Source organism: Solanum pennellii, chromosome 1 (genome assembly GCF_001406875.1).
Source record: "Solanum pennellii chromosome 1, SPENNV200".
Taxonomy (NCBI): domain Eukaryota; kingdom Viridiplantae; phylum Streptophyta; class Magnoliopsida; order Solanales; family Solanaceae; genus Solanum; species Solanum pennellii.
The window spans coordinates 71,967,612-72,039,700 of NC_028637.1; the positions used below are offsets into that span (position 1 = coordinate 71,967,612).

At 33.5% G+C, this 72,089-nt stretch overlaps 3 protein-coding genes and 1 long non-coding RNA gene across 4 annotated transcripts; 2 read left to right on the forward strand and 2 right to left on the reverse strand.

Moving 5' to 3' along the window:
• The first annotated feature begins 14,188 nt into the window (after positions 1 to 14,188).
• On the forward strand, positions 14,189 to 18,025 carry LOC107011277. Its single transcript, XM_015210698.2, has 4 exons — positions 14,189 to 14,922; positions 16,029 to 16,508; positions 16,614 to 17,108; positions 17,216 to 18,025. The coding sequence occupies exons 1-4, from the start codon at positions 14,464 to 14,466 to the stop codon at positions 17,696 to 17,698; spliced, it is 1,917 nt and encodes a 638-aa protein (XP_015066184.1). The 5' UTR covers positions 14,189 to 14,463; the 3' UTR covers positions 17,699 to 18,025.
• A 37,697-nt stretch (positions 18,026 to 55,722) lies between these two features.
• On the reverse strand, positions 55,723 to 58,252 carry LOC107013176. The gene is made up of 4 exons (XR_001456129.2): positions 57,664 to 58,252; positions 57,472 to 57,575; positions 57,120 to 57,197; positions 55,723 to 55,973 (listed from the first exon to the last, which is right to left on the reverse strand). It is a non-coding gene; the product is annotated as an uncharacterized LOC107013176 (long non-coding RNA).
• Positions 58,253 to 62,422: 4,170 nt separating this feature from the next.
• Positions 62,423 to 65,181, forward strand: LOC107009871 (30S ribosomal protein S6). Its single transcript, XM_015209203.2, has 5 exons — positions 62,423 to 62,758; positions 62,927 to 62,981; positions 63,069 to 63,125; positions 63,970 to 64,047; positions 64,567 to 65,181. Exons 1-5 carry the CDS (start codon positions 62,495 to 62,497, stop codon positions 65,028 to 65,030), a joined length of 918 nt encoding a protein of 305 aa, XP_015064689.1. The 5' UTR covers positions 62,423 to 62,494; the 3' UTR covers positions 65,031 to 65,181.
• A 452-nt stretch (positions 65,182 to 65,633) lies between these two features.
• On the reverse strand, positions 65,634 to 69,226 carry LOC107008995 (pentatricopeptide repeat-containing protein At3g48810). Its single transcript, XM_015208235.2, has 3 exons — positions 66,679 to 69,226; positions 66,476 to 66,548; positions 65,634 to 66,057 (listed from the first exon to the last, which is right to left on the reverse strand). Exon 1 carries the CDS (start codon positions 68,836 to 68,838, stop codon positions 66,847 to 66,849), a length of 1,992 nt encoding a protein of 663 aa, XP_015063721.1. The 5' UTR covers positions 68,839 to 69,226; the 3' UTR covers positions 65,634 to 66,057; positions 66,476 to 66,548; positions 66,679 to 66,846.
• Positions 69,227 to 72,089: the final 2,863 nt, after the last annotated feature.

Genomic DNA, 72,089 nt, shown 5'->3' on the forward strand with positions numbered 1-72,089 from the left:
TCAATTATGCTTATGTTGAGCAATTGGCTTATCATGATTATGACTTATCTCCTATGCTCATTATATATGTCTTATGTTAAAATATGATCATATGATGCTGTCTTATGTTAAATTATGATCATATGATGCTTAGATTAATAGGACCAAAAAGGGATACTTGGCTTGGGTGGTATTATGGGATGTTTTTCATGCTTTGCACTTGTATGCTTTTGAGGTTACTTGAGAATGGTTCTACTATGGTAGAGATTTGGCTTATTATGATGGCATAATACATAAATATACCCTTTAACTTGGCTTCAAATTACATTTATACCCTTCAACTTTGGATATGCACAAGTAGACATTTAAACTTGTGTATAGTTGAACAAATAGACACACATGTCCTACATGACATCCTACATGTAATTTTTTGTCCTACGCAGTGTCCTATGTATACTGTGCCACGTAGAACTCATGTGTTTACTTGTTCAAGTTTATACAAATTTACGTGTCTACTTGTGCATATCCAAAGTTGAAGGGCATAAATGTGTAATGAAGCCTAGTTAAAGGGCACATTTATGTATTATTCCTATTATGATTATGACGTATTTTTAATGCTCATTACCTATGTCTTATGTTTATTTATGATCATATGATTCTTATATTGGGATTATGATATTATTATGTTATTATCTCTTATCCTTATGTCTTATGTTGAATAATCATTTTGGGATGCTCTTATGATGTCGTGCTAGCTTTCATACTTGGTACATTTTTTACTAACTCATACTTTGCCTACATTCTAATCAAATGTAGGATTTTGAGACTGAGTGCTACTATTGGAGATTGCTTTCTAGAAGTTGCAAGAAGAGTTGATGATCTTGGTGAGTCCTCGTAGATCCAAGGACAAACCCATTATTTGTTTTATGTCATTTCTTTATATTTTAAGACTACTGTATGGGTTGTGTCCCAAGAGTTTATTCTAAAAATGTATTTAGATGGTTTGAGACAAAGTATAGAACAAAGACTTCCGCTTTCTAGTTAATAGTATGACTTCGATTGTAAAAGTTCTAAATTTTCCCTACTTTTGTATGATCGTATGTTGTGATATGCTAAGGTATTGTATAAGACCCCTTCGCGGTAAAGTATTTCATGTTACATCTAGGGGGTACCCCTGGGTTGTAATACAGTTACTGTGTTGGAGCGTAACATCCAATCCATTCAACAACCCACAATCACAATCGCAAGTATATTCTCAAATCAGAAAATCAAGTCATGATTCATGGCCTTCATCATTCATTTATCCTAATTTACAATTAGTGTGATCAATAATGAATTTGCATACACACATGTATTATAATGAGGCAAGAATAAATTACATCGCACAACCCTAACTCACGAAAACACGGTCTTTTTGTCTACGGTGTACGACTAATACACATTTAGGAATATACGCATAATCAACCATTTTTCGGTGCACAAAAATCCTACAGATAAATTCTATCATCAAATTCAACATACTACTTGGTGAATAACAGATTTATAACTACTCAATAAATAAACCTAGCTTACCTGTGCGCCAAGCTACTGCACGGAATTAAAACTCCTATTCCGGTTTCCGAATGACAAGACGATGAAATTGGACAAGAATCCACAACGTTTCAATCCCTTTACGCTAGGAATCTCCTCCTCTTTTTTCCCCGCCTAGAGAAGCTTTTGGTGGTTTTTAGGGTGTTTTACGTATAATTTAGGTGTTTTTGGAAGAAGGAGAAAATAAGGTTTCACCTTATTTACATTCTGTCTCGCCTATCCCGTTGTGGCGCCGCCGCCCTGGTGGAACAGTGGGCCCAGTACTTTTCTGAAGTTTTGTTTTTCCAAAATAACAACGGTTGGGTCGTTACAAGGATCAGAATACATCATATCGGCCTCGGCCTCCCAAGCAAAATCCTCAACTAACTGATTCCTCCAAAGAACCTTTACGGATACAACTTCTTCTTCCAAACTTGTAAACTTGCCTATCTAAAATTGCAACTGGAACTTTTTCATAAGAAAAACTATCTTTTATACCAAGTCTCTCCAATACTACTATAGACGTCAGATCACCAACACATTTCTTCAAGAAGGAGACATGGAAAATCAGATGCACTGATGCCAAGTCATTAGGTATATCAAGTTCATAAACAACTTTACCCATACACCTCAAAATTTGATATAGGACGACATAACGGGGACTAAGTTTCCCTTTATTTAAAAATCTCATCACACCATTCATGGGTGAAATTTTCAGATAGACTTAATCATCTACAATCAAACTCAAAATCTCTTCTTCTAACATAGCTATAGGATTTTTGTCGACTTTAAGTTGTTTCAACCTTTCTCTATTAAGTCAAACTTTATCTATAGCCTCATGTACCAACTCAAAACCTATCAAAGCAACTTCACCAACTTCAAACCAACGTATAGGAAATCTACGCTCCTACCACATAGAGACTCAAATGGAGTCATACCAATGCTTGAGTGACAGCTATTATATGTCAATTCAATTAAAGAAAAATAATCATCCCAATAACCTTGAAGTTTTACAAAACTCTCAACATATCTTCTGAATTCTGGATAATATGGTACGCTTTCCCATCAGTTTAATGATGAAAGATCATACTAAGCTTAACACGGGTATCAAGCCCTTTTTAGAAAGATCTCCAAAATTGAGAAGTGAATTGGGTACCACAATCAGAGATAATGGATAGGGGAACTCTATCCAACCTAATCATATCCCCTAGATACAACTTAGCATAGTATTCCGTTGAATAAGAAACCTAGATTGGAATAAAATGAGTCGATTTCATCAAACGGTCTGCTATAACCTAAATTGGGTCATGTTATCGCCGGTGCGGAATAAACCAATTATGAAGTTAATATTCAAATCTTCCCACTTCCAAGTAGGAATACTGATATCTTGGGACAAATCTCCTTCGATACTCAACTTTCACTTGTTGATAATTTGGACACTTAGCACAATTTCTATAGTATCCTTCTTTATCCCATTTCACAAATAGACCTCTCGCAAGTTACAGTATATTTTGGGGGCTCTAGGTTGAATGGAATATCAAAAACTATTGCATTATGATAATATTCTCTATCAAATCATCTATATTGGGAACACACAAATGACCTTGATATCTAACAACTCCATCTCCCCCTTGGCAGGAAGCCTCAACTGACTTCTTAAGCAACACTGCCTTAAACTCAATCAAGATCGGGTCAAGGCCTTGCTTCGCTTTCACTTCCGACACCAAGGGCGAGTCTAAACCATTGTGAACCATAACACCACATTTGGTGGTGTCAACCAACCGAACACGCAACTGGGACAATCTATGAACATCACAAATCAACTCTATCTTATCTTTCTTAACATGAGCAACACTACCTATTGATAGTAGACTAAGAGCATCCTCTACTACGTTCACTTTGTGGGGGTGCTAGAGGACACTCATATCGTAAACTCTTATTAACTCTAGCCATCTTTTTTGGCAAAACTTTATATCTTTCTGTTTAAACACATATTGAAAAACTTGTGGTCGGTAAAGACATTAACATGAACACCATGTAAGTAATGCCTCCAAATCTTTAAGGCAAAATCAACTGCCGCTAATTGTAGATCATGGGTAGGATAGTTCTTTTCGTGATCTTAAGTTGCGTTTAAGCATAGGCAATGACTTCCATTTTTCATAAGGACACATCCTGACCCAGTTCTTGAAGCATCACAATAAACAACAAACCCATTGATTCCTTCCGGTAAAGTCAGCACAAGAGTGGAGGATAGTCTATCCTTCAACTCCTGAAAACTCTTTTTACGAGCTTCCGACCATAAGAATTTAACTTTTTTTGGTCAATGCTATCAACGGAGAGGCAATCGGAAAAACCCCTTCCACAAATAAACCCAAGAAACTTCTAATGTCCAAAGGGATAAAGGTATAGGACAACTCTTAATCACATCTGTCTTCTCATGATCTACCTCAATACCCTTTCTAGAAACAATGTGACCAAGAAAAACCACAAATCTTAACCAAAACTCGCACTTACTAAACTTTGCAAAAATTGTTGGTTCTTCAAGACTTACAACACAATTCTTAAATGATAGGTATGTTCATCTTCACTCCTTGAATAGATCAGGTATTATCAATAAACACGATCATGAACAAGTCAAGGTATTGTTTAAACACAATATACATCAAATCCATGAATACAGCCAGAGCATTAGTGAACCCGAATAACATCACCAAAAACTAATAGCGACCATATTGAATCCGAAAAGCCAACTTTGGAATGTCGTCTTCCTTCACCCTCAATTGGTGATAACTCGAGCAGAGGTTGATCATAGAAAAATAATTTGCTCCTTGAAGTTGATCAAACAAGTTATCTATCCTTGGTAGAGGATACTTATTGTTAATAGTAACTTTGTTCAACTGACAATAGTCGATGTACATGTAAAGTGAACCATCTTCTAACAAACAAATAATATTGGAGCACCCATTGAGAGATACTCGGTTGGATGAAACCATTATCCAACAAATCTTTCAACTACTCCTTCAACTTCTTAAGTTCTACCACAGTCATTCCGTAATGGGGAATAAAGATATGTTGCACATTGGGTGAAGGTCAATGCCAAAGTCTATTTTCCTTTCAGGAGGAAAATAGGGTAGATTACTGGGAAGTACTTCTGTAAACTCATTAACAATGGGACCGACTCAAGAGTAGGAGTTTTGAAATATATATCTCTCACCTTAACTAGATCGTACATGCAACCGTTAGAAATCATTTTTATGGCTGTAAGACGAGAAAAACTGACCCTTTGGCATAGATTTTCCCTTTCTCACTCTAGGATGGGTTCACTTGGAAATTGAAATTTGATTACTCGGGTTCTACAGTTAATAGAAGCATAACAAGAATGCACACAATTCTTACCAAGAATAACATCAAATCTAATATATGAAGCTCTACAAGATCAAATGTCGTTGCACCCACATTTGGGTTTATAGGGACCACATCCTCCGTATTAGCTTGAGCCTTCATGGCTTTGGAATACTTGAAAAGTAGCCCTAAACACCGCATTAGTGACTTGTTGGACCAAAGGGTTTTCCCGAACTTGGGGAGCTTAAGGAAAAGCTTCTCATTCCACATTCTCATTTACATTCCTCCTATCATGTTTTTTCTCGAGGTGCCATATCCTTAAAAGTATCAGATAGGGATTAAAAGAAAGATATATAAAGTTATATCGTATCAAATGACTTAAGAGTAATGAAATAAGTAGAGTTTATTGATCAACTTATAACTTATTACTCATAAAAGTGGTGTGCTTCACACTCACTAACCAAGACTCTACTTGATGTGACTTAGAGACTCCCTAGGACATTTCTAATTGTAGTGCTTTGGATATCAAGTTTGTCATGACCCAAAGTATACCTTACTCGTAAAAAGGCGTATAGGACCCCGAATCACCCTATACAAGCCACTTAACATACATCATACAAGATACAAGAATTTAAAGAGTTCATAAAAGGCATTTTTGAAAAATAAAGAGTTCGATAACAGAAAAATACAAAAGTTTAACATAAGTCTCAAAGCCATGGATTACATCATAAGAAAGTGATTGGGACGTAATTCATTCATCCCATACAAAATCTAAAATCTAAAGAGATGAAAGCAATAAAAGAGTCTCGATTTTTCGAACACGAGTACTCACAAATCTTTAATGCATATATGGGATCACTAGCCACGAGTATGCGGAATGGAAGCGTCTAACCCTACATTGGTAAAACAGTGTAGGCACAACTATGCATTAGTACATGAATATACTGGTATGATAGCAGTGCATAAGAGTTATGAAATCATGCTAAACGAGATTTTATATAACATGCAATGACAAAGGTTTATCATAAAATAACATGTTAGAAGACATAAGTCAAAATTATGGTCAATGCAAGCTAAACATCTTTAATATATATTTGAGATATTTCTAGAAGTAATCGTAGTTCATTATTGTGGGAAGTTTGCCTTTAACCGATATAGACCATGTGAGCTCTAACATGGAATTCATTGTCTATCACACACTGAAAAGATATGTCCTTACTTTCCAAGATACGAACCATAAACTTCTAGCTTAGGTGGATCCACTAGTTAATATCTATCTAAGACAAACGTATGGTGCCACATAGTTATGAGATAGGGAGATTAGTACTAGAAACTAGGCCTCAACTACATGAAGAGATTCCATCTCGATATCCTCTTGCTGCAAAGCCAAAATCACACAACATAGTCATTAATATTATTCTTCTCATCATCCATGGAAAGTCACAATCAAGTAGTTGATCTAAGCTTACAATAGTTCCTTAATCTTGATTCATATTAGTTGAGAAAACCTTTCGACCTTATGAATCTTCTATGTGAGAAAATCCTTTCACATTCATGTTTGAATATTATAGGAGAAATCCTTTCACATGCATGTTTGAATATTATGTGAAAAATCATTTCACAACAATAAAATTGATGCCTTACTCTCAAAGATATCTTAAATTATTTTCATCAATTTCATAAAGAAGTAGGCATATCTTCATAAATTCATCTTTCGTAGTTCAGAAGCTTCATCATTTGATCAAAATCTAGAAATCATAGTTCATGCTTGATTAAAGTGAATTCAACTTAAAAACATGCAACTATCTCACTTTGTGTATAAAAATACATAAAACAATCAATTGAATCATGATTGAAAGGAACCCATGAGAAAGAAGAAAACTCTAACTTCAATCAAAGAATTCTAACACATAAAAATGGAGAATTTAGAAACCCAATGAAGGCAGGAACTCCGTAGGTGAATACTATCATATCATAATGTCAAAAGCCTACAATTAATGGTGATTGGAGATTTGATATTGAACCCCTAGATTGTTTCTACAAGATTTAGAGAGAGAAATGTTGGGAAGAACTTCGATAAAATTTTGAGAATTTAGGAGAATGAGTTTAATTGGTGAATTTAAGGCTTAACAATGTTTATATAAGGTCTGGTATAAAGGGTAAAATGACTTAGTATTGGATTAAATTTTGTAGGAAAAGATCCAGAATCCTTAAAATAAAATTATCGAACCTCCACTAATGGTTCAGGCCTACGCTCCATAGGTCCTACTACGAACCGTCCCGGTCGACCGTAGGCGGGGTTCAAGGACTTGAATTCGGACCTTCAAAAGAAGGGGCTCATGTTCGATTTGTAGGTCTACCTACTGCTCATACATGGTAGTCGTAGGTCCTAAAAAATTTACTTCATTTTCCTTCTCACCTACGGACGTCACCTATGGTATGTATGTTCACTTATAAACCGTAGGTGGGAGACGTTGGTCACACTTTCAACCTAAAACTGGATTTTTTTCATTTTTCTCATATTTGAGATGTTGTAACTGTGGTACGGGTTATGTATGAAAACTAATATTTGAATACGATACGTTATACATGATAAGATTGTAATGTATCATAAAGTTGAAATGAAGGAATTATACATCAATTTAGGAATAAAAAAAAAACAACTAAATACATTAAAAATATGAACCTTGGGTAAAGAAGGGTGTCTAGTAATATGTTTTACTCACCTTTTTTGGAAGCTTTCTCAATGGGTAATTTAGAATTTGAAATGCATCCATCATCGATTTTGAATCGCAAACACGAGGGACAAGATCTTCTGTTTGTTAAACTAATTGGGTAAGACCAATATTAAATGATAGACCAGAATCCATATTTATCTGAAAAATAAAGCAACAAAAAAAATTTAAAAAATAAAAAATTTGATATGTTGAAAGCAAAAAAAATGACGAAGAAATCATTCTACACTTTGTCCTTTACTTTGTATCAACACTCGAGCTTTTTTCCACATTCAATAATGGTGTCACCCATGGATCTCAATCCAAATCCCTTACCACACCATCAACTTGATCTTTTTCTCTTTTTTTTAGAATTTTTCACAGTCGATTTCAAAATCTTCATCGTCAGAATTAAGAACATGGTCTACATTAGATGAGACTAATTGAATATATTTCAATACTAAAAAATGGATCATCATTCATATGTATCAGAAATTTGCAAATGAAAATAACAAAATTAAAAAAAAATGACGAACTGAAAATTGGAGAAGAAGAAGAGAGAAAATGACCAAACAAACCCCCAATCTATTAATCAATTCTCAACTAAACACTTATACTTTAGGAGAGTCCTATTATACCCTTGAACTATTTTGTAGTAGAATTATTTGCTCTCTAATGTTAAGTTGGCAAAGAAAGTGTAATTCACTTTCTCAAAGAGAGTGAGAGGCAAACTTTCTTACTTTTCTTTTTTCATATCATTTTCTGATCTTTTAATGTTATTTATGCTACAATTTACTTTTACTCTATTTTTCTTTTTTATTTTATTTTCTTTCTCTATTTCTTCAACACTCCACTAGATTTAGGTTGCCTAAAAAAAGGTGTGAAAATATCACACTAATAGTAATTATTACCAGTGACACAATCTCCTCGTGATTTTTCTCAAAAAATTAACTTTTTGCAACAAAAAAAGAATAGAAGAACACAAGATTAAATTAAAAATCAACCCTTCCCCATAGCTAAGTATTCATAAGTTGAAGCACAAGAACATGGAATTAAACAATATAGAGAAACCTAATTAAGCAAATAAAACTAACAGAGCATCAAGGTCAAAAATAGTATCTTTTATAACTAAATTTTTATTACTTCAACTACAACAAGACACAAATTGAAGAAACTCAAATTCGAATTAGATCCAAAAGTTGATTACTATACAAGTATATCAACACAAATTTTTTTACATGAACTCAGTCAAGTCACTTTACTCAAGCTTTGAAGGTTCGAACTATCAAGGATTTCACCAATTAAATTCAGATCTCATTCAAATTTTTTTAGTCTTCTCAAACTCTGACAATATTTTCACTAGAGAAAATCCATTAAATACCAAACCTAGATATTCAAGATTGGCTATGTAATTATTTTTACCGGAAAAATATTTTAATTATTCATATATAAGATCTACAACTCCGTCAAATTTTCTATTGCCGATGGATATCTATGATAAAATTGTTTCTCCAAATAAAGATATTGAAGTTTTTGAAGCCGATGAATATTCGATGGTATGAAATCCAAAAATAATTTTTAAAAATGCTCCAAGTATTACATGTTGAAATAAATGTATAAGAAAATAGGCAGCTTAGATTAAGAAATTAAATTTTTTGAGGTTACAACTGAAACTTGGAATTTGATCTTCAATGAAAGAAAATTTTTAGTAGAAGAAAAGAAAAGAGAAAGGAAAAAGGAAAGAAGAAACCGGCTGAGAGTAAAAGAAAAATATAGAAGGGAAATCGAATAAATAAAAAGAATAACAACATTTTTATATGGAAAAAGTACCGAATAAATAAAAAGAATAATAATATTTTTATATGGAAAAAGTACCATATAATTGCGTGGCATCGCGCGTTCAACACACCACCACAAATCTGGGTATAGTCTTTTAAGGGGCAATATATTCCATTTTAAAAATGTCTAGGGGGGTAATAGGGCCCCTGTTAAATATAAGAGTGTGGTTGAGAACTGACTAATAGATTAGAGGATCTTTTAACTATTTTCTCAAGAAGAAGAAGAAGTACTTATTAAGCAAGTTGAAATTGATTGACTAGAGAGAGAAGATATTTGAAACTCAAAAATGAATCGATGGAGGTGATTTATGTGATTGTTTGAGTTAAAATAGGAAGAGAAATTGTGGATTTAGATTGGAAAACTAATGTATCCAAAAAAAAGATAAGTTTTGAGAAAAAGAGGAATTTTAATAAGTTTTCAGAATAGTAGGGAATAATAGAAAATAGGATTAAAAAGAATGTGTAGTAAGGTAATTTGCGCTCTTACATCATATTTCAGTTTATTGCTTCCCTGAATAGGTTGTCAAACTAACCAACTCACATTTTAAAATTTATTGAACAACATATATAATTGTTGTCGTAACAACTCTCTCATTGACTTTTGATGTTATTTTGCTATTTCATTTGGTAAAATACAAAAATATATGTTTTTAGTATTAATTATCTATACAAACTAATCATATATCAACTTTAAGTATATTTATTATTTGAGAAAAATAATACTACAAAATTACTTACTTCAAAATACGATTTTTAATCAAGTATGTATTATATATCATTTTGTCAACTCAAGGTCATTAACAATTTATTTACTGTTATTAGTCTATTTTATTAATAAATTAAATGACTAGTTGATGTTACTATGATTACTTTATTTTATTCATAAATGATTACTTTGACATTTTTTTATTCAATCAAATTTATCAAAGAACATTTATATATCTAACTTATGTTGCTCTTTTGTTTAGAAAGTCACATCAGTCTAGTATGGACAGTCCTAAATTTTATGTTGCACATACAAAATTGGCTAATTTGCTAATGCAACAAACATTGCTTGTTTTGTTTGTTTTGTCCTCATTTTGAAGCCCTTAACAGATACTTTTTGAACACTTAGATGTGTGAGCAGTGGCGGAGCCAAAAATTTTTATGCAAAGAGTTAGAAAAACAGGACGCAAGAGGAGGAGCAGTGTTACATCACTTCCAGACTCTTGTATCTTCAAAAATTGTGCCCAATTGTGTCATGATAGTTCCATCAGTAGATATGGAACATGTTTTCACTCAAGCGAGAGCTCCAAATAGTAATATCGCGGATAGTTATGTTTTCTAATGGGGTAAATCGACATCTCTTCTAAGAAATAAAGAAGTGAAAGTACAAAAATAAAAAACAAAAGTAATGATAGACATCATAGTTATGATGATACAGTGTTTGAGGAGTTCGCCCCAAAACAAATAGAAATGAGAGTCAACAAAGTAGTGTATGAGCATAAGTCATGAACAAAATTTTGATATTAGAGGCATCAACCTGATGTTGTAACAACTGAATTTTGAGGAATACACTTGAGTATGAATGGATCGATATATCACTTTAACTCTTTCTGGCACATCACTTTCTAATTCTCAATACTTGACTTGGTTTCTTATCTTATCATCTCCCATTTAGGTCTGAAGTTGTTACTTTAAAGCTTTGGATGACAATGACCGGAACGGGACCACCGGACCGGAACGAACCGGTATCCGATCGGAACGGGACGAGTTGATCGGTTCATTAACCGGTACCGGGATGAACCGGATCGGAATTACCGGGATGGATACTCGATTCCGTCTGGTCCCACTATATACCGGGATGGAACCGAAACGGATCAGAATGAAACTGGATGAGATAAACGGGATGACACATCTAGTTATTTCAAAAAATAATTTTTTTGGATTACGAAAATATAAATATTTTTTTATCTTTCTAAGTTTAATTTAATAGTTTTTTAAATTTATAATGTAATTGTTTACTTAAGTTATTTTTAAGATATTTTTTATAAAAATTTTACTTATTAAGTTTGCAAGTTAAGTCTACTTAAGTTTTCAAGATTTAAATCTTTTGAAGTTTATAAGTTTTTACTTATTATTTATTAATATGTTATAATTTATAAGTAATACTTATAATTTGTAATTTAAATAATTAAATTTATAATTTTAAAAAATTAAATAAAAATAAGGATAAAATAATTACACAAATTAAAAGAATATCAATTTAATTTATTTAAATTTGTATCATAAATTACAATTTCAATTCACAACTACTAGTAGAGTGCATAGTTTACACAACCACCTTCTACAAAGGGTTCTGTTTCAACTAAGTCACGAATGTAATACTAATAGGGGATAGTTGAGTTACTTGGGTAGTATTTATTATTTACTATAAAAATTAAATTATAATTTATAAATATATGATATAAATTAATTAATAAATATATAATATAAATTAATTAATCAAAATTGGACCGGACAGGATCGAAATCAAAATAAATGGGAATAAATCGGTACCGGTACACCGATATAAAACATCGGTTTCATTCCGTTTCATGTTCCGATTCGGGATGTCCCGTTCCATCCCGTAGGCAACCGAACCGGGACGAACTGGAATGGTACATGCACATCCCGTTCCGTTGCCCACCCTTAGGATCTATCCTTCATCACTAAGCTAGCCTATATTTGTTTTACTTACTCGAAAAATGTTAATCTTATGGTTACTGAACTCTCCAAGCGCATGCACAAATATTCCTTCTAAGTCTTCTTTCTGAGATACTTTTCATAACATCTTTCGACTTCTATAAAAGACTTTCTATAACTGGTATCCACCTTTCTTATAAAGCCGCTTAATCTAACTATTAAGGGAAAAATAACGCTTGCGTCAGCCTATTCCATATTGAAAGCTCAAATATACTGTGTCGGCATACTTGAAAAATCATAAACTTAATTAGAACCTCATCTGATTATATACAATTTTGTGCACACCTCTCAATGCTCTTGCTAAGACTTAGTCACACTTTATTGCTCTCACCTAAGAGTAATAATACAACACTTGTACCACTCATATTTATCAAAAAGTCGCAACTTATCATGACACTCATCTCTTACTAGGAAATTTTCATTCTTAGAAAAAATAAAAATAACGATCTCAGACTAGGAAGTGTTTATCCTAGAAGAAAAATAAAAAAACATCTCTAACTAGGAACTGACTATCCTAGGAGAAAATAAAAAATAGCATCTCAAACTAGTAAATGTTTATTCGAGAAGAAAATAAAAAATAATGTCTCAGACTAGAAAGTGTTTATCCTAACAGAAAATAACTAAATCTCATTATGCAAGAGGGTCTTGTTAATCCCATTATATATTTATATAAATTTAACTTGATTTAGTTATATTAATAATTTCTATAACCTGCTTAAAATAATTTTAATCGATGATAAAATAATAGTAATAAATAAATATATTCTTCTCAATAAATTATCTAATAACATATATGTTACATGAAGTTTTAGAATTATACATAAAAAGAGAAATAAGTAAATTAGACAATTCAAAAATATTTTTAGAATCCAGAAACAAAAACCAACATCATGAAATTGAAAAGTCTAAAGAACCAAATGAAATGAAATGAAATAACATGCTTCGAAATTGTTGAAAATTCTGTTCTTAAAAAGTTTGCTCACTAGTTGCATTCCTTATGAATGAGGCCTTTTGAGAAAAATAAGTGTGATTGATATTGAATTTAACATGTTAACTGGTCCATTAATATATTCATTAGGGTGTTTAAAAAGTGCGAAAAATTGAATTATGTTGAAAATATGCTATATGAACACATCCCAGAAGTGATGCGTTCACTAAGTAATAATGAATTTAACTTTTGTCTTATAATTAGTTTACAAAAGTAAGGTTATTATGTAGGGAATTAATGAAAAATAAAGTTCTTAATGTTGAAAGAAACCACATTGTTGGCCTTCCTAGTTAGAGATTTATACCGGAGTGTGTAGCATTTAGGATACAAATTAGAAATAAAAGAGTGAGAAATTCATTGATACAATACATGAGAGGAGAGAGAATTGAGAATTGAATGAAATGAAGAATGATTAGTGTTTATTTATTTGTGTCATAAACTTAGTTCTAGAAGAATCTTATAATTTATTATTACTAGAAAAATGATGTAACTTGTGGAGGAAATTTAGCCATTTGAAAAAATATTTTTGATAAATTTTAAAATAGAATTTGTAAAATTTTAAATGAAATATATATGAATTGACTATAAAAACATAAAATAATAATAGAATAGAAAAATATACTTGTGTAGTATCATTGACTAATAAGTAGAGTATGAACAAGAAAACTTAACGATATTACACCCACGCCCACAAGTATCAATGTAACGACTATATGTTATAATTAATTTATATGTATAAGATATTTGCTTATTTCTTCAAAATTCTATAAAGAATTGAGATCATTTTGATAATTTGTGATGTATTTATATTTATGAGAAAAAAATATAAATTAAAATCTAAATTATATATCCAAATAAAAGTTCAACTTTATATAATATGATTTCAAATCATTATTTCAGCTATACAACCAAATAACCTTATCAGTTATTTTGTAACGACTCATTACACTTAGTGTGTTTAATGAAAAGTTGAATTTCATCAAATATAATTTCATAAATCATAATTTCATGTCCCATGTTCGAAATGAGAGTAGCTACACATGACATTTGGTGTGGTTAACAAACAACCCCCACCAGATCCCATCCCAAAAGAAAAAAAGATGAAAAAAGATCCATAAAGTATATGTGTCAGACCTCCACATTTTTCAATTTGAAGCATTCTCATGAAAAGTGTACCTACACCATAAAGCACCAACACAGCTCTCTCTCCTATTCCTATTCCTTATCCCTCTCCCTCTGCTTACTACAATTTCGACTCTCACAGTAAATAACCCCTTCTCATTCTCACTCTCACTCTAGGGTTTTCCACATGCCACTGCATACAGCCCAACAATGCTTCAACAAAGGAGACGACGTAGAAGTGCTAAAAACCAACCCTTTTACCATCTGGTTACCCTCTACCGTAATACGATCAACCCCATGTAAGAAAACCAGAAATGGTCAAATTTACGTTGAGTTCCAGACCCTTTCCGCCGAGGAACCTTCTGGAAGCCGGAGGGAGTACGTAAACGCCGGTGATGTACGTCCTGCACCTCCACCTGAGCTTCACAGGTACTTCAAGGTTGGTGACAATGTCGAAGTTCTTTACGAACAAAAAGGGTGGAGAAAAGGGAAGGTGGCTGATATATTGGAGAATTCTATGTATTTCGTTTCACTTGATGGTGTAGAGGAAGAAATTGTTAAAGTGGAACAATGGGGTTTAAGGGTTTATCGAGTCTGGGATGATGGTTCTTGGCTTCCTCCTCTTGACTTCCAACAAATGCCCCAGGTAAAATATACATTACTTTAGTCCAATTTGGTCGAATTTAAGAGTAGCATGCAAATTTGGGGAGAAAAAGTACTATATAGACTTCATTGCATGTTGGTTTTAGGAGTTTATATACATATATTGAAATCAAAATGGGGATTAATAGACTGCTTTATGTTTAAGTTGGCTGCTTACCTTCTTTTTCTCCCAAAGTTTTATCTTTTATAAAATGGGAGCTGTGGATGGTCTAAGCTAACAAATGTGTATATTCCAGATGAATGTGTGGTAGATAAATTGATTCTTATCGGTTTACTAAAATCCCTTGTTGGGCTGTTATTACTGTTTTATTCCTTGATGCATGAATTTCCCAAGGATTATGTTGTACGAACTCGAGAGAGATGTGTAGCTGACAATTCTACTGGTGTTTTTGTTTTCAATTGAATTTGGAAAGCCTTGCATTTTGATCCAAATTTTAATTGATAGTTCAATGACAATCTCTTGATTGTTTGACAGTATAGCAAGAGGAAAAATTGTCAATTTGGCAGAAATATTGCGATTCCAATGGCTGTAGTAAAGGCATGGCAGTTTTTTTTTCTCTTACATTCCTTAACTATTCTTTGTTCCGAGGACGATGCTATTGGTGAAATATATATGAGATGAATCAAATCATTCACTTTTGTTATTTGATTATGCATATGTTAGTGAATCTTTAACCATCAAATATAGTTGATATTTCTTTCAAGATTTATGTGCCAGGGGAAATTGAATTGACATATCTACCTGTAAATTTCTCTTCTTGTCTTCCTATATTTAAAGTCTTCCTCCTATTACACTTTTTTGTTAACAAATAAACAAAAGATGTGTAGTTGAGAATGCATTCCTTCTAATTACGCTTATTTGGCATTTGCTTATATAATTATACAGGAAGTTGTATCAGACCATGCATTACATTTTATAGGGTACTTAGCTGAATATTCACTTGGTGGAGTATACTTTTCCTGTATACTACCAAGTTAAAATTCATTTGATGTATCGTAGTCTAAAGTTTATCTCCTTTTTCATGTATACTACCTAGTTAAAATTATTGTGATGCAGAAACTTATCAAAAACACAATTATTGCATGCAGAAAAACAGACCAGAGGTAGAGCTGAAGTCAAGAGGGGTCAAACTCAGGATAATGTGTAGCCGATCTTGGAAGGAAATATTTAGCGAAGGGATGTCTGTGGAGGTGAAACGTGATATAGAAGGTTGCTATGGTTCATGGCATACTGCAGCTATTGTTGAATCTGTTGGCTATGACAAGTTTTTGGTTGAATACGAGAAACTGAAAACCGTGAACGGGACTCAATTTCTCAAAGAAGAGGTTGATGCTTCATACATCAGACCTTGTCCACCTGAACTACGATCATTTCATCAATTTGAACATCATGATAGAGTAGATGCTTGGTTGAATGATGGATGGTGGGAAGGTCATATAACAGAAGTTCTTGGTGGTTTAAAGTATACAGTTTGTTTGATGAACACAGAGGAAGAATTTGTGTTTGAGCATTCTATGCTAAGGCCTCGTCAAGAATGGGTCAGAGAGAAATGGCTTACTGCCAGAGAGGTATGTTCCTCTAATCTCTTCCTCGTACTTGTTGGCTTTTTGCCTCAGCCTTCATAACAATCTTTTTCTTTGTACATCCTCCTTTGTTCCCTCAATTTCTTTAAGTTTGATAAGACAAGAAGTTCATCTGACATGACGCTGAAGTCAAAGGAGCTGAGAATCAGGATAAAGTGTAGTGGAAGGACATCGAAGCCAAAGTTCAGCAAAGGGATGAGGGTAGAAGTGAGAAGTGATGAAGAAGGATACCAGGGCTCCTGGTACACTGCAGTAATTGTTGATTCCATTGGTGAGCATAAGTTTTTGGTGGAATACCTGACACTACGAACTGAAGACGAATCTGAGCCCCTTAAAGAAAAGGCACATGCTTCTGACATTAGGCCCTGCCCCCCTGTAATTCAAAGAATTGACAGATTTAAAATGCTTGAAGAAGTTGACGCATGGTATAATGAGGGATGGTGGGTTGGTCTTATATGCAAAATCCTTGACGGCTTAAAGTACATGGTTTATTTTTGGACAACAAATGAGGAGCTGGTGTTTGACCATTTCACTTTGAGAGCCCATCAAGAGTGGATAGATGGGAAATGGGTCATTGCATTCATGGTATGACAACCTTCTTCTTTGACAATTACTATTTGATTTATTCTTCAAAAGCTTTATGGTTGAGATTATTTGGTACTTCATACCTATGTGGTTCACCTGACATGCAGAAAAAATCTGAACTCCAACTGAAGCCCAAACTGAACTTAAAGAGACGGAAGGGTGGAGTAGCCAGTCATACAAATTTTTGTGTTGGAGCAAAGGTGGAGGTGAGGAGTGATGAAGAAGGTTACCAGGGTTCATGGTACCCTGCTACGATTGTGAGACCTCTAGGAAATGGGAAGTATTTGCTACAATACCAGACTCTAGAAACTGATGATGAAACTGACCTTCTGACTGAAGAAGTAAATGCTCTTTTTATAAGGCCTTCTCCCCCAGTAATCCAACAAGCTGATCAATTCAGGCCACTTGATGAAGTTGATGCTTGGCATAATGGTGGATGGTGGGCTGGTCAAGTGTGCAAAGTCCTCATAGGTTCAAATTATACGGTCTACTTTCGAACAACAAATGAGATCTTGGAATTTCAGCATTCTGATTTGAGGCCCCGTCAAAACTGGCTAGATGGAGAATGGATTGCTGCTAAAAGGGTATGATGTGATTCTTGTTTCTTTTCAAGTAGCTAAGTTACTTTGTGATGTTATTAACATAGAGCTGCTGATTTGGTGATCTTGCCCGAGACTTTGGTCTAGTGGTAAGAGTACAATATGTGATGTCTGTTAGGTGCAGACAAAAGGCGAGGCTGTATAGGGGGTGGGATTTTTTGGTTATACAGTAACAGAAAGAGCTACTGATTAATGGTCTCTGTTATATTTGGACATAATGACTCCCAAATTGTTTTTTTATTTACCTGTGATCGTAAGGTTTTGCTTCTCCGCCGACTGTTTTACTGCATTTAACAAAGTAAGAAATTATGAAGGAAATTCTTGCCGTTGCAATATTTCATTCTTAAAACTGTTGAATATCTTGATCTAGAATACTTGTCCAGAATGTGTTGGTTTGCAGGGTCAGTATATCATGATCAGGACAAAGCATGATGATATTTATAGACTTGAACAAGCTCCTCGAAGATCTTGCACTTTTCTCGTTCATAAAAACATCAAATTGTGCAGCGAAAAATCCCCAAGTTGCCTGACTTGTGCATATAGTATTACGTTATAATTCGACATGTACATGAATAGTAGGATCTACAAACTTGGAAGAGCTAAACTTTCCTTTTGTTTCTATTATGGCTTCTTAAATACAATACAAGCCTATTTTTTTTTTTCAAAATCAATTACCACAAGGCTTATTGCAAAATCTATGTTTCTGGAAAATACATATTTTGCCCAAGTTACACCTTTTTTTTTTTTTTGGCTACACCAGCTCCTGATTCTTGTCTTGGGGGGGAACAAATATAAGCCTTATTTATTTGCATGTAATTGGTTAACACTTAAATGAAGACTTCTAATCTTAATCATTTGGGATATTAGTCAATTTTTTTTTTTTGGATTGAATTGTAATAATTCATTTTATTTTTTACTATTAACAAAACAAAAGCCTTCCGCATAAGAGCACCGTTTGTAAACCCAACTGTTTTATCTTCTTTAGTCGCTCTCCATATCTATGAAGTATTCGGACAAAATTCGAGAGAATGCGCAGGTCTTCAGAAAATTAATCCAGGCACTTAACAGATGTAGAAATTCGTATGGACTCTTAATTAAGTGATCATGTATTTATTTTTCACACAATATATTCAAATAACTATAAATCTACTGCTCACGACAACATGTTTGTAAATTAAATCAAAAGAAAATCTGCAATTGGATTCTTGATAAATAGCGCAGGCTCAATGTTATTAGCACTTCGTGCTGTTATGAAAAAAATTAAAATAAATTACATACTAATATCAATAATTACTTTAATAAAAGAATTTTTTTGGTAATCACATAATTATTATATGAGAAAAGCTATGAAAAACATTTAAATTTAATATGAATTCATTAAGAAATCAATATATGTGAACTTCATAAAGTTAAATATTAAAATTGAATTTCATACAGAGAAAAAGAGAAGGTAATATTGGGTAATATTAGAATTACTAAAATGAAAATTATGATATTTTTTTTTAATTTGAGATTTTTAGTATAATTTATATATATTTATGTAAACTTGAAATTTAACCGTTCTTTTATGCTTCTTTGTAATTTTTTAAATTATATTCTTAGTATAATTTTTCGGCAATGTGTAAATCAGATTGCTATTAATGGTTATTATTCATGACTATATAGTTAATCAATACTATTATTAATCATTATCCACAATTGCCACTAATTATCCTAGTCATCACCCAATCATCACAATTTTTAATTATTTTTATTGTACAATATGAGATTAATTTAATATTTGTATTAATAACTTTTTAATAATTAAATTTTAAATAAAAAAGTTTACATATTTAAATAATGAAAAATAACAATATTAATTAGTTAAATTCCATATCGTATTATTATTATTATTATTATTACTATTATTATTATTATTATATATCAAATTATTTTGCGACTACTTATATTGGGAAACAAAATAATGTAAAATTTAAAAATAACATAAAAGAGAACAAAAGAGAGAATTAACTACGTAAAAAAAATTCAAAAAAATGACACATACAAATTTCTATTTCTTTTAATTTTGTTTGGCTTAAATAAAAATATTAAAAAGTATATTTCACATTTTAAATAATATTGCATTTAATATAATAAATTCCTAAGAATAAAGAGTCATAGTAATTTAAGAGGATTAATAATATGACTTTGAACTTGTTTGTAACGTAATAGGAGTAGTATTTATATATTATTACACTAATAAAGAACATTAAATTGTAGAAAATGAAAAAAACAGTCAAATTAAAGAGACAAATATTTTATTGCAAGTAAATAGAAATGAAGGAAACCAACTATATTTTTAAAATTATGAATTAATCGCAATTTTGAGATAACTTGAGAACTCCCAAAAAATAACAAATATGAAAAATATAAAGACAACAACTTGATTTATTAATAAATAACTTGAAATCTTCTAAAAACAACAAAAATGAAAAATTTAAGGATTATACACATTAATAGATAATTTATTATTAATAAAAGCAACTGTATTTTCAAAATTATAAATTAATTTTACATTCTTATATTCTATCATTTTTGTTAATAAAAATTGTTTCACCGGACTATGGATGTATATGTACGTATTTCGCATATCAGTATCCATTTACTTATTTCCTACTTCTATGTTTAAAAATATTATACGCTACAAACACAATAAACTAATATTACCAATAAAAAAGTGAGAGATGAATATACTTGAACAAATAATTATTTTTGAAGAGTGTTATCATTATAAATAATCAAATTATATAAGAATCATATGGAGGTCTAAAGAGAATAAATTAAATATTTTTTTAAAAATAAAAAACTCAAGATTTATATCTCCACAAACATAAACAAATAATATTAAATGTATGATTTCAACAAATAAAAATTATAAATACATTAGACATATCAAATTATTTTTTCCTGTAAAATCAAATTATGCAAGAATATCTAACCATTTTCATTATAGATATAATTCTATAATCGGCGAAACATGATTAAATAAGTTAATAAATTAGTTATCAAAAGAAGAAAAAGATAAAGAATAAGGAGACAATTCCATTTAAACACATATAATCATTTTTGACGAAACATAAATAATTCAAAAGGAAGTAATATAATAGAAACATTACTTCTTAAGCACCTAAAAAAATAAAGAATAATCAATACATATAACTAAAATCTATTAATCTCCATCTATGGATATTTTCATTTCATCTTATATACAAGACTCAAGAAAAATAATAACAAAGAAATTATTAGTCCTAAAATGAATCTCAAAGATAACAAAACAAAATATTATATCTCATAAAGAATAAGGAAAAAATACATTTAATCATAAATTCTCCTACATAATAATTTTTGACAAAACATAAACAATTCAAAGGAAATAATGTAATAAGAACATTACTTCTTAAAAAATTTAAAAAATATAGAATAATCAATATATATAGCTCAAAATTCATTAGTCTCCATCTCTTGATGTTATCATTTCATCCTATATACAAGAGTCAAGAAAACTAATAAAAAATACATTATTAGCCGTAACATGAATCTCAAAGATAACAAAAAAATAATTTATTTAGAAAAAATAAAAATATGCTGACATATTAGCCTTACTTGCTAATTAAAAGTAATATATGAAATAATATTTGAAAAAGATAATGCACCTCAAAGCGTACAAATACCGTAACACGTCTTCCACTAATTCTCTAACAAAAAATGACTACAAAATAACACACAATTTTAGTGTGATTTTATAGTGTTAATGTAACCTTTCACATTAAATAATTAGAAGTTATGAATATGAAAGACTTAAGAGGTTATGAATTTAAAAGGTTTGGGAGTTATGAACATTATTAATACTAATTTAAGAATAAAATTTATATAATTGAAGAGGTATAAGTCAAGAAGATGATTTTGTAAGAAAAGAATAATTAAAAAAATAAGAAAAAATGTCAAGTAAAAGAATAAAAATAATTAAAAAAAAATGAATGGAGATCATAGAGAGGTGTCACATCACCTCCTCTATATTCCTCCTTTATATCAATATATATATTATTGCTAGAATGACTATCCTAGTAAAAATAAAATATGTCTTCATAATTATATCCGTTTTTGGATGATTAATTCAATTTTCCTTTCCTTTTTAATTATTTAATCCAGAATCTTCAAAATCATGTTCCGAAAATCAATTTCTCCTATCATTATGATAAGTCCATTGGGTCTCTGTAAGTTCAACAAAAAAGATAAAAAAAATCAACTAATTTATACTAAACAAAGAGTTCTTATATTAAAGAAATCTCTCTTGTCAAAGAGAAAGAAAAACTTTGTTAGAAAGTGCGAGAAACTTCAAGAATATTCTTTAGGATTTTATATTTATTCACATATCTTTTATTTTGTGATGAAAGAAATAATTATATTTTTTCATATGTTACTTGTTTTGGAGCATTTATAAATCGTATAAGGAGAGGTTTTATTCGTGAACAACAACAACAACGACGACGACGACAATTCTGATATAGTGGAAGCCATGTTTCTATACCCTGGTTCCGCTGAAGTTGTTCACACGGTTATTTGTTTCTTCGACTTCCATGAAATCAAAGACTCTCCATGCTTGATTAAGAATCATGTCACTGATCTTCTTGGATTTGGGCATGCTGCCCAATTTGAATCACAGAAGGCTATTAACTCCCTTTCTTTCTTGCTGCTCATCAAAACTCCTATTCCAGGTTCTGTTTTATGTATCTCACCACCTTGAGGACTTCCTCCATGTTTATTTCTTAGGACATTGCAAAAACTGACTCAATGTTTGTACTGCAAACCCAATATCAAGCTTGGTTAATGTCAAATATAATAGTCTTCCAATTAGTCTTTGATATGGACCTTTGTCTGTCAACACATGATCATTTGTAACATTCATGGCTTCATCTAGCAATGTGGTTGTTAACTTCAAGTTGTTATCCAGTGGTGTGCAAGATGGTTTAGCACATAGTCCCATCTCCTCAATCAATTCCAAAGCATCTTTCTTTGGTTCATTAGTATACCTTTATCTGATCTACTGAACTCTATACCTAAGAAATATCTAAGAATGCCAAGATCCTTAATCTTGAATCTAGCATATAGCTCTTGTTTGGTCTACTCTATTAACACCAAATCATTATCAACTACCAACATATCATCGACATATACCAAAATCAATTAATGCATTTGTCAGTTTAACATTGCATTGCCTACTTGTCTGTTTCAACCCATACAATGATTTTACCAGCCTACATACCATCCCTGAAGTCTTCCCCTGTCTAGAAAATCCATCATACAAAGACATGTAAATTTCTTCACTCAAATCTCCTTGTAAAAAGGCATATACACATCCATCTCATGTATTGCCAATGAGAGGCTGCAACTATTGATAAAACACTTCTGACTGTGACCATCTTTACAACAGGTAAGAAGGTATCTTGATAATCAAGGCTTTCCATTTTATTGTATCCATTTTCAACCAATCTTGCCTTGTATCTTTCTACTGTACCATCACCCTCAAATTTCACTTTATAAACCCATTTACAACCAATGGGTTTCTTGTGAGGAGCTAAGGGTACTATAAGCCATGTGTTATTTTCCTCATGTGCTTGGATCTCTTCTTGCATAGATGAAATCCACTTAGGGTCCGAGCAAGTCTCCTATAGGATTGAGGCTCAATAACACTAGAGAAAACACACAAACAGGACTGGTATTGTGAGGACAGAATAACATATTGCAAGCACTAACATAAAGAATGAAGAATGATGTAGAAGCAACATTTGTTACAAAATCAGTCATCCATGTAGGTTTCTTCCTTGCTTTGTATGGCTGTTTCAGAGGTCGCATATCAGGAATATTAATATCATCAGCCACAATAGATAGATGAACAGCAGGACCATCATCAGGCTGAGTAGGCAACTGGGAGTTGTCAATGTAATAATCATAAAAAAGATATGCAGATGTGTGTAGGAATACAATAGGTGAGGATGATGGATTTTGGAAAGGAAAAGAATCCTCTCTGAAATTAACATCCCTAGAGATGAAGAAGTTGTGAGTAAGTAGATTATACAATACATAACCCTTTTTGTAACATCTGAATAACTCATGTGTATTGCAGGAACAACTTTGGCCTCAAACTTATCACAAGGAGGCAAACATTTGGCATAGCACAGACAACCCATGGTTCTGAGGTCTGTTAAGGACCCTTTAACACCATGAAAAAATTCAAAAGGAGACTTTTTGTGGAGTTATGTAGATGACAACCTATTTATCATGTAAACAACCTCAAGCAGACAATGAACCCTATATTTGATAGGTATAGAACCCTAGAATCTGATTGCCCTGGCTAGTTCTAGAATATACCTGCATTTTCTCTCTACCACATGTTGTTGTGGGGTGTAAAACATGATATTTGATGTATGATACCAAAAGATGTGGATATATCATGGCAATTAGAATTTACAATTCAATTCCATTGTCTGCTCTCAATGTTTTGACACTTTCTTCAAATTGTGTATTGACTAGCTGAAAGAAATTTCTTAACACTACTACCACATCACTTTTTAATTTCAGCAAATATATCCAAGTCATACGAGAATGATCATCCACAATAGTCAATAACATTTTACAACCATCAAGTGGAACATGGAATGGTCCCCATACATCCAAATGCAACAAATAAAAAATACAAGAAGATCTATTCTCACTATTAGGAAAGGGTAAGCTGGTTTGTCGAGCTACTGGACATACATTACATTTATCTAAAACCCTTTTATATTCAGTAGAGTCAATATAAAACAAATGAGCCATAATTCCTACAGAGGAATGGCCCATCCTTTTGTGCCAAAGAAGGATATCCATTTTATTCTTGGAAGCGACCATTCCTTTTTGTGTTCATAAGTTTCATAAGACCTAGTAAAAACTGTACTAACTTCTGCTGCTTCATAAACTCAACAAAACCTTTCGATTCTGTGCAATTACAACCAGGAAAAGGCGCGATGCAATCAAACTCTGCCCAACATAATCGCAATTTTGTAAAGTACTCTGATATAGTACTTGTACCTTGCACCAAGGTAACAATTTCCCTGTGTAATTGAAAGATATGTGACTCATCCGTTTTGTCAAATCTTTCCTTTAGATATCGCCATACAGAGCAAGCATATGTAGAGTAAACAGTTCCACTCAATAACTCCTTGTAAACACAATTCATGATTCATGAAAGAACAATTGCATTGCATCTATCCCATAAACCAGTCAAATTAGGACCGAATCCATCTTTATGGAACTTTCCATCGATTAGCCCGAACTTTTTTCTTCCAAGTATAGCTATTCTCATCGACCTGCTCCATACAGAATAGTTCTCGAATCCTGTAAGCTGAATAGAGATCAATATAAGTCCAGATGTGTCTGCAATACTCTATAAAAAGAGGATGATTGTGGCTAAGTTTCTCTGGCAGTTCATTGCCAACTGCAACAACCATTGTTGAACGCAACAACAACTTCAATTACACCTTATTACGCTTCGATTCAAACTATATCCATGGCCGATTGCTCTGATACCATATCGAGAAATTGAATTGAAATACTTGAGTAGGATGAAGAAAACTCTAGAAGAGAACCATCTCAAAATATCTTCAACAGAGACTGAATACAATGAATTAAGAGAATAAAAAAAACTAACATATCTTCTACTTTATATAAACTCTACAACTTAACTACATGTACACCTGACAATTAGTTAAACTATTAACAACTAACTAATCTAACAGATTTTCCTAACAATTAGTTATAACTAACTTAAGTCATCTAAGTAACTTCTTTCTCATTAGTTAAATTATAGAATTTAATACAAACCTTATTATATAAATTTTGAATAGTTTCAGTATGATACAATGCCTTTTTAACTAATCTGCAATTGTCAATAAATGCATTAATGTGAATGTCTTCTGTAACTCTTTTGTGAAGTACATGTACAAAATAAATGAACTCTATGTAATTCATATAACTTTCAAAAACATTTTATACTATAAATAGCGATGATTATTTTATGAAATATACAATCGAAAAATACAGAATAAAGAAATAAGAAAGCATTCTCTCCCATATATTTTTTTATATATTTATTGTCTTATATTATTTATATTTCTAACATTGTTAATATTTCACAACACGTTATCAGCATGAGTCTCTAACCAATTAAGACCTACTTAATTCAGAATTAAATTTTTTCCCTAAAAGTTAATCAATTTTTTTTCCGAGTCAAGTATACATTTACATGTTTGTAACATCTGGAATATGACTTACATAAGTCTTTAATTTGCAAGTTAATTACTGCATATATAACTTGTTTTTACTATTATTATGGTACTTTACTAGACATAATAATCAATACGTTTCTGATTTATATTATTATGTTATTTATATGCTACTAACTTATAACTCTAAATTACTTACTAAGTGATATGATAACATGCTAGTTAAAATACTCGTAAGTATATTCTCTCTTTTATGATAAGTACTAGTAAGCTAATCCGGCTTCGCGCGATCACGTAAAACAACAACAAATATATGAAAATAAATAAATTAATTAACAAAATGAACACATTCCTAAGTTTATGCAACATATAAGAGAGGTGTTATATCTCGACATTTAAAAAATGATTGGATTTTGTTTTTTACACCTTCGTTATTGTTGTAGCTTGTAATTATTACTATTGTTTAGGATAATTTATCAGGTTGTTGTAATATTTTTTCATGACCGTATTCATTTATATTATTCTCTCTATTCCACTTTGAATTTATATTTTCTTGAACGGATCTATTGGAAATAACATATCTACCTGTAAGATTTTGATTATGTCTGAATATATTCTATTCTTCATAGACCCGCAATATCAGATGATATTGAGTTTTTTTTATATTATTACTGTGCCAATTTTTTGTTATATAATATTTTTATGTTTTAATTTATATAGAAAAAAACTCTATTATAAAATTGAGAATTATATATATAAATCAATACTTCAACCACATTACAAAAAAAAAGCTCATATCTCTTGCTCAATCTAGTGTACTTGAGAAATAAATAGAAAAACTCAAGGACATAAAGAGAGCTATAATTTAGCTTTTAACCAGGTGCAAAATTATGGGCTAATTGAATTATGTGATCTCATATTTTCTCGAACAAAACTTGGAATAAATGTTATAAAGATAAAATGTATGTTGTAAAAATGTGAAGCCAAATCCAAAGCCAGAGCAATGAGTTCTTAATCATATCCTATACACATACAAAGACATAGTGACACTATAAGATATGACATACAAATTTCCAACCATATTAAACGGAAAACAATGAGAACTATAAACGAAGAAAGTCACACCATCAATAAAAATTATTACTTTAATACAAAATATACATTAGGTCATGTACTTTTACATGGAGCTAGCCAATTTAATTCACAAAAAATGAAACATGAAGAAGAGGAATCAAGAGTAGGATATCAAAGAGAATTCCCCTGTGCAAGTGTGGTTGCATTTATGTGAATTTAGGTGATTTGAGAAGTTAAACAATAAGATGCTACAGTTGAGAAGGATAACAAATTTTATTCATGAAAAAAATGTTAAAGGACTAAAAAGAAATCGTAATTGAAAAATCTAAAAAAACCAAGTGCTATCAAAAGTAAAACAAAACTTTTGCAAAACAGTACAATATAGATGAGTATTGTCTCGTTTGATTTATATATACAAATAAGAGAAAAGACATAAAGTTACAACTGAAGTTATATCGTATTTTCAAAAAGACATCTTAACTTTGCAATCGTCCTATTACCCATTAAATAATTTTTAACAGATATTATTAGGTTAATTTTTTATTAGCCCTAAATTTTAAGAAGCAAGTATGTTCACACATCAATCGTTAGATGACACATGTTAATTTAATAAAAAAATGTAAAAAAAGAAATCATGTTAAGTTTTTTCTTGATTTCGCTCTCTCTTACTTTTTAATTTATTTTAATTTTGATTTCATCTTAAATTTCACTTCATCTTACACCTCCCACTTTCAAGTGATCCATCCCTCCATTTTATTTCTTTTTCTTCACTTCCCACCCTCACCCCACCCCCACGTCAAGTTGCACCCCACTCCCATTTTTTTTCTTTTCATTTTCTTCTTCTTCTATGGTCAAATTCTTAATAAAATTCATACTATTTCTTAGACTTTATTGAATTATTGAGAGAAAATGGTCAAATTCTCCCTAACCTATAGTTGAATTCTCAGACTTTATTGAATTATTGAGAGAAAATGGTCAAATTCTCCCTAACCTATAGTTGAATTCTCGACTATACACTTATATTTTATGGGTGTCTTATTAACCCCTCAAACTATTTTAAAGCGGAATAAATGTACCGGTTAAGTGCTGACATGACACATAGAGTACACTCTCAAAGGCATGTGAAAGACAAAGAACTGATAAGAAAATACTTTAAAATATTTTAAACTTTTGTTAAATATCAGTTTTCAACTTTTGCCTTTAATTCTTTTTTCTTTATTATCCCCCCCCCCTCTCTCTCATCAACACAAACCCTACCTATAAATCTCCATTATCATTGTTGAACCACTATCATCATAGCAGTCTCATCCCCTCACCCATCTTCTAATACTTTTTCATAATTTATCTCACTAAATAATTCACATCCATTAACCATCAAAATCATCAAATAATCATAAAAACTATTATTTATAGCGAAAATGCACAAGTACCCCCTCAACCTATGCGCGAAATTCCAGAGACACACTTGTACTATACTAAGGTCCTACCCCTAAACTTATTTTATAAGTAATTTTCTACCCCTTTTTGGTGTACGTGACACTAATTTGAAAAAAAAAAGTCAACCAGCGTTGGGCCCACAAGATAGTGTCACGTAGACCGAAAAGGGATATAAAATTATTAATAAAATAAGTTGAGGGGGTAATAGGACCTTAGTATAGTATGTGTCTATGAGATTTTGAGCATAGATTGAGGGGGGTACTTTTGCATTATCCCATTATTTATATAGTAAAGAAATAAATTAAAGTCATTACTTTTCTTGCTCAGGCAAAAATTATCAACCTCCAAATCTTGTTTTTAGTTCTTATTAACGTCCGATGAGGAAATTTAATCTACACATAATTAAAATTTCACGAAGTTGAGCAACAACAATTAATTGATTCTACTCAATCCCAATAATTTAATGATTTCTTTAAATGTAAAAAGCGTAAATCTTCCATTATTTAAAAAATAAATAAAATGGCCTAGTCCCCCAAATTCTAAGACGATTAGCGAGACTTCAAGCTTGAAATTGGAGTTACAATTGTAAAATTTGAGTGTGAGAGGTGAAAATGGAGATTTAAATAGTTAATAAAGTAGTTATTGCAATGTTGCTGATAAATATCGATACTTGATTTGTGGGTTATAGAAGGTGGGAGTGGGGGTGGGGTGGGAGTGATTAGAGAGGAATGGGGTGGAAAGAGTTAAAGGTTTTGGGGAGTTACAATAAAAATTATTGAAGCATGACTTAGGACAAAGTGAAGAGGAAGAAGATAATAAAGAAATAAATATAATTACATTTTTTCTTTATTTTTTTTATATATCTGATATTTGACAGCTGGCAACGTGTGGTGCACACTACATGGAAAGGATATGGTTATCCAGTTTTAGGGTTGTTTATATTCCATTTTAAAATAATTAAAGGGGGTAATAGAAATCACGTAAAGTATAAGTGTGTAGTTGACAATTCGACTATAGATTAGGGGGTCATTTGACCATTTTCTCAATTATTGATAACAAAATTAACTATTTTTATAGTAAAATTTAAATTTTTTAGGTATAATTAACTACTCATTCTCATAAAACTTCAAAATTACAAATGATAATTTAAAAGAATCAATGAATATCCCCGAAAATGAAAGAACTTACTTGAAATCGGATTAAAAAACTATATGATACTTGCTAATCATCTTGAAATCTAATGAGTTTATCAAATTGTTCTAAATGTAAGAAAATACTTAGATAATAAGGAAGATGAAGTTATGGTAAAAATAGTGACATTGAAGAAGCTTCGATGAAGATAACAATGAACTTTTGAAGAAGGAAGAAAGAGAAAAAATAAAAAAGAAATGAAATTAGAATAATAAGAAAAATAAGAATATATTTTATAATAAAATAGTTGAAAAAATAAAACTATATTAGTTATTTTAGGTTGTCGTCTCTATTTAAGAGAGTGCACAACACTCTCTATGTAAAGTGACAGAAAAATAGTATAATAATATTTATTTATAATTGTTTAGTGAATAATAAGACGATTGTAAAGTTAAGGTATTTTTTCAAAAAATTGAAATAACTTTAATCCCGACTTTATGTCTTTTCTCTACAAATGAAGATTGAACATTTATATTCTAAATGAATACCACATTTAATATTCATTGAAATTATAGAAAATGGATAGAGAAAAAGTGTAAGAGTAATGAAGGTAATTCAGAAAAAGTGACTATTGGAATGAATTGAAGTGATAACGTCATAGAAGTAACTTGAGTTGTAATTACTCATTCATTACGTAAAATTAATATTAGTTTGGTCATGAGGAGAAGAAAATCAAATATTTGGAGTTATTAAAAAAAAGAAAAAGAAGGTTCTAGGAGGATCAATATTAAAGAGGTATAAGTCATAGATAATTACTTCTTCTCATAAAAAATATAAAAAAATTAAATAATATCAGAAAAATAATTAAGATAAAAAAAAATTCCAAGTTACAATTATAGTTAGAAGAAGATTAAAAAGGAATAATTTTGTAAGAGTAGAAATTAGAGTGGTGTGAGTTACTCCTTGTCGACATATGAAGAGTCTTTGTTGTAAATGTTTCTTCATTTAATAAAATATTTATTTATCATAAATTTAGTAATTTATTTTTACAGTAAAATAATTAATTTAAAATTTTTAAAAAAGGTAAAAAAAATGGAAGGAAATAGTAAATGCAAATGGAGATCATACCTTCTCTATGTTTCTCCTTTATTATATATATAGATATAGATTTGTGTCATAAAGAATAATAGTATTATACTAAATATCACTTGAAAATATTACAAAACTTTGGCATTTATAACTATTGAAACTAGTAATGAATATTGTAAAATAATTAGAAAATATATTAAGTTTACCGTTTCATTTTTTATGAGTTTACATGCTTTTGTAACATTTCATGTTCATGCATATAATATACTTTATTTTAATCCTAATCATTTGAAAGATTAATTTATCTTTTAGTATAGAGAAATCAACATCACGTTATTAACTCAACCATTTTATGATAGTTTTCATCTTGTCGAATTTGTCAAAGTTTAAATTTGTGGCACTTGACATTTCTGAAAAAACCTATTTGTCATGAGTACTTGCTGCTGAAATTCACCTACCGCAAGGGTCTTGGTGATAGTATAATCGAAGGAAGTAAATCATCAAGTCAGAATAAAGCGAAATCTATGATTTTCCTTCGTCGTTATCTTGATGAAAACGTAAAGGTTGAATACTTAACATTGAAAGACCCACTTGAATTGTCGGTAGATTTGAGAGGGAGTTATCACCACCTCAAGGCGACGGTATTGTCAAAGGCTTGTTATGAGTGGATGCACTTACACTTTCAATATTATAAAACTATAATTGAGTATAAGTCTGATGCATTTAGAATCACTTCCCAATTAAAATTAGTGGGGAAGTTATAAAAGATGATTACATGTTGGAAAAGATATTAGCTACTTTTCATGTCTCTAATATGATATTATAACAAAAATACCTTAAAAATGATTTAAAAAAATACTCTGAATTAATCTCATGCCTTCCGGTGGCTAAGATCATAATGACCTTTGAATAAAAAATCATGAGCCCATCCCGTTGGAAGTGCTCCATTACCGGACGCACAAGGGGTAGAAGCACATGACCAGTATGAAATAAAATAAAGTAATCTGGGCCATGATAATGTGTGTGGGCATGACAAATCCAAAAGATGATATAAAAATCGTCAAAGTGACGATCATAACAAAATGGAGAAAAATATTGATTCTCAAAATAATCCTTCAAAAGGCAAGACCGATCACTGCCATTGTTGTGGCCATCGGTCACGAAAAAAATGAATGTTGGACACCTGAGCATTTTGCCAGACTATATCAAAATTCCTTTAAAAGAAAAGGAAAGAAAGGTGGCACCTCCTCTTCTAATGCTCGAGTAGAGTAACATTTGACTCTCAAAGATGAGGCTCAAGTAGGGTCTTCTAAGAAATATGATGAGAATATTGAGGCAAATTTAGCATTGAAAATTGATGCTTTTGATGGGCTCGATGATATTGCTCATCTCGAAGCTGAAGACTTATTTGGGGAACGCAAATGAAGATTTATAATTGAACTGGAAATGCATAATGTTGTTATGTATTTTTAATGTCTTACTTAAAATTCATATACTTAAATTTTCTTTTGTTAAGTTTCGTACTTTTTATTATGTATTTTTATTTTCATAAAGATAAATAAAATTTCCAATCTTCAGTTGGATCCAAGATGAGTAATTAAAATATGTGTCTTCTGGACAGTGCCTCAACTTATACAATACTAAGAGAAAATAAATATTTCTCTCATTTGATTATGAAAAAGACATATGTTAACACAATATCCGATAGTACAAAGTTGATTGAGGACTCGCGAAGAGAGGCATTATTACTTCTAGAGGAACATTATTGGAAATTAATAATGCATTGTATTGTAGTAAGTCTCAAAGAAACTTGTTAAGTTTCGAGGTTATTCGTCAAAATGGATATCATGTTGAAACTGCAAATGAAGCAAAGGTGGAATACATTTATATTACTATGATTAATACGGAGAAGAAAACTGTGCATGAAAAATTATCTGTACTTTTTTCTGGGTTGTACCATACAAATATTGATACGGTTGAATCACATGTTGTAGCAAGCAAAATGTTTACTGTTTCTAATGATTTTATCATTTGGCATGACCTTTTGGGTCATTCCAATTATAATATGATGCGTAGAATAATTGAGAGTTCACACGGACATACTTTGAAAAATCAAAATGTTGTTCAATCAAATTAATATTCATCTGTTGCTTGTTCACAAGGAAATTTGGTTATCAAACCATCAACAACTAAGGTTGGAGTGGAATCTCCCGCATTTCTAGAACAGATTCAAGGTGATATATGTGGGCATATTCACCATGCATGTTGACCATTTAAATATTATATATATTGTCTTGATAGATGGATCTATAAGATGGTCTCATTTGTGCTTATTCTTAACACGCAATATAATTTTTGCGAGGTTCTTGGATCAAATAATAAGTTTAAAAACACAATATTCAGATTATGTAATAAAAACAATTCGTCTTGATAGTACTGGTGAGTTTACATCTCAGGCATTTAATGATTATTGTTTGCACACTGGAATAACAGTTGAACATCCCGTTGCACATGTTCATACTCAAAATAGTTTAGCAGAGTCGTTGTTTAAATGTCTTCAATGATAGCTAGACCATTATTGATGAGGACAAAGTTCTATGTTTCGACTTGGGGGCATGCTATTTTGTATGCAGCGACACTTGTGCACATAAGACCAACCATTTATCATGACATCTCCTCATTACATGATTGGTTTTTGGTCAGGATCCAAACATTTTCCATCTTAGAATCTTTAGATGTGTGATATATGTTCCAATTGCTCCATCACAATGCACAAAGATAGGTCCCCAAATAAGATTGAGGATATATGTTGGGTACGAATCTCGTTCTATTATAAAATTTTTAGAACAAAAAACTGGAAATTTATTTACGATAAGATATGTTGATTGTCATTTTGATGAATCAGTATACCAACAGTAGGGGGAGAACAAAAGAAGTTGAGAAATGAGATAGATTGGAATTTACTTTCACTGTCTCATTTAGACCCTCAAACAAATCAATGTGAGCAAGAAATTCAAAAGATAATTTATTTGCATAGTATTGCAAATCAACTGTCGGATACATTTACTAACCTTTAACGAATTACAAAATCATTTATCCAACTGCTAATGCTCAAGTTCGGGTTGATGTCCCGATAGGATAACATGTTAAGGCAAATGAGTCTTGACCACGTGTAAAACGTGATAGATCAATTGGTTCGAAGAACAAACATCCTCCGAAAAGGAAAGAAATAAATTATCGAGATGATGATAATATGGAGGCAATTTCTCATGAAGATTTTTGAGATATAATAAATGATGACACCACAGTGGAGGTCCATATACATGAAAATAATGAGAATGGTGAAATCTCTGTAAATTATGTATCAACGATAAGAAGGTAAAATCAAATAATATCGTGGTGGATAGTATTTTTTACATATAATATTGCAGTTAAAAATAATGCAACAAAATGAGGACTTAGAACCAAGATCTGTCAGTGAATGTAGACAGAGAAATTATTGGTCAAAATGAAAGAAAGCAATTCAAACATAATTGACTTCACTTGAAAAATGTGATGTTTTGGGTCAATAGTTTGAACACCTATTGGTGTCAATCCAGTTTGGTACAAGTGAATTTTTGTGTGAGAACACAATGAAAAAGGTTAAGTCGTAAGATATGAAGCACGACTTTTGACACAAGAATTTTCACAAAGGTTTGACATTGATTATAAGGAGACATATTCTCTTGTGATAGATACACTTACCTTCAGGTATCTAATAAATATTATAGCTTATGAAAAACTTGAAGTGCATTTAATGGACGTTGTCACAGCCTATTAATATGGCTCACTTGACCACAATATTCTTATGAAAATCCCTGAAACACACAGAGTGCCTTAAACATATAAAAATTTCAAAATAAAGTTATTTAACAAAGTTTCAGAGATCCTTATATGAATTAAAACAATCATCACGAATGTGATATAATTGTCTTAGCGAATACTAGCTAAAAAAAGAGTATAAGAATGACCCTATTTGTTCTTGTATTTTTACACGGAAGTCAAAATCTGAATTTGTAATAATATTTATTTATGTTGATGCCTTGAACATCATCAGAACTCCTAAAGAGCTTTCAAAGGTTGTTGAGCGTTTGAAAAAAGAATTTGAAATTAAAGATCTTGGTAAGACAAAATTCAACATATACTAAAAAGGTTTTGAAGTGATTTTAATGGATAAATCACACCCATTGAGTATCCTGATGGTTGTGAGATCTATAGGTATAAATAATGAACCATCCTAATCCCAAGAAAAGGATGAAAAGATTCTTTGTAACACCCCGAAATATTAATCAAGAGTTGCATGTAAATTTACCGTTGGTTAATTACTACAATATGTTTTATTTTCATTTGGGGAACATGAAATTTTGTGATATTTGCAACCTTGCTAAACATAAATTGTGATAGTAATTTAAGGTATTTTATGGGGGTATTGCATAATTTGACTAATTAGAATTACATATAAATTTAAAGTATTGGTATTAAGTATATACATGTAGGTGTATGTATGCATTTTGGGCACCACACAATAATTTGGGCAGCACTTTTAGTGACAGTTGTACATGTCACTAGCCTCACTTTTGAGACTATATTTTGACACCTCTTATAGTGAAATTCGTCTCACCTGAAGTATAGGAATCTTAGAAAATTATCTAACAAGTTGTTCTTCAAAATCAAGAGAAAAACTAGGTCTTTTTAAGCTGAAATTCGAGACACACTTCTCTTGGTTAGTGATGAAGAATCTATTTCTATGCTAAGTAGTGTTTGATATTTTAATTATCTCTCGTTTAATAGAACTTAGTTTTTCATTAAGTAAATATGATTTGGAAAGATATTTTGTATATATACACCTCTTATGCTTATGTAAAACTCTAATTTTGTTGTTATGGATTTAAAAACATCGGATGCAACATAGGACAAGATCTGTCCAGATTTCGTATTTAAAAATTCTGTATGGACAACTGTAGTGTTGCTATGATATCTTTTTGTAAAAAATATGTTATGCGGTGATTCTTGATTTTTTGCAACCTTAAGAGATGTACCTACATATCTCATGAAGGATATACAGTCCAGCTTTGCCGTTTTCCTTTTCAAATCTAGGTTGCGACATGAGGTATTAGGCTAGCCAGAAATACTGTTTTGGAAGCTTAGTCGTATATGTACAGGCTAAGCTTACTTGTGATGATAATCCTGTTTTACTTTGACATTTTTTAGATAATAGGAATTAAAGAAGTTATTTAATTGTATTTTTAAGGTTGTATATACTTGTGAACAAGCTGATTGGTCTACAGTTTGAACTTTTGAAGTGGTCTTGGACTGTTTCTTTGCTAAAGCATTGAGCCTTATGTATAAACTTGTACTTGTAGTATTTTTACCTCCTGGTATACCTGAAAGTATATCTTGGTACCTTGGTTATCTCTTGTGACTTTGTATTGTTGTGTTGTTATCTTTTAAGACATTAAAGACACTTGTGTAACTCCCCCACTTGTACGGATTGTTTGATCACTTTGCATGCTTGTTGGGACCTTGTCCTTGTGGCTGTTACTTTGTCACTATTGGCGTGCCTCTTGATTCAGATCATTTGTCATCTTGAAGCTGAATTTTTAGTCCGTTTTAGGAATGGAAGTTTTCCATGTTAAGTACGAACTATAAAGCCACTTTAATATGATTCTTGGTTCTCTGGATTATTGGGCTTTGACCCTCCTTAATACAGGGCGTCGGCCCTTCTTGATAACTTGTTGTGCTTGGTGTGACGACGATGTATATATTGGGCGAGCCTTGTTATTGAATCTCTTGGAAAATGGTATTATGAGCGTTCTTGACATTTGGATCTTTAAATATTGATTTTTGATATTCTTTATATATTGTTTACTTGAGTTATTTATTATGTTCAATTATGCTGCCCATGACTTAAGAAAGGTAACTTGGTGAATCTGAGGACTCTGAACTTATAGTTTCTGCACTACTAAGTTATATGCTTAGCGATAGTTGTTTCTATCATAGGGAATGTTCGAGAGGATGCATGAAGCTGTCCATTGGAGATTTGGAAAGCCATAAGAAAGATCACATTTGCATATAGACATCTATATTTTGTATAAACCTCGGACTTGTAAATGATCTATGTGTTGTATATTTACGTGAAATTTTGAGGGATGATTTAATCATGTCATTATAGGTTGTAATAAAAGTATGGTTATACTTTTGATCTTTTTGGGGTATGTAAACTCAAGTCTTGTAATATATTAAATTTACTACTTGTTTTGACTGGTTGGGTGAAGCATGAACCACCTAATTTGGGTATTTGGAAGTTGGTAATATTTTTTATATCACTTTTGTAGTGTGAGGATAGTATATGCATGAAAATCTCCTAAGTTATTTGCTTAGATTATTTTGGGAGGGTTGTTCTATCATAATTTAAAATTCCGTGTCATATCAATTTTGACATCAAATAAATATTTAAATATGCAATATGCACATCCTTAACTAAATTATCGTTATGAATCTAATCCCTCAACTAAATTATAATCAATATGCCTACATTAATCTCATTTACATATGCAGGTATTTAGTGTCTCTATGAAAGGGTCGTTACAAGTGCTGGTATCAGAGCCCAGGTTTGTGGTTCTAGGACTTTTGCTGTGAATTACTTGTTCGCTTTTGAAAAAGGTTCTATTTAGATTATTTGTTCGCTTCTATGGTTTATAATAATTTTGTTGCATGTAGAGTGCACATGTATCATGTGCATGTCCCTAATGCAATGTGATATTCCTTTTTGAAGGAATTAAGTTATGGCCTCTTCTTCTGACAGACATACGGAAGCTGCTCGTGAAGGTTCTGGTACTTCTGATTTCCAACGTCATGCACTGGAAGGTGTTGGAGAACATGAGTATGTTCCCCACACTAGTGGGTCTAAAGTGGGAAACCATCAACGTGTAAGAGTTGGTTCACATCCTCACATAAGTCATAGTACTCAAGCCACGAATCCTTTTTTTCAATAAATGGCTGAATTCTTCCACCACATAGTTGAATCGATGCATGATCCCGACGGGATTAACTTTGAGAAAATGAGAAAAATGGGTGGAGTGGAGTTTGAAGGAACTGTTGATCCCACTGATGCTAAACAATGACTAGATTACATGGAGATGGTGTTTGAGCAGTTGGAGTGTTCAGATGTTGTGAAATTTAAGTATGCTATTTCACTATTACAAAATGATGCTTATGATTGGTGGATAAGTGTTCCGAATACCAAGGTAAAATCTCCTGTTTTTTAATCTAAGGCAACGAGGCATGTCTATTGCTGAATATGAACACAAGTTTCTAAGGCTATCTCGTTATGCTAGAGGTATTATTAAACAGGAAAAAGACAAGTGCATGAAAATTTAAGATGTTTTACATGATTCCATTAGGAAGAATGTGGCAATCCTGCAACATGAGAACTTTTGTAAGGTACTGTCTGTAGCTTTTACTTGGGAACGACTTGATAAAGAAGAAGCTAGTAGAAATGAAAACAGATTCCGAAAGCCTAGACTTGATTTTGGAGGTCCATCAAAAATGGGAAGGTTTGATAATTCTAAGGCTAGTAGTGATAACAGGCCAGCTCAACAGAAGCAAAACAAATCAGATTTTTCTACAGCTAGCACTCTAAATTATGGCCAAGGAAAGCCTAGCATTCCCACTTGTCCGTAACGTGAAAAGAATCATTATGTACTTGTAGGAGAGACTTTGGTGCATGTTTTAATGGTGGGAGCTTTGATCATAAAGTGAAGAATTGTCCTAATCCTAATAATGCTCATTCCTTGAAGGCTCGGTTCATAAGCCTTCTGTTAATACTCCTCAAACTAATAAAGGTGCAAGACTTAAAAACACCCAACAAATGGAGCTAATCAAGCTAGTGGACAAATGGATACTACACACGCTTATGCTATGAGGCAGAGGGATGATCAAGATGGAAAAGACATGGTTGTCGGTAAATTTTACTTATTTGGATTATGTGTGTTTACATTGTTTGATCTCGTTCTACTAATTCTTATATTTGTTCATCACTTGTTCTTCCTGAGAATGTGAAATCTGTGAGACTTAATTATGATGTGCTGGTTGTGAGTCCTTTGGGCTATCAAGTTGTGTGTAATCGAATTTATCATGATTGTCTATTGTTGATTCAAAACCCAATCTTTCATGTTGATTTGATTGAAATACCCTTCATGGATTTTGATGTTATTATTGAGATGGATTGGCTTTATAAATATCATGCATTCATAGATTGTAGGTCAAGGAATGTGACTTTTAAAGATCTTACGTGTTCATACATCATCATACAAGGTGAAAGATCATTGACATCTAGTATTATTTTGTGGCCTTGGCAAGAAAGTTGATGCGTCAAGGCTGTAGGGCATACGTTGCTCACATAGTTGATAAACAGTTAAAGAGTCCTTGTATCAAAGTCATACCTTTTGTATGTGATTTTCCAGAAGTCTTCCAAGAAAACCTTCCTAGATTTCCCCCGGAAATAGATGTTGAATTTCCGTGCTTATTCCTGGATCTACCCCTATTTTTATCACCCTTATAGAATGGTTCCAGCAGAGTTGAGAGGATTGAAACCTCAATTGCAAGAACTTCTTGAAAAAGGTTTTATTCGACCTAGTGTTTCTCCTTGGGGAGACCCTATTTTATTCGTAAAGAAGAAAGATGACACTCTTAGACTTTGTATTGACTATAGACAATTAAAGAGAATAACAATCAAGAATAGATATCCGCTACCAAGGATCGATGATTTTTTTTACCAACTTAAGGGTGCTAAAATTCTGGAAGATTGACTTAAGGTCTGGATATCATCAACTGCGTGTTAGAGAGAAAGATATTCCTCAAACTTCTTTTAGAACTCGATATGGTCATTATGAATTTTCGGTGATGCCATTCAGATTGATAAATGCTCATGTGGTATTCATGGATCTAATGAATCGAGTACGCAAGCCTTATCTTGATTAGTTTGTGGTTGTTTTTATAGATGATATTTTAATATTTTCCATAAGTAATTAAGACCATTATAAACACCTCCGGATTATTTTGCAAATTTTGAAGGAGAAAGAACTTTATGCTAAACTTTCTAAGTGTGAATTTTGGCCGGATAAAGTTGCTTTTCTAGGACATGTTATATCAATTGAAGGCGTGAAGGTGGATCCTAGTAAGATACAAGCAGTTGTTGAATGGAGACCTCCCAAAATCCCAACTGATGTAAGAAGTTTTGTGGGATTAGCAGGATACTATAGAAAATATGTGAAAGGTTTCTTCATTATCGTCTCCCTTTTGACTAAGCTCTTGCAGAAGGAAGTAAAGTTTATATGGGATGACAAATGCCAAGAGAGCTAGGAAGCTCTCAAATCCTTGTTGACTCAAGCGCATATACTTACTCTACCAATTGAATGGAAAGAATATGTAGTATATAGTGAAACTTCTCATAGTGGTCTAAGATGTGTGTTGATGCAAGAAGGGAAGCTTATTTCTTATGCTTCTCGGAAATTAAAACCATATGAATTGAATTATACTACAGTTGATCTTGAACTTGCTGTTATATTGTTTGCTTTAAAAATATGGCAGCATTATTTGTATGGAGAGAAATGTCATATATTCATTGATCACAAGAGCTTAAAGAACTCGGGTACTCAGAAGGGGCTAAACCTAAGACAACATAGATGGCTTGAACTCGTAAGGATTATGATTGCACAATTTATTATCATCTAGGTAAAGCTAATGTGGTTGATGATGCCTTAAGTGGAAAATCCTTCGCAAGAACTTCTTTGAGTCCTTTGACCTTGCATCTTGAGTTAAGAGCCATGAAAGTTTGTTTTCCACTTCATGCAAATGGTTCAGTTATTGCTAATTTGCAAGTAAAGCCAATACTAATTAAACTAGTGAACGAAGCACAAAAGTAAGATGAGGAACTGGTAAAAATTGACCAGGGAAGTTTAAAATGGGGAAAATCTAGATTTTACATTACTGGAGGATGGTGGTTTACTGTATTAAAAAAGGTTATTCGTCCCTAATGATGAAAAATTGAGGAGAGAAATATAAAATGAATCTCATACTTCACCATATGCAATGCATCCTGGAGCTACAAAGTTGTACCATACGTTGGTTTGTCAACGGTTTGAATTCTTAATGTGGTGTTAGACTGTTACTTTGCTAAAGCACTGGGGTTTGTGTATAAACTTGTACTATTTTTACCTCCTGGTATACCTGAAAGTATATCTTGGTACCTTGGTTACCTCTTGTCACTTTGTATTGTCGTGTTGTTATCCTTTAAGACATTAAAGTCACTTGTGTAACTCACCCACTTTACGAATTGTTTGATCACTTTGCATACTTGTTGAGACCTTGTCTTTCTTGTGGTTGTGACTTTGTCACTATTGACATACCTTTTTATTCAAATCATTTGTCATCTTGATGCTGGATATTATTCCATCTTTAAGAATGGAAGTTGTTCATGTTAAGTACGAACTAGAAAGTCATTTTTAATATGGACCTTTGTTCTCTTGATTATTGGCTTTTGAACCTTCTTGATATAGGGAATCGACCCTTCTTGATACTTGTTTGTTCTAGGTGTGACGACAATGATGTATATATTTGGCGAGCCTTGCTATTGAATCTCTTGAAAAATGGTGCTATGAGCGCTCTTGATATTTGGATCTTTAAATATCGATTTTGATACTCTTTATATATTGTCTACTTGAGTTATTTATTATGTTCAATTATGTTGTTCATGACTTAAGTAAGGTATCTTGGTGAATTTGAGGGCTCCGAACCTATAGTTTTTGTACCACTATTTCTTAGAGATAGTTGTTTCTATCATAGGAAATGTTCGAGAGGATGCATGAAGCTAGCCGTTAGAGATGAAGATTTTGAGAGACTTAAGGAAGATCACATTGCATATAGGCATGTATATTTTGTATAAACCTTGAGACTTGTACATGATCTATGTGTTGCATATTTACATGAAATTTTGAGGGATGATTTAATCATGTCACCATGGGTTGTAATATAAGTATGCTTATACGTTTTGATCTTTTTGGAGGTATGTAAACCCAAGTCTGGTAATGTATTAAATTTACTATTTTTTTAGAATGGTTGGGTGAAACATGAACTACCTAATTTGGGTACTCGGAAGTTGGTAATATTCTTTTTATTTCACTTTTGCAATGTGAGGATAATATATGCATGAAAATCTTGTAAGTTGTTCGCTTAGATTATTTCCGCGCCATATCAATTTTGACATTAAATAAATATTTAATGGGCAAGATGCACATCCTTAACTAAATTATTCTTTATGAACCTAATCCTCAACTAGATTATAATCAGTATGCCCACATTAATCTCCTTTAAATGTCGTAAGTATTAAATTAGGTTTCTTGTTAAGGGGTAGCATCTCTCCGAAAGGATCGCTACATTCTTGGTGATGAAACATCATATCTCAGTGCAGTTGGGGCACTGATGTACATTGCCAATAATACCCGGGTAGATATATGTTCCGCAGTAAGTTTATTGCTGAGAATAACTCATGTGCAACAAGAATACATTGGAAAGGTGTTAAGCATATATTCAGATATCTTCAAGAAACAATTGATATGTGATTGTTGTATTCTAATACATCCAAGTCAAAATTGATTGGTTATGCAAATGCAGGCTATTTGTCTGACCCACATAAAGTCAGATCTCAGATATGTTATTTATTCACATATGGAGGTACAACTATATCATGACATTCAATGACGCAAACAATAGTTGCTACTTCTTCAAATCATGTAGAGATAATAGTCATTCATGAAGCCAATCGAGAGTGTGTATGATTGAGAACAATGACTCAACACATATTGCAATTATGTGATACAAAGATTGCAACAATATTGTGTGAAGATAATGTCACTTGCATAGCTCAATTAAAGGGAGGATATATCAAAGGAGTCCGAAAAAACATATTTCACCTAAGTTCTTTCTCACACATGGTCTTCAACAAAATGGTGAGATAAATGTTCAGCGGATTCATTCGAGTAATAATCTTGCAGATTTATTCACTAAGGCATTGTCAATATCAACATTTGAGAAGTTAAGATATATGATTGAAATGTGTCCTCTCCAAGAAATTAAATAAATTTTTTATCAGGAGGAGTAATATATGTGTTGTACTCTTTTTCCCTTAACCAAAGTTTTGTCTCATTTGGTTTTCCTAGTAAGATTTTTAATGACGCAGCGCAATTACAAGATACGTATACTCTTTTTTTCTTCATTAAGACATTTTCCACTAAATATTTCCTAGTAAGGTTTTAACGAGACACATTATCTATGGATATTTAAGGGGAGAGTTATAAATGCATTGATGTGGATGTCTTTCATAACTCTTTTGTGAAGTTCATGTACAAACCAAATGAACTCTATTTAATTCATATAACTTTCAAATACATTTTGTACTATAAATAGTGATGATTATTTCATTTAAGATACAATCAAAAAGTACAAAATAAAAATATAAGCAAGCATTCTCTCTCATATATCTTGTCTATATATGTATTGTCTTATATTATTTATATTGCTAATATTTCACAAACAGCAATAATATTATATATATATATATATATATATATATATATATATATATTAATTTTCTATTATCAATATGACCTTTTCTCCATCCTTGTTTATTTATAAAATTCGGTGATTCAGAGTATTAGTTTTCACATTTCTAAGTGTCATCTTATTAATTAGCTGCTAAGTTGTTCTAATTGGTAGCATTACTTTCTGGTATTATAGATGTCTCTTTTGATTGATTGACTACGTTTATTTTTAATGCATGAAACTTAAAAGGAGGAGAGTCTTAATGGAAATGTGATTCTTTTTTATTTATTTTTATCAGTTTTAAAATTCTTTAATTTACATTAAGAGATTCATGTATTTTAGTTCTTGCGTATATGCTTTTAATCTATCCATTCTAAAAGAATATGCTAATGAAATATGTACTTCATCTAATAACTATTTCTAAATAAATTAATTATCATGTGCTTATATAGAAAAAATTGAAATATATTCCATCATGAATGTCTAAAAACGATATCAATTATATTAATATCACTAATGTTGATCAAACCCAAATATATTCATAAGAATATAATTCAATTATTATAAAGTATATATGTTATTTTATCGCGCGAAGCACGGTTTACTTCGCTAGTAGAGAATAAGGTAAAGGAATTATAGTACAATTAAATATCTTAGAATATTTATCACGATCATTCCCGAAGAGTTAGGTTTCGTTCGAACTCTATCATCTAAGTTGTTAACATTGTTTATCATTTCAAAGACAAAGAATTTAGTACCCCTTCCAAAGTGACGATGGATGACAAACTAACATTAAGAACTCGAATATAATAACACTTCTTTAATGGTTGTTATTGAAGAAGAAGGAAGCTGACAATTGAAAAAAATCAAAGGAAAAGGTCCAACGAAGCTGACTGATGTGTCTACAATAAGTGTTGATGAAGAAAAAAGCTGACGATTGGAACATGTCAAAGGAACAGGTCCAGCGAAGTTATGTAACGAGTTTACAAAACTGTTGTAGAATTAGTGTCGCACTAGAATTAGACTAACTATATTAATCAGGATTATATTCTAACTAGGAACAAATTATGATTAGAATTAGATTATTTATAATTGCATTATTATTATCATAATAGTAATAGGTATAGTAGTAGGACTCTAAGTATAGTTAACTTAGGACTCTACAATTCTCTCCTCATATAAGGAGTTTGTAACTCAATATTATTTTCATCAATACATCCTTGATTTCTCCAAACTTACGTGAATATCTACATGGTACCAGAGCTTAAAGCCTTTCCACACTCTGAGTGTTGATAAAAAAACATGTTGTAGTGAAAACTTCTACAAAAAATATGCCGACCTCCTTGCCTCACCAACTCATTGTCGCTTGCTCCATTAAACTTAATTCATCAAACTACTTCATAAAGAACAAACATATTCCAATTGATTCAGATCACAGAGAATGAACCAAGTAAAAGTAGTTGTTCCACCGGACAAACTGCTGGAAAATTTATAGCGGTAGAGAAGGATGCAAAATATAGTGACACCATTGATGATTGGAAGGATAAAGATATGTTGCTAAGGAGTTGGATCTCAGACAGCTTGACCGAAGAAATCATGTAACTAAATGTGGCTTGCTCAACTACCAAGGAGACGTGAGAATACTTGGAAAGAGCTTATATTCAAGTAAAGAATGTAATTAAGTTTTCTAGAGGTTTATCCCACCCTTATTCAATTTATTTATCTTCTCACGAGTTTTGATATACGTAAAGAGGAAGCAAAAATGTCACAACAAAACTATAACATGGTTTTATCTGCCCAAAAAGGCAAGGGAAGAAACAATAACATCAACTCCAGAAAAACGGGTTTCAAGCTTGTTGGACAGGAATAGGGGTCCCACAATTGTCAATATAGATAAGGTTTTCTAAAAAGTAAAAGTTCTCTGAAGTGAAAATAAGGAGAGGAATAATATTGAGTCATGTAAAATCTGTGGTAGGAATAATCAAATCGTTCTTAAGTGTTTTTACTGGTGGAATTACTCGTATAAATATGCCGATGAACTATCACAAGCAACGACTACACATCACATTCATATTGAAGCATTGAAAAAACTAAGTATTTTTTAGGTATTCATAGTTTTTTTTGCTAGATATTCGAAGCAATCTAGGAGTAACTGTTCCTCTATTCACTAGCTTGAGGGGAAGTGTTGAAGAAGAAGGAAGCTGGCGATTGGAACATGTCAAAGGAACAGGTCCAACGAAGCTACTGATGTGTCAACAAGTGTTGATGAAGAAGGAAGCTGACAATTGAAACATGTCAAAGGAACAGGTCCTACGAAACTGTGTGACGAGTTTATAGCACTTCTGTAGAATTAAAGTCGCGCTAGAACTAGACTGCCTATATTAATTAGGATTATATTATGACAAGGATTAGATTATGATTACGATTAGATTATGACTAGAATTATATTATAACTAGGATTAGATTATTTATTATTATTATTATTATTATTATTATTATTATTATTATTATATTAGTAATAGGTATTGTAGTAGGACTCTAAGTATAGTTAATTTAGGATCTTACAATTCTCTCCTTATATAAGGAGCTTGTAACTCAACATTTTTTGCATCAATACATCCTTCATTTCTTTATACTTACTTGAGATTTCCACGGTTATTACGTATCGTTTCATAATGTATATGTATTGTATCATTTTGTATTGTTGTAATGAGTACAAATGTTTGAATAGATTGTATTGTTTTCAGTCGTTACATAATGTCAAACATCAACAATTTGAATAATAACATTAAAAAAAGTAGGATACGAGGTGGATGTACTATACAAAGGCTGAACAAAAAATAAAATAGAATTTTTGAATAAAAACATTCAGATAGCGACACAATTCCACTAAAACAGTCGTTACACAAAATAAAAATTTTGTCTTTACCTAGCAATAGATTGAAACGATCAATACAACAAAAATATATTAGAAACGAAAAATTGTAATTAGAAAGAAATAAAAAGAAGAAAAAGGTTCTTAATTTAGAGAGTAAAATAGGTAGTTATATTTTAAATTAAATGAAATGGAAGAAAGAGAAACAACATTATTGTTCTAAAATTGAGATAAATATTTAATTTTTAAAGCCTACCTAAAGAGGAAATATGATTTTCTCCAAAATAATATACTCCTTAAAGTTCATTATGTTGTCCAAATATGCTTCCACTTTGGTTTCAATTGATAGGGATGAAATGAGTCGTTATGTAACGGTCGTGTCTGAAGAGCTTGAAGAAGAATGTCATGTGGCTATGCTTCATGACAACATGGATCTTTCTAGGTTGATGGTTCATGCACAACAAGTAGAGGAGAGTCATCTAAGGAAGAAGAATACAGAAGCTAAGAAGGCAAGCTCTTTTGGAAGTGGTTCTTCTAAGAGTAGGATTGACATTCAAGACAAGCCTAAGTTCAAGAACAGGTTTTCAAACCAAGTTCCTTCAAATTTCTCCAGGACTCGCAATTATAGGGTGTCTAATCCTAAACCTCAAAAGGGGAGAAATGTTGATTCACCAAGCGAAAGACCAATTTGTGGAAAGTGTGGTGGGTGAATGCCTTCTTGGAACGAATAGTTTCTATGGTAGTGGCAAAAGTGGACATACGGTTAAAGATTGTCCTTGTGTGAAAATTCAAGGAAAGGGGAATAGCCAAGTTCAATCAAGCAATCGTAGATTTGAAGCTCCAAAAAGGAACAACTTTTATGCACTCAAGGCTAGGGGTGAACAAAAGAGCTCTCCCAATGTAGTTACCGGTATGTTACCAGTCTTCTCTATTAATGTTTATGCTTTACTTGATCTTGGTGCTACCCTTTATTTTGTTAAACCTTTGGTAGCTAGGAAGTTTGATATACTTCCTAATGTTTTGATTGAAACCTTTTCGGTTTGTACTCCAATGGGTGACACGGTTATTGCAAAGAGAGTCTATAGGAAATGTCCTGTAATGATGGATAATAGAGTTACTCTTGTTGATTTGGTAGAACTTGACATATTTGGTTTTGAAATCATTTTGGGTATAGATTGACTTCATGTTTGTTTTTCTTCCATAGATTGTAGAATGAGGGTAGTGAAGTTTCAATTTCCAAATGAACCTATTTTAGAGTGAACAAGGGGAAATTTATGCCAAGGGGTAAAATCATTTATTGCTTGAAGGCTTGTAAGATGATAGCCAAGGATTGTCTATACTGTGTGGTGAGGGTTAAAGATCTAGAATGTGAAACTCCTCCTATTGAGTATGTCCCCGTAGTGAGGAAGTTTCCGGAGGTTTTTCTTGATGACCTTCCTGGTGTTCTTCCCGAACGGGAAATTGACTTTGGCATTGACTTATTACCGAATATGAACTCCATTTCAATTCCTCCATATCGGATGGCTCCGGCCGAATTGAAAGAGTTGAAGGTCCAACTCAAAGATTTACTAGACAAGGGTTTTATTCAACCTAGTATTTCTTCATGGGGAGCTCTGATCTTATTTGTAAAGAAGAAGGATGGGTCCTTTAGGATGTGCATTGATTATCGTCAACTCAATAAAGTCACCATAAAGAACAAGTATCCTCTCCCTCGGATTGATGATCTATTTGATCAACTCCAAGGTTCTAGCTACTTCTCCAAGATTGACTTAAGGTCAAAATATCACCAACTTAGGGTGAGAGGAGAAGATGTTCCCAAAACAGCTTTCCAAACTAGATATGGTCACTATGAATTTCTAGTGATGTCTTTTGGGTTAACAAAATGCCCCAGCGGCATTTATGGACCTAATGAACAAAGTTTTCCGAGATTACCTCGACTTGCTTGTGATTGTGTTCATTGATGATATTTTGATATACTCCAAGAACGAAATTGAGCATGAGAGTCATTTGAGGTTGACCTTGAAAATCCTTAAAGAACACCAACTTTGTGCAAAATTTAGCAAGTGTGAATTTTGGTTGAGTTCAATTGCTTTTCTTGGTCATATTATCTCTCATGAAAAAGGTTTTCAAGAGTTGAAAGATAATCTTACCTCCGCTCTGATGTTGACATTATCGAAGGGTAATGAAGGCTTTGTGGTGTATTGTGACACTTCCAGAATGGGATTGGGATGTGTGCTAATGCATCATGGAAAGGTAATAGTTTATGCCTCTAGGCAACTCAATTCATGAGAATAATTATCCAAATCATGACCTTAAGTTAGAGGTCGTAGTCTTTGCCTTCAAAAATATAGAGACATTACTTGTATGGGGTTCATGTTGATGTGTTTACTGACCACAAGAGTTTTCAATATGTGTTTACACAAAAGGAGTTGAATCTCCGACAGAGAAGATGGTTAGAACTTTTGAAAGATTACGAGATGAGAGTCCGTTACCACCCCAGCAAGGCCAACGTGGTTGCGGATGCTTTGAGTCGTATGACTATGGGTATTGTGTCTCATATGGAAGAAGAGAAGGAAGAACTAGTGAAAGATGTTCATAGGTTGGCTCGTTTGGGTGTGCGGATAGAAGATTCTCCTAATTGTGGCTTCATGGTCCATCATAACTCCGAGTCATCATTAGTGGTTGAGGTGAAATCTAAGCAACATCTTGATCCTCTGTTGATGGAGTTGAAGGAGTAGGTATTTGGTAAGCTCAATGATTCATTCTCCCAAGGGGGGAAGGTGTTCTTAGGTACCAAGGGAGATTATGTGTACCAGATGTCAAGGATTTGAGAAATCAAATTCTAATAGAAGCATATGGTTCCCGTTATTCTATTCATCTAGGTGCCACAAAAATGTAGCATGACCTTTGGGATCTCTATTGGTGGGATGGTTAAAAAAGGGACATAGCGGAGTTCCATGCTAAGTGTCCAAATTGCCAACAAGTTAAAGTCGAGCATCTAAAACCGGGTGATTTAAACCAAATCATAGATGTTCCTACTTGGAAGTGGGAAGACATCAATATGGACTTTGTTGTTGGGTTTCCTCAAACTCGAAAGTAAAATGATTCAATATGGGTTATTGTGGATAGGTTCACCAAATCTGCCCACTTTATACCCGTTAAGTCTACTTATACGGACAAACAATATGCAAGAATCTACATTAGTGAGATTGTGAGTCTTCATGAGATTACTTTTTCCATCATTTCGGATAGAGATGCCCAATTCACTTCCATTTTTGGAAAGCTTTTCAAAAGGATTTAGGTACTCAAGTGAAACTTACCATCGCTTTTCATCCCCAGACAGATAGTCAAGCGGAACGTACCATACAGACCCTAGAAGATTTGTTAAGAGCTTGTATTATTGATTTTAAGGGATGTTGGGATGATCTCCTCCCATTGATTGAGTTCTCCTACAACAATAGTTATCGTCCGATCATCTCTACGGAACCTTTTGAAGCTCTTTATGGTAGGAGGTGTAGGTCTCCGATTGGATGGTTTCAGGTGGTGAGTCTTCACTCCTTGTTCCCGAGATTATTTATGAGGCTATAGAGAAAGTTGGGGTCATAAGAGATGGATTGAAGACAGCCTATAGTCGGCAAAAGTCTTATGCCGACAATAGGAGAAGAGATTTTGAGTTTTAAATAGGTGATCACGTCTATTTGAAGATTTCACCTATGAAAGGGGTGATGAGATTCAGTAAAAAAGGGAAGTTAAGTCCCCGATATGTTCGTCCTTATGAGGGTTTACAACGGGTCAGAAAAGTTGCCTATGAACTGAAATTGCCTAGTGAACTAGCTTCGGTTCAGCCAGTGTTTCATGTTTCGATGATCAAGAAATGCATAGGCGACCCGGTTTCTATCCTGCCTATTGAAGGTTTAGGGGTGGATGAGAACCTCTCCAATGAAGAGGTTCCGTTTGAGATCCTAGATCGCCAAGTCAAGAAGTTGAGGAACAAAGAGGTTGCCTCCGTAAAAGTCCTATGGAGAAACCATCTTGTTGAGGGTGCAACTTGGGAAGCCGAGGCTGACATGAAGTCCCGCTACCCTCATATTTTTACTCCTCAAGGTTAGATATTCATCTCAATAAAGAAAATAATGAATAATATGAAATTGACTTGTTTTCTAAACTGATGCATGTTTTAGTAAAAGTTGTACCAAATTGAATTTCAAGAAAATGCCTTCATGCTCTATTTTTGCACTTATATGAACTGTGTATGCATGTTATCTTCTTGAGATTTGTTGTTTTGTTATTGTCTTGAGAGGAATGATAGCATGATAACTCTTTGATGTATGTTGAGATCAGGTTGATGTTCAGAAGGTAGTTCCTCATTATGTGTTATGAAATGTTGAGCTCTTATATGTTGTGAATCATGAATTGAGTTGCTATGTGTAATGTTGTGGTATGTGTTGAAAGGACTTGTGAAGTACTCCTGTGGGTTGTGACTTACTATGATTATATGTTGTTGGTTCGGCTGCTAGTAATGAGTCTATCCTTACACTCAACCACCATTGAAGAGCATTGGAAGTTTGGAGAAGAAGGTCAAGTTCTCAACTTTTCTTCTCAAAAATTCGTGGAATGAATCCTTACTAAGGTATGGATTATTCACTCTTGGTATTCTTTTCTCCAAGAGGTTCTTTCAAAGTGATTTCTAAACAATTCAATTTATAGGGTTTTTACTCTACCAATGGGTTTTCTTCCAAACTCTAAGTTTATGACTAATTATGAAAGATCATGATTTTATATGACTAATTAAGTATGTATTTTTGAAAAATTGATATGGAATTGTTGGATTTCGTAAGCATGTTCTTTCCTTAAATAATGGACTTTATTATGTTATATCATTCATTTTATGTCATGTAATGTTGAGATTGAAACTATTGCTTGATTGAACTCACAAATGAACCCCTTTCCCTTAACCCTAGCTATGAATATGTCTTGTATATGACTAGAATGGTTGGAATTGGTTATGATTGTGTATTCACTATATTATTGGATAATTGTGGTAAATTGAGAGTAAGTTCTTGATGAAGATTCTTGAAGCAATAGGTAAGTCTTCTAAAGTTATGATTACTCCATTATGTTGATGTTGGCCCATAATTGATGTGTTATGAATTTGAGGTATGTATTATGTTGCTATGCATATATGATGGGCTATGTATATGTTGAATGTGAGATCATGGTAAAGGTATGATAATGCAAGGTTGATGATGTTTCTCTTGTATGCCTTACACAATATGACTATGATATGTTAATCTGACTAATGAAGGGTTGTGATGAACAGATATTCTCATCCAAAACCTAAAGAGATAATGATAATTTTTATACAAGGAGTTATTCTCCTATGGCCTATGATAAGATTGATGATAAATGACAACTTAAAGGTTATTCAAAATGGGACTTTAGCTTAGCACCGAGTGAACTAGATATGAGACGCGTCCCTTCCCAAGTTGGAAGGTAGGTTCACAATGAATCTCATGAGATAGAGGATGCCATGCAATACAAAATCATTGGTCTCTAATATGTCTCCTATATTTTGGCTATACAAAGGAGATTGTACACAAAAGACAGACTAGACAAATGGGGGATAAACACTGATACAATTTGTTCATTGTGCAAAGCAGAACCTAAAACACACCATCATCTATTTTTTGCATGCAATATGACAAATATGATATGGAAAAGATTAATTCAATGGTTGTCCATTACCAGAGGCAGTGCGGGGTGTAATAAAGAGTTAGAATAGGCTACAATGCATGCTTATAGGAAATCAATACAAGATGACATATATAGAATGACAGTAGCTGCAGGAATCAGAGAATTTTTCAGCAAAGGGAGAGGACATAGAGGAAATTATAAAAAAATCATTTAGGAAATTCATATTAGAAGTAGCATGAATCCTAGTCTTGCTAGTGTAATGCATAAACTAAACTTTTATCCTTAGTAGAAATTCTAGCATAGAACCTGAACAAGGTGATGGGCTTTGAGACTGGGGAGTATGTCCATGTCCTAAGCTTCAAGTTTGTACATATCTTAAAATCTGGTAATACAATTACAGTAACCAAAAAAAAATATCTCCTAGTTCCTTAACTATGTTTCCACCATAGGAATATTAGCTAGTGGATCCACCTAGAATGCTATGTTCATATTTTTAGTTCTACCTTGGCAAGTAGATCACCTTTTTTCTGTGTGAGATTTCATGACACCGGATTCCATGTTTAGCTCACACGGTCTAATGTCAGTTAAGGAGATTGTTCCCTCAAGTAAAATGAAAGACTAAAGTAAATGGATATTGACTAGGGTGACTTGAGAAGTCTACTAAGTAGAGGTAGGTGTATGGTACTCTACCTAGAAATTTCATAAATTGACTCTAAGGAAAGTCCTAGGAGATTATTCTTATGATATATGATGTTGCTCTTATATGATGTTGGCTATGTTAATGAAAATGTGTTGGTCTATATTGCTAATGTGATGATGACTACTTATGACATAAGTTGTATGAAGCAAAATATTACTCATGGTCTCCTATCTTGTTTACTTGTTTCTGTGGGGTTATGGGGCTTCACATGAGCATTGCACTTGTAGGCTTGGGATGAGATTACGGGTAAGTGTTGTATGTTATGTTGATATGAACTATTGAACAGGAAATGCTTATATGACTTTATGATGATGTGTCTTTGGTTATGATCATGCTTATGTTGTTGTGATCATTATCTTGTATATGCTCTATTGTATGTGCATTAAAGTATTTCAAGTGACTTAGCATGCTTTCTAAAGAAATGACCATTTTCATGCATGTCTTGAATGTTTTATGTGCATATACCCATACTTAGTACAAGTAGCGTACTAACCCATATCCTTTATATATCTACGTAGCGTCTGGCCATTGAAGTTTAAGAAGGTCGATTGAAGAAGCTTAAAATTCTTTCTTCAAGTGTTGGTAGGTCCTCATGTTTGGGGATGCTATCTTTTCATTATTCTATCTATGAAGATTGTAGTAGATTCTAGAGATACACTTTATTTTCTTTTTCGTTGAACTCCATTTTAGTAAGGCCTATATGGCATATTGACATTGTATTGGCTAAGTTCAAGATTCGTACTCTTTAGATGGTTTTCATGTGAGACAATTTTATTAGATTATCGTATGTATGTTGATCATGTTGCTAAGAGAGAATCCTAAGTAAGCATCTAAGTGAGAAGTCTAAGTATACTTCACTTAGTATATGCAAAAGTTTTTGATTTTCCGCATTTTTTAACCTATGATATGTTATGATGAACGCTAAGGGCTTGTCTAAGTCCTCTACGAGGACGCCGACGCCGGTTACATCTGGGGGGTACTCTCAGGATATGACACCATATGTGTCACTTCAACGCTTTTTGCACAGACTCCTGTAGACTCATGGATTAACTCATCAATTATATGATGCCAACTCTTAAACCTATTTACAAGTAATTTTTATTCAAAATATTAGATAAATTAAATTGTGGGTAAAATACAAATTAAATTGATTATACTTCCACTTTTTTCTTTCATCTTCCTTCTTTCATAAGAATCTGTCTTTCTTCTCCGATGAAAACCCTAGGTAAGTGTCTCTTTCCTTCACGTGGATTTCTTTGCTTTTCATTTCTTTCGTTGTTAGTAATAACCATTGTTGTATTTTGTGTTGCCATTTTCAGGTTTAAGGTTGTATTGACGAGGTATCGAGCTGTGCGATGTTGGAGAAATTGAATAAGGTATATTTTGTTTTCTACCTTTGTTTTCTTGAAGAAGGTGTATTTTTTTTGCTGATTCCACATTATTTTCATTTTCAATCTAGGTTTTGGCCTAACTAGTGCTGATAAAGTAAAGGACTTTTTGGGTATTTCCTTTTGTTGGGGGTCTCCTATATATCGAGATATGGACAACTATATTTTAACCTATTTTCATCATGGGGGGGTGTTGTTTCTAACCCTAAACCCACTTACCAACCAGAAGTAGATGTATATGGTGTCGGCATAGATAAAGATCATTTTCGTCTTGTCGAGTTTATTTCCTACACCAAAGACCTTGGGTATACAAATGTGAATGGATTTTACTGTGAAGATGGTGATGAATTAGTCCAAGTTACTTCTAATACTCAATTGTCAAAACTTACCAAGTGTTGAGTTTCATGTGTATGTGGTCCATGAAGTTGATGAATTGGAAGAATTTCCTGCTCCATCTGCTCTTTTACCATGGTCTAACCCCATTAAAGAATCTGTGGGTATAAATACTGAGAAAACTGTGCAGAATGAATCAGATTTAAACGGAGGTGATATAAATCAGAATAGAGCTGAATTGGATCTGCCTAGTACTAACTTAGATGTAGATGACATTCTTGATAAAGATGCTTCAGATGTTGATCAAGAATTGAGTTCCTTAGGGCTGAAAGGAGAAACAAAAGAAATCCTAATCTTAGGAAGAAATAGTAACTGAAGAAGTACCAATAGGTGAGACTGGTGTGGACACAGGCTTTGAAGATATTGGAATAAATAAGAAGGATAGATATGTTGACAGATTGGGAAGAGATGAGAAGTATATTGATAGCTCAGAGTGTGATAGTGATGATAGTAGTGATATGCTAGATGCAGAAGCTGTTGGAGGTGTTGATCTACCAGGCATAAGAAAGAGCAAAAAGTTCAGGTATGATGATGAATGTACTGTTGCTATTTTTGAACTTGGAGTGATTTTTGAGAATGCTAAGGAATTTAGAGATGTTTTGGCTAAACATGTTGTTGAAAAAAAATATCAGATTAAGTTAAGGCTTAATGTGTGAGATAATTTACAAAAAATAATATCAGATTAATTTAAGGCTTAATGAAGCTCATAAAGTGAGAGCTAAATGTAAATTCCAAGAAAAATGCAAATGGTTGTGCTATGGTGTTATTGATAGGATTCCGGTAACTTTATGATTAAGAATTACCATCCTATACACAAGTGTTTACCATCTAATAAGAACAAAATGTATACAACTAAGTTCCTAGCAAGTAGATTTAAGGATAAAATAACTAAACAACTATCTTTGAGGATTTTGGGAAATACAAGAATTGTGCAGGGAGGAGTTAGGACTGCATATGGGTAGAACAATTTGTTACAAGCAAAGATGATGATTCTTAGAGAAAACATGGGCGACTGGAATATGAAATTTGCAAGGTTATGTGATTATGCTGAAGTTATAAAACAAACCAATCCTGGTAGTTCTGTTTGTGTAAGAATGGATAGAGAAATTGTACCTGGAAAGAATTTGTTTGTGTACTTCTTTGTATGCTTGGATGCTGTCACGACCCAATTTCTCGAGCCATGAAGGCACCTACTATAACCCATCAGTAGGTAAGCCAAACCACAACCCAGAACAACACATAATGGGTGTGAGGGTAGAAACTAAACAAGACTAAGAAAAATTACTATAACAACATAAGCAAACCAAAACATAAATACAATTAAGGATCCCTCCCAGAGCCTGGAAGTCACTAATACAAAGCTACCAACAAAACGAGTACAAGTCCCAACAGTGGACCAGTGAAACTAGACTGTCTCGAAAAGTAAAAGACAAGTCTTTATATAAACAGATGGAGACTGAAATAGTACAAAACGCTGTGTGCTCACCCCTGTCTCCAGACTAGAAATGCTCCAAACTCGATCAACGCTGACTACTGGTGCTCGGACCTGCATCACGAAAATAGATGCAGAGTGTAGCATGAGTACCAAATAACAGGTACCCAGTAGGCATCATAGGCCGACTGAACTAGAAAAGTAAAGCACTATGAAAAGACGAAATCACAAAACTAGAGGTCAAGAACGGAAGGCTAAGTAACACAATAATGCACACGAGTGTATAAAGATCTAACTAAATTAATATAAATAAGCTAACTACACCTAACTGGACCCACCATAAGCCCAGAAGGTACACTCGTGCACAAGTTTAAATAAAAACCCGAACGGACCCCCATAAGTCCGACGCGTACACAAAATAACTATAACTTAAGGAGAATAGAACTCGAGGCCAAAGAACACCGAACCAAAAAGTAGAATCTGACGGTACGGAGGTCGGGCCTTGAACCGGACACTCACCAGAATTACACAAGTAGCCAATTGCAAAATATAAGTAACTGAGGCCGGACCTCTAACCGGATGCTCTACATACTTGAGGCCGGACCTCTAACCGGATGCTCTACATAAGTATGTGGATGGTCGAGGCCGGACCTTAAATCCGGATACCCGACAAAGATGTCGATATAGCATGCTGAAAGAGTCTTTATCTATCCATAATCATATAAACCCATGGAACACCATCCAGACTTAGCTAATCAATGTAAGACCTTACAGTCGAATAGAAACTCAACTTTGAATCACGGAGCGGAATTCATTGTCACTGACGTAACTCGAGAAGCCGTAACATCTAAGAAATAAGAGTAACTATCGCTAGAGCAAGCTCATCGTCTAGCTAAATACCAAACTATCAGACTCAAGTCTGCTACATCAGTCTACAAGGATTTAAGCCGGCCGAGCGACGTCGGGGCTAAACTAAGTCCTACCGACTTTGAATCATGCATTTCTAAGGAAAACCCTAGTCAAACCTAAACTAAGGCTCAACATACTTCTGACAACCAGTATTCAAACATACAAGTAATTCATATAGCAAAGAAGGTCAATATAAACATGCTCACAGTTACCCGATAATTCTCAGAACAAGGCCGAAAATATAATTTTTAACACCTATGCATGATCCAATAACTACCCAACCCAAATTCCAACTAATCAACATGCATTCACATGTTCGAGTTCAGTCTAAGAAGAGAAACCATAGCCTACCTGAACGCAGATCACGCGCGCTCCAAAATTCACTCCCCGGATCTTTTACTTTCTAAAAGGCCTCGAAACGTTGATACACTATCAGAAATAGAGTCACAACGTTATTACAGTCATTTAAACACTAAAATTGCAAGAAACGGAGACGGGTCAATTTCACGGTCAAAATGGAAAAAATGGGATCCGCGTTGAGAAATCCCGAATTAACCCCAAATAAAAGTCCTAAATAACTCTCGAAACTTGTATAGCAGAATGGAGCACAATTCAGGACTCAAGACGGTCCCAACATTAACATGCAACAAAAAAAACCCAAATCCTAAGCTAAAAATCAGCAACAATGGCAGCAGCTACTTACCAGATTTTACCAAAAATGAAGCTCCAACAGCCAAAACCAATCACACCACGACGATCCTCACGAAAAACCCCACAATATAGGCTCTTGAATCACTTGATTCGGACCTAAAATGGCCAAGAAATCACCTTCTGAAATTTCCCAAAACTTGTGCTCGAAAATGAGCTATGACAGCATTTAAAACCCAAAATTTACCTCAAATCGTGTCCCCAAATCAGATTCCAAGCTCACCAATGTGTTGCCCTCGAAAAATCTCACAACTTAGCCTTTTGAATCGCCCAATTCGGAGTTGTATCGCTCAAGATATCAAGTTCCAAAGTAAAACATAAAGCTGAAAGTTGGGGTTTTTATAGGGGCTGCACCAGATTCAGCTTTGCCTACTTTCTTTAAAGTCTCCGACGGGTGCTCGGAATCCGTTCGGAACCTGATAAAAATAAAATAGATATGCTACCCTACCAAAGTCGACATTCCGGACTCAAAGGCGCAGTCGAAATTTTCATCAGAGGTCATCTCGATAAAATGTGGGTCCCACTTCCATTGGCCATTTTAAGTCAAAAACCACAAAAGGGCTCGGAAAAATATCAAAAACCTCAAAACCCGAAAGAAGGGTCAAACTAGACCAAACTCGACATTCCGGAGCTAACCGCGCTGACGGAATTCTCATCCGAGCGCGTTTACTCAGAATGTTGACTAAAGTCAAACTTAGCCTTTAAACTTAAAGTTAAAACGCCTAATCCCACCAACTCACACTGAAAACTTTGGGAGTCATGTCGACAATGCTACTAGACTAAAATGACCCTTCCGGAGCTGATGGAATCGTGAGAATTGGATTCTGATGTCATCTTCTTGAACTTTTGATCGAAAATGATCGTTCAAGGTTCATAAGCTCCAAAAATACTAAAGCTCACACAATAACCAAACGAATGACCAGGTGACCGATCTGTCAGTCCCAGCAAGTCATAAATGACTTGGAATCGCTATAGGAACGCTCTAAACGATGTACAGAAGATAAAACACTAAAAATGACAAGAAGGGTCATTACAGATGCATTGAATAAGGGGTGGAAGGAAGGATGCAGAAGAATAATAGGATTTGATGGATTTTTCTTAAAGGGTGCTTATAAGGGTGAACTTATTGTAGCAATTGGAATGAATGGAAACAATCAAATGTTTTTTATAGCCTGGGCAGTTGTGGACAAAGAGACTTAACATAGCTGGAGTTTCTTTATCACCTACTTGAAAGAAGACCTGCAGTTGGGTACTGGACAGGGTCATACTGTAATGTCTAATATGCAGAAGGTAACTAATTGTCTATTACTTTAATTATTGTAGATATGTAAACTATATTTTCTTGCTTGAATTGTGTTGAATTGTATTTTATTATAGGGTCTTCAAGGAGTTGTTGTTAAACTGCTACCAAATGTTGTAGTTAGAATGTGAACTAGACACATCTGGTCTAATTGGAGTAAAACATGGAAGGGAGAGGAAAGGAGAAAATAATTTTGGAGATCTTCCAAGAAAATTTTTGAAGTGAAGTACAATGAGGAGCTTTACAAAATGAGCAAACTTGGTAATGAAAGCATTAATGAAGATTTATTGCATTATACAAGAGTATCATCGGTTAGAGCATTTATTTAAGAACATTCCAAATATGATGCAGTTGAAAATAACATGTGTGAAACCTTTAACCATGGATCTTATCATGTAGACACAAATCTATAATAACCATGTTGGAAGAAATTAGGAGAAAATTAATGACTAGAACTGTGGACATGGTTAAGTTTGCTGACACCTGGATATTTGATATTGCACCTATGGTTAAACTTATTTTGGAGAAGAATAAAGAAAAATCTAGGGCATGCATTGTGCTTTGGAATGCTGATGTTGGGTTTGAGATTGGAGAAGGGCAGCATAGGCATATAGTCAACTTGACTAATAGAGTTTGTAGGTATAGAACTTATCATTTGAGAGGCATTCCATGCCAACATGTTATTTCTGCTTTGTACCATATAGAACAGGAACATGAACCACTTGTGGAGCATTGATATAAGAAGGATACCTTCTTAAAAGCTTATAGTCATTTTATTCAACCAATTCCAAATATGAAGATGTGGTCTGAAACTAACAATCCAAGGATTGAGCCTCCTTAAACTAAATAAATGTTTGGTAGACCTCCAAGAAATGGAAGAAAATGTAAAGATGAACCAAGAAAGAAGTATGGAAAGATGTCCAAACAAGGGGTGAAAATTATTTGTTCCAAGTGTAAACAACCAGGCCACAACAAGAAATATTGCAATGTAAAATAATTTATTATTTGTTTGTGTTTTTTTAAATTCTTGTTGAATTGTTATGAACAAAATTTATGTTGATATTTAGGTTGTGTCCATACTTCACAACCAACTAGCCACAATTCACAATTTATTGCTGGTCAAAGTTCACAAGGAAGTAGCCTTCCTAAACTGACAAGCTCCTACCAACCTGGACCAACAAGATTCAACCAACCTGCACAACATCAAGCAATCATGTTTCTTCAACAACAATTTGTGATGATACCAGTAGAGTTAAAAGGACAAGGGAAACGGCAAAAACAAGCCAACCACAACCAGTTGCGGATACAAGTATTCATGTTACAAGAGGAATAATCAGACAACTACCTCCAAGGACAAGATAAACTGCTGGACAAAAAAGATGAAAAGTTGCAACTAAAGAAGATTCTGCAAGAGGGGGACCAAAGAGGCAAACTAAAGGTGGAGCAAGTAATGTTGGATTTGGTATCTACACAAGTGCAAGTGAAACCCAAATACTAAACGTAAGTTTGTCACTAATTGTCTCTTAAATGAATGAAAGTTTATATATTAAGTTTGATTGTTCTCTTCAAAAAACAGTCTGGGACTTCAAGTAACACCAACTTAGAATAGGTTGATTTTGGGCCCTTATTATGTTGTTATATATTTTTGGAGCATGCTAGCTTTGTTTTGGTATTAGTAAAAACTTTTGTGAAGGTTATGTAGCTTTTGTTTATGCTAGCTTTATTTTGGAACGTTATTTTGATACACTTTTATGAAGGTTGTAGCCTTGAATGGTATGTAGGATAATGCTAACTTTGAGCTCATTAGACGTATTGTGTAATTTGTGTGTTACATTGTGATGAATATGATCAATTGTGTAATTTGGTTGTTCGTTTTTAGTGTTAGATTGTGAGAACGAATTTGAGATTTGTATATAGTCAAAAATCAATTTTATAGCAACAACAACATCAAAATACTAGAACATTGAATCCAAAATGCACAATTACATCAAAAATTTACAGCAACAACAACATCAAAATACTACTAGATCGAACACCAAATACAATATCAAAATACTACTAGACCGAACACCTCAAGAACACTAATAATTAACTTCAATTTTCATAGTCCAAACATTAGCAACCCGGTAGCAACGACACCAACAATAAATATATTTCTTGCTCGCTTTAATTTTTCATCGAAAGCATTGACTTTCTTCAACAATCCCAACATTACCCAGTTTGCTTGTGGAGGGTGTCGATCTTCATATCAAAGAAAATAGTCACAACCACTCATTTTCTATAAAAAAAAATTATTAAAAAAAATTAGACACAAACAATTAATCATCTAATTGACTTTAAAAAAGTAACGGAAACAAGAATTTTACCTTTGAAATTCTACTAGTAAAAAATATACGCCCTGCATTTAAATGGGTCCATGAAGTCATTAATAGTGCTTCATTACCACACCTACAATGTCGAGCTTCATACACAGATGCGATGGAAGAATTGAAGAAGCTCGACATGAAAGTATTAATGGGCCAAGAATTAAAGAAAGTCTGAAGAGGAGAGAAATTAAAAAAGAAGGTAGAAATTGGAAAAGATCACAGAAATTGGGGTACAATTGGAGTAAAATCAATATAAATAGATGATGTGGAGTAATATTACCGTTGGTAACGCCACATCAAACGAAATTTTGATGTTACACGCTTTGAATCAGTGAAAATTACGCGACACTCTAGTTGTGCAAAAAGTGTTAAAGTGACACATACAGAAAACAAAAATTCTTTAGTTAAGGTATCTAAGTGAAATATAATGCCAAGTTTAGGGGGACACCAATGGGTTAGCCCTTCTAAAATTAAGTTGGGTGGGGGTTTTAAATTTTGAAAAAAGTAATAAATATCGGGTTCATAGGATTAAAACATGTGTACTATCGTTATTATAAAGGGTATATACGTTCTAAAATTTGAACAGTAAGGATATTGATGTACTAAAAATATAACGAAGGATATATACTTACCATTTTCGATAGTTCGGGGGTAATATATATATCCTTTTTCCCATAAAATTTTAATCTCAGTTTGAAAATTAGGGCCTGAGTCGAGTATGATTTGATCCCGATTCGAAAATTGGGGTCGAAATTCTGACTTGAAAGTTAAATCTTTGGTCTCGAATCGAGTGTTGAAGTCGAATTGAATTGATAGATCGTGTTAAGTTCGAATGTCGGGGTCGGGTTCTGAATTAGATATCCGGCCCAATCTGATTGTCGTGTCTCGGGTCGAAATCAGGATCATATCTCGAAGATCGGATTTCAGACATGTAGTCAGGGGTGTGTCATAGTTCGCTTGTCGGGGTCATGTAATAGATCAATTATCGAGGTTAGTTTCGGGTCAAAAATATTTTTTTTAACTCTCTAAAAAAAAGATATTCTCTTTATAATGTTTTTCATTCACAAACCAAACACTAAAAAAAATTTGCAAAAAATATTTTCTACTCACCAATCAAATATGAGAAAATAAGTTAAAATCCATTCATTTTCCATAAAAACATTTTCCTACCCGCCAAACACACCCTAATTCATACTGATTTTCATAATCTCCTAAAAGAAAAAATGATTTAATAAAAAAAAAGAAAGAAGAAAGAAAGTGAATATAGAAATATATAAATGAGCAGGAAAAACCCTTGTAAAAGAGTTTTGCTCAAAAATCAAAATCCTATCCCCTCTGTTCCTTCACCAAAAATGGAGTCCCTCCTTCTTACCTCTTCACCTGATATGGGGAAGTTGCTTAGCTCCTCTTCCTCCTCTTCTTGTAAATGTTATCCTTCAGTTTCAGCAAGTGGGCACTCTTCTTTCTTCCTATATTTTCCCCACAAGAACAACCGAATTCCCTCTGTTATTGTTTCAGCATCAAACAAGAAGAAGAAGAAATCTGACTCCCACAGCTTTATTCCTAAACCTGATGAAGCAACTGGTCCTTTTCCCGAAGCTGTGCTCCTTAGAGAGGTACTTTTTGCTTACACCCATTTTGTAATTTTTGTTTGTTTATCCCCAATTCTGAACAATCTCTGAGGCTCTTCATTCTTAAGTCCAATTTTCTTTTGATTTTTTGTGTGAGTTCTGATTTCATTTGAACACTTTTAACTTTGACAAGTTGCTGTTTAAATTCTGCAGAGGAAGGTCCAAGAAGATGGTAGACTTGTACCTGAGTTTGCAGATGCTGAAGAGGGTAAGCCATTATTTGCGCAATACTGTCTTACTTTCCGTGGATTCTTTAGAGGCTGAGGTCACTAAACGTTTTGAGTCTAATTTGCAGAGGAACTGTTTGAGGCTCTAAATCTGCAGTTGGAAAGTGATCTGAATGTGGAACAGAGTAAGTACGGATCATTTTACGAGCTTCATATCTTGAATAGAGAAACCCTAAACTTTATACATGGTAGCTGGATATGTTGTCTTCTTTGTTTTGTGCATATTACTTTTTCTAAAATGGATGGTGGGATCAAAGGGTTCATATAGGAGATAACAAATAGTTGTAATAATGTTATGTTGTTATGGTTACACTTGCATTAGGTTCTGGTAGAGATAAGTGTGTGATTTGGATAACCTTCTAGTTTCAAAGACCAGTATCTGTATGAAACGTGCCCAAACATAGAGGACTTATATTACTAATCCCAAGTATACTTGAGCACTCAAGGTTGTGGCCTAATGGTCAATGAAGAGGTTGAGAGTCATGAGGTTTACTTGGTATATAGTGGTGAGAGGTGGCAGTTATCCCGTAGAATTAGTTGAGGCGTGCGAAAGCTGGCGTGTACCGCACGATCATAAAAAAAAGTAGTTGATTAGTTGATTGAAATAATTATGTGGAATTCTCATAAATTGCCTAGTGGATAAAAAATGTGTTGTGAATTAGTATTTCGGATTTTGTGCAACATGTCATCTGTACAATAACATCTGTGTGGCTTAGCAGTAAGCCAAAGGAAAGGTTTAGATTGTGTTTTATTGAACTAAGGAAAACTTTGTGTCTATTCGTGAGCTAAGATTGTTTTTGACTAAAGTAGCATGCCTTGTCTCATTAGTTCTTGCTAATATTGCTTATACGGGACGATTTACTCACTGAATAGAATTGAAAGTGCAGGAAGAATAGTATTGTTATGGATCTTGTTGTTTTCGTTTCGGTTAATAGTTTATACTATTTATTGGCTTCCTTCTGTGTACAGTGCGACACTATGAAGTGGTGTATCTGATTCATGAGGATCGTGAAGATGAGGTTGAGAGTGTGAATGCTAAAGTTCAAGGTTAGCTTTCCCTTTTCATATATCAAACATCTATATGTTCTACTGAGGTCTGGTTTTTTTGCTGTGTGCTGTCAAATGAGTTTACCAAGTCTTTTTTTTAAGCTCCCCACTTCTGGATTACACTGGGTTTATTGTTGTATGACACCTCATGCCCTTTTCGGAAGAGCTGAGAATGGTGGAAATGATGTCAGAATCTAGTATCTCAGAAGTGGTTCCAATCTGCTGGACGATGTAGCCTATGTTGCTCGGACTCTACAAAAATTTTGCCCCACCCGTGTCGGGTTCTTCAAAATGCACTACTTCCGGAGTATCCAACACGCACCTGTCTAGATATTTGAAGAGTCCGAGCAAGATAGGATGTAGCAACCACAGTTCTGCTCCCTTGTTCCCCATTAATCCTCCAAATGGAGGCGCTTTTGTTTCCCAATCACCAGCACTTTCTCACTGTGATTTACATTTCTATTTCTATATGGTGGCTAAATAACAGTGAAATTTGTGAATTTTTATTTGTAAATGCAGAATTTTTGAAAGAGAAGAAAGGGAGGTTGTGGAGATTCAGTGATTGGGGTATGCGTAGACTGGCATATAAGATTCAGAAAGCATCACGAGCTCATTACATTTTGATGAATTTTGAGTTTGAAGCCAAATGGATTAATGATTTCAAGAGCATGCTTGACAAAGATGAGAGAGTCATTCGACATCTTGTGATGAAGCGGGACAAGGCAGAAACAGAGGATTGTCCTCCACCTCCAGAGTTCCATACCACGGGTGCTGGTACAGATGATGAAAATGAAGAGGATATGGATGATTATGATGAAGACGATTTCGAGGGTGAGGATGACATAGATATGGAAATGAATGATGATGATGATACAGATGGTGTTATTCTTGTGGATGCTGACGACGATGTAGATGATAGGAACAGTAGAAACCGTCGACAAATTGATACACACAAGACGGGGAAAAGGAAAGTGAGTGTGTGAAAACTAATTGAATTTATTTTGTTCACTATCTTAGAATTTTGATTACTTATAAGTTCACTATTAGATCATCTATCTACCACGAGATAAAGGCTGGAATCGTGTAGCCCAAATATTTCTTTGTACAGGTCCTGTATGTACTAACAACGTAAAAGACCGTATCGAAGCAATGATATCTGAAAATGTATAGATAGAAATAAGAACTGCATCTGGACTATAGAGCTCCTCACCCACTAAAAAGAGAAGAGGCCGGGGAGGATCGATACACTTCGTTGTCCATCCCATGGACAACTCCTTCCTCTTAGGGCTGTCGGGGAGTCTGAGGCGGCTCTAACCAAAAGTAGGAAGCTGAGCGAAGTAAAGTAATCAAAGAGAAAGTCAATGCTAGTAGTAAGGACTTGTCACAATCCATTAGGGCACATAGAATCTATGTCCTAGGTGTGGACGAAGATCGAGACTTCTCTAAAATCCGATTCGATGGTATATCCCTCTTTTATTGTTCTTAGACGAATCTTTCACTCTTGATGAAGAAAGAGACTTCAGCAAAGTTAAAAATAGCTGGCCACTAACAGAACAATGCCAGAAAAAGAAAACAATCCATGCGTAAAGGTGAAACACAAACCAGGTAAAAAGCTTGTAACAGAAATAAAGGAAAAAAAAATTACTACACCTGTTCTCTTTAGGCAATCAAGAACAGAATTTCAGGTTACATATCCCATGATAGAACAGGAAAAAGGGCCAAAAGATTAAAAAAAAAATAGTGTTTCCGAATAAGCCAACACATATGATGAATTTTTCTATCGCTGACTTGTTTTGTTCTTCTAGCAAAACCCACCTTTGTTTACAGCGAATTACCCTTTCTCACTCTATGCATAATGCCTCTTGCAAATATTCATGCCAAAAAGATCAGTGTCCTACAAAAATATGGCTGCCATTTCATGTGTCTGGTTCCCGGTTCTGACCTGTGTCAATCCTTGGACACCTCAAAAAGATACCCTTGACAAGGGTTTCTCATGAAACTTCTTCCAAACTATAGAGACAGGAAATAAACAATTTTACAATCAGTGCCAAAATAATAAAATGCAGTAAAAGAAATGCAGTCAGGCTCCATCTAACAATCTTCAGAATAAAAACAGTGGCGATCTATTACTGGAAAGGTTTTAGTTCAATTCAACAAAAGACTGATAGCAATAAGCAAGTAAGAAGAACAAGAAAATAACTGACACTAGAAACACAGCCTCTTTAGCAAAGGGGTTAGGACTTAGGAGTCAGAGGGATCTATTACTAAAAGGTACCTGCAGAGCATCATGACCTTATAAATCTTACTGCTGCTACTAGAGCTGTCTAATTTTTCAGAATAGACACTATTTAAAATACCTATTCTGCCTTTTCGTTGTACTCACAAGCTTAAGCTTATAATATCCTAGCAAAAATTAGCAATTTAATACCTGCAATATCTTTTCATGGTTCTCCAAAATCCTCAAATCAACAGCAAATGAAATTAGGATTCACCTGCAAAATCTATTTAATAGAAAAAGTCAAACTAACTGATACTCTGGGGGTCAACAAGGTGAGAACACCACTAGTAAATAAACATACAAAAATATTATTATTAGAGGATGTTAAACAACTCCTTTTGAGGGATTCTTACTAGCCATATATGCCTAAACAAGTTGTTAATGCCACTTCGTCAATTCAGGTCTGGTGAAGGACCCCTCCATCGTAAAATTTCTTTCACTGCAACTACTGCCGTTTATATCCATAGTGAAGGTTTTTACGCATATTCATCATTCCAGTCTGATGAAGCAAGTTCACACCTTCAGTCTGCTGCCAATATACTATCTAGATATTCTAGTGCACTTCCATAGCCAATCTTGCTAAACAAATGACGGACCAGAACATTCCATGTCGATATCTTGGGTGGAATGCCATCATTTATCATCTTCTGGAGGCAACAGATTGCAGCTTCCAGACCAACCCAACTGCACAGTCCATCTATCAGACAGGTATAGGATATGAAACCTGGACGCAAGCCGACTTGACTCATAGCATTCAGAAGTTGTTTTGCAGATTCAACCTTACCACCCTTACAGTACGCATTCATAAGTATGTTGAACGTGAGAACATCAGGTCTAATTCCCCTAACCAGCATTTTTGCCACAAGTTTTACGGCTTCCTCAAGCATCCCCATATGGCAGAGACCAGATGCTATAGTGTTGTACGTGACTAAATTAAATTCAATATTTTTTTCCTCCATTTCCCTAACAAGCTGAAGTGCTACCGTCAGGTTGTTACATTTGAACAACCCATCCAACAACTCATTATATGTGGTAGTATTACCTGAGCAACCAAATCTTTCCATTTGATAATATAGCATCACTGCCCATTCAATTCTACCACTACAACACAAACCTTTGATAAATGTGTTAAAAGTAATGGTATTTGGTGGGCAATTTTCTATTACCATGTCATCTAGAAGACTGTAAGCTTGTTCAAACATGAAATTCCTGCAGAGTACATCAACCATACATGTATATACAACAACATTTGGATGGCAACCATGATTTATCATCCTATTCCATATCTCAGATGCTTTAATCACATCTCCGGATTTGGCAAATCCATCAATGAGGGTGCTGTAGGTTGTCGAATTTGGAAGGCAGTCACTTGTTTCCATTGCACTATAAACAGACAGAGCCATATTCGTATTACCAGCCAAACACAGACCATGGAGAAGTGCATTATATGCTATAACATTGGGCAAAATTCCCTCTTTGATCATACCATCCCACACATGAAGAGCTTCATACCATTGTCCCAATAATGAATTTCCCTTAATCAAACAAGTAAACGAATGAATATTTGGAGAACAGCCACTAACAAACATCTTACTCAGCATAGCAAAAGAAAGACCAATATTTCCTTGGTCAGCAAATGCATTTAAAAGGGTAGTGTACGTGATGACATTAGGATCAACTCCCTTGTAAGCCATCTCATTCAACAAATCAACTGCCTCCTTAGTATTATATTCCTTACAAAGCCCATTTATCAGAGCATTATAAACAGGAACAGTGGGAGTGAATCTCATGGCTACTTCTCTGGCTTCTCTTACTTTACCAAACTTACACAAGGAAGACACAATTGTTGTATAGCTCACTTCATCAGGAGAACACACCTTGTTCGACATTTCCACGAGTAACTTCAGAGCTCCATCTACCCTATTATTCTTGCACAATGCTTTCAAAAGAATGTTATAAGTATACACATTGGGAACAACCCCATCTTTCTTCATGTTATTATAAATAGGATTAATCATGTGAAACCTATTCTCACTAAGCAAAGCATCTAACAGATGATTATATATCCTAACTGTAGGCTTACACCCAAAATCCTGTATCCTGTAGAATGTCTTCAATGCTTGCTCTGCTGCGTTACCTCTCCTATACGAATCAATCACACTGATAAATATATCTTCGGAACAACTAATACCTTCTAATTTCATCTGTTGCAAGAGGTATTGAACACTATCCATCTCCTGGTGTTGCCCAAGTTTTTCCATCATTACTTTATATGTTAAAGGGGTGTGCTTGAAAAATGTTGAATTAGCAACCCATTTGAAATACTCTAAAGCATTTGAAATATTTTCTTCATATTTCAATCTCTTTAATACATCAAATTCTTTGAGCTCAACGGGAGTTTTACCACCATTAAATTGATCAACATTGAAACTTGCATTTACATTGTTGAGGATTAAAGGAAGAGACCTTTTTTGGACTTTCAACAATAAGGAACATCCTTCTTTCAAGTACATAGTACAGTGAAAGACACAATTTTTATCAACTTAAATGAAAGAAAGAACCCAAAAAGGGGAATTAAGAAGCAACTGGGTATTAAAAAAGAATCCGAGCGATTCAAATTGGGGATAATATGTGGAGAGTGATTATTGTTGAACAAAGAAATTGATAATGAGTTTCACGGTAGAGAAATTATACCTATGGTGCACTGGATAAACAAAATTGAAAGAGAATTACTGATTTTCACTCCGTCCTGGTAGTTCTCCGGCAAGCAGGGGAACGCAGGGATTGTTAATGGCGTCTGCGGTCCGAACTCGGTAGTTTCACGACCCGAATTATCAATACAGCTATTTTTAGTTCTGAAAAATATTTTCAGGCCTTGTTTTGGAAAGCTACCTGAAATTTTTATGTAACTGTGTGTAGTTACACTATTTGACTTATTTGGTTGGACATGTAATTACTTGGTTAACAAATAATTATATTTGATTAATAAAAATGATTACACTTTTTAATTCTTTGGGAGAGACGGTAAATTCCTGATAATTACATGATGTAATTACAAGCTATATTATTTTTTAATTTATATATTTGTTTTTTCGTTTTAATTTATTTTTGTTTCTATTAGTTTAAATTCTTTTTCTTAATGATATGAAATTTTCTAAACGTTTATTTTTTTTTATTTGTAGTAGGCTAGATGGATGATCCCTTTCACTATAATGGACTTAGTTTACTCGGATATTTCTAGAAAAAGTTTGTTCCACGCAGTGAGAGGGAGCGTAAGAGGGTCGAGTTCGAGGGTTTGCAACAAGATGGTATGTCAATCGCAATATATGAGGATAATTTTCATGCATTGGCTAGATATTCCTCGATGATACTTCCCACCGAGGCTAAGAGGGTGAGAAGGTTTGTTAATGGGCTAATATTCTGATTCGTTTGGGAGTTTCTCAGGTTATTGCGTTTGGTATTCCGTTCCATAAGGTGGTAGATGTTGCTGAGGAGTTAGAGATGATTCGACATGAGCGATTTGAGCAGTGTGAGGAAACAGGGCCCGTCATTTAGGTACTATGGTGGTGCTCCGCCTAAAGGTCGGGGTTACTCGGGGAGAGGTTATCATTCTCAGTCTAGCAGACCAATTCATGCTGTTATACCAACATTTGAGGCTGATTATGCTAGCATAGTTCTTCGAGTCCAGTGCATACTTCACAAGGTTTATCTAGGTTGTAAAGGGTATTTTGGTCATTCAGGGTCCTTTCATCAGTCTATGCCTCGTAAGGGTGTTTTGACTGTGACTATATGGGGCACTTGGGAGAGATTTCCTTAGGACCAGATGTGTAGCTCGCATCAGAGTTCTAAGCTTCGACTTTCAGGATTGCACAACCTCCAACTAGGGGAGGTGTACAGAGTGGCAGATGTGATTCTCAATCAGGTAGAGGTTCCCATTCTGGTCGAGGTGGTAGCCGAGAAGGTTCGTAGTCTAAAGACGATCGTGCTCACTATTATGATTTTCTGGGTAGGCCAGAGGCTGAGGCTTCATATATTGTTATCACGGGTATCATTTTGATTTATCATCGACCCACTATTGTATTATTTGATCCAGACTCTACTTATTCTTATGTGTCCACATAGTTTGCTTCGGGTCTGAATATATTATGTTGGTAGTTTGATAAGAGTTTCTTCGTAAATTACAAGAAAGAGAGAATGAGTAGTGGGTGGTGTAGATCTAGTTCACTAGAGTTGTTGAGGTTTTTTTCGAGAGATGTGGTTTAGGTGTTAGGTTTGTGTTGGTGGGTTGTTTTTCTGGTGGGCTCGCTGGTTGGAGTTGGTGGTGTGAGCAACGGGAATGAAGGGAACATAATGGGGTTTGGCGATTTGGTGGCCTGGAGATGTCAGGAGGTTTGTAAGCTTCGATAGCGAGCTTTTGGTTTCATCGAATATGGCGAATTATAGAGTGAATAGTGGTGGTATGGGGATGGTACAATTCCTATAATAATAACGAAGATGGGTATGAGATCTAGTTGTAATGGATTTGTTTGGATGGTGTAGTTGTTGAGATCCAAATATGAGCCGAGACAATGATTAGGGTTTTACATAATTTAGAAATTCTTTCCTCAAAATTTGAAAAACATCCACCACTATTTACTTTAGGATGAAGCAAAAGGTTATTGTCACGCCCTATATTACCCCCTAAACGTAACACATGACCTAGGATCACAAGTGACTCAAGTTAACCCTGAGTCTAACATATCACAAACATACTGAAATATAACTAGGAAAGCGGAAGCATAACTGCAAATTGAGTCAAAACTAAAGGATTTTAAATGAAAATATAATTTAAATATTCAGGGTAAACTACCCGAAAACAACCGAACACTAAGTCTATGTCTGAAAGCCTCTAATATTGAGCAACCTGGATAAGTCCCCAGCGAACTCTAAAAATATTGAAAGGATTTATAATAATCTAACTAGACCGAAAGCATAAAGAAACATGAACCATGAGGACTCGTCACTGAAGTTGTTGAGTATAGGCTAAAAATCGAATCAAGCGTGAGTTGGATGCTGAGTGTATGAATCTACATCATAAAATGATATAGCACAAAGTATGAGTAAGTACTTGAAATGTACAGAGCATGCAAGAAATAGATACTAAGATGAACAATGATATAACTGAGTATTATAATAATCAGCACGGAAATAGACTGTACTAAAGTGTAACTGGCCAAGCTAAGTGCAATAATCAAGTACTAATCATGTAGCTAATATGCTTAACTGACTACTGAAATGAATACTGATAACATGGTCAATGCAATAAAAGTATGACTGCAGGAGCAACTATTAGCCAATATAAATAATTTGAGCTAAACAGAAAGTATGATTGTGGGAGCTACTATTAGCCGACATAAACCACATGACTGTAGCGTGATCACTAAAATTAGTGCCCAACAAAAGGGACTTCTAAACCTGCGTTGGCACATATTTTTGGGACTGTGAGGGTATGATTAACTCTAGTCCAACTCGATGCTAAGTCTATTTCCAACTAAATGAAATTCTAAAATGCACTAAAGTACTGAGTAAGTCAAAATACATGTTATCTGGGAATGCACATAAATCTATTGAAAGGTAATGACATTCAAATTCTAAAGCATGATCTTATGACTGAGCTGTCTACCAAGTATAATTCATGAGTAGTGATGTTTAATGTAAGCTAGGATTCTGAACTCTATACATGAAACTATGCAGAATGTCCAAGAAACATGTTATCTAGATTATG

Bases quoted from the DNA above. Each gene is read 5' to 3' on its own strand.
- LOC107008995 (XM_015208235.2), bottom strand. From the start codon at position 68,838: ATGTACTTGAAAGAAGGATGTTCCTTATTGTTGAAAGTCCAAAAAAGG.
- LOC107011277 (XM_015210698.2), top strand. From the start codon at position 14,464: ATGCCACTGCATACAGCCCAACAATGCTTCAACAAAGGAGACGACGTA. The intron at 16,509-16,613 runs GTATGTTCCTCT...AATTTCTTTAAG, and splicing joins AATGGCTTACTGCCAGAGAG to TTTGATAAGACAAGAAGTTC. The intron at 17,109-17,215 runs GTATGACAACCT...CCTGACATGCAG, and splicing joins AATGGGTCATTGCATTCATG to AAAAAATCTGAACTCCAACT.
- LOC107009871 (XM_015209203.2), top strand. From the start codon at position 62,495: ATGGAGTCCCTCCTTCTTACCTCTTCACCTGATATGGGGAAGTTGCTT. The intron at 62,759-62,926 runs GTACTTTTTGCT...TAAATTCTGCAG, and splicing joins AAGCTGTGCTCCTTAGAGAG to AGGAAGGTCCAAGAAGATGG. The intron at 64,048-64,566 runs GTTAGCTTTCCC...TTGTAAATGCAG, and splicing joins TGTGAATGCTAAAGTTCAAG to AATTTTTGAAAGAGAAGAAA.